The following is a 70,938-nucleotide window of genomic DNA, read 5'->3' on the forward strand; positions in this document are numbered from 1 at the left end:
AATATGTGGACTCTGGACTGTGCACCACAGCATATACTATACCAGTGGTTCTTAAATTTCAGTATGCACCAGAATCACCTGCACTTGGGGGTCCCACCCTGTCTGATTCCGCAGGTCTGGGGTGGGGATAAGAATGCATTTCTAACAAGTTCTAAGTGATGCTGATGCTGACGGTCTAAGGATCACACTTTGAGAACAGTTATACTGTATATAACTAAGTTAAATCCAGCAATGTTGAATAATTTTTTTTAAGAGATACGGTCAGGTTCTGTTGCCTGGTTGGTGAGCAATGACACAATCGTAGCACACTGCAGCCTTGAACTCATGGGCTCAAGTTCTCTGCCCACCTCAGCCTCTCAAGTAGCTAGTACCACAGGCATGCACCACACACTCAGCTAATTTTTTTCATTTAATTTTTGTAGAAGCGGAGTCTTGCCATGTTGCCCAGGCTGGTCTCAAACTCCTGCCCTAGTGGCTCATGGTTTGGCCTCTCAAAGCTTTAGGATTACAGGCATGAGCCACCATGTCCAGTCCAAAGTTGAATAATTTGTCAATGTTTATAGTTTATCATTTATAGATGGTAATACATAAAATTCTCTGGTTAGACTGGTGTTCATGAGCTCACCTTTGCCTTTTTTTATTTTTATTTTTTAAGACGAGGCTTCACCATGTTGGTCAGGCTGGTCTTGAACTCCTGACCTCAGGTGATCCTCGGCCTCCCAAAGTGCTAGGATTATAGGCATGATCCACCACACCTCGCAAAGGGACAAGTCTTTCTCACTTCAGAAGACTTTATGCATACTCTTTCTTTGTTGTGGAACACTACCCATGCCATCTAAACTACATTCCGTTTCTCTCTTAAAGCACCCTGTTCTTTTTCTTCGGCACACTTGCACTTATTATAATTCACATATGGTATTTGTATGTTTATTTCTTTAACACCTGACTCCTGCTGCAGAGGACCAGAAGGCCAAGGACAATGTCTATATTGCTAATCACTAAATCCTCAGTACCTAGCACAGTGCCTGCAAACAGTAGGCACTCAGTGATTTGTTAAAGGAATAACCACAGGCTTATGCCTTGATAGACTGGTAATGCCATCCACTGAGGCCAGAAACACAGAGGAGCAGGAATTAACAATGGCTATTGCTTACTGAAGTAACTCCAAACTCTTCTACCTAGTTTTGAAGCTTCTATTAATCTGGGCACATAGCTCACTCTCATACTCTTCTTCTCTTCTTGAATTTAAGTTACCTTTTTTTTTTTTTTTTTTTTTTTTTTTTTTTTTTTTGAGACGGAGTCTCGTTCTGTCCCCCAGGCTGGAGTGCAGCAGTGCTATCTTGGCTCACTGCAACCTCTGCCACCTGGGTTCAAGTGATTCTCCTGCCTCCGGAGTAGTTGGGACTACATGCGTGTGCCACCATGCCCAGCTTATTTTTGTATTTTTAGTAGAGACGGGTTTCACCATGTTAGCCAGGATGGTCTCAAACTCCTGATCTCAGGCAATCCACCCGCCTCGGCCTCCCAAAGTGCTGTGATTACAGGCGTGAGCCACCGTACCCAGCCTAAATTACCTTTTTTTAAGACTCACCTCCCGGCCGGGTGCGGTGGCTCACGCCTGTAATCTCAGCACTTTGGAAGGCCGAGGCAGGTGGATCACAAGGTTAAGACATCGAGACCATCCTGGCCAACATGGTGAAACCCCATCTCTACTAAAAATACAAAAATTAGCTGGGCATGGTGGTCCGCGCCTATAGTCCCAGCTACATGGGAGGCTGATGCAGGAGAATCGCTTGAACCAGGGAGGCAGAGGTTGCAGTTAGCAAAATCGCACCACTGCCCTCCATCCAGCCTAGGTAACAGAGTGAGACTTCATCTCAAAAAGTAAATAAATAAATACACAAATAAATAAATTGTGGAAACACTGTGGAAGAAAAATGATCGCTGGAGAGCCTGTGTGCTCACACACATCCTTTAATTTTTACAACAGCTGGGGGAAGGCGATTCCGTTAGAGCTTTCCCTCCTTTCTAGCTAGGAGTTACCCCCCAAATTTTAACCTAATGAGTAAGCAAAATAAGCACACTGAAGAGGCTGAGAAAAGAAAAACGGCTCACAACAGTCCGAGCTCTGAGAGGTCTGCAAAATGTATTAGGCCTAAAGGGACATGAATACGGGACTTCGGTTATGCCCACCCCCTGGCCCCCACATACACACATACCCAATCCCATGCATACCCAATTGTTAAAAGTCATTTCATCCCTGACTATCGGCTTCATCCATTACCTTCTTTTTTTATTTTTATTTTTTAGACAGGGTATACTCTGTTCCCCAAGCTGGAGTGCAGTGGTGCGATCATGGCTTACTGTAGCCTCGACCTCCTGAGCGCAAGAGATCCTCCTGTCTCAGTCTTGCTAGTAGCTGAGGCTACAGGTCCGCGCCACCCCGCCGGCCCCATTATCTTCGTGTTCTTAAAATTTGTAATACACGTTAGGCGCAGTGGCTCACGCCTGTAATCCCAGCACTTTGGGAGGCCAAGGCGGGCGGATCACCTGAGGTCAGGAGTTCGAGACGAGACTGGCCAACATGGGGAAACGCCGTCTCTATTAAAAATACAAAAATTAGCTGGGGGTGGGGGCACTTGCCTGCAGTCCCAGGACTCCGTCTCTAAAAAAGGAAAAAGAATTTGTAATACAAAGAACGATATGTAGCCAATTGATAGCTTATGGTTTTTTGTCTTTTTTTTTTTTTTTTTTGAGACGGAGTCTCCCTGTGTCGCCTAGCTGGAGTGCAGTGGCGCGATCCCAGCTCCTTGCAATCTCCGCCTTCGGGGTTCAAGCGATTCTCCCGCCTCAGCCTGCCGAGGAGCTGGCAGCTTCTTTTTAGAGCGACAAGGATGTGCGGAACCTTGCCAGGGTCCTCGCTGAGAGGACGTCAGGGGAGTCAGTTCGCCGGAATAATGGCTGAGCTCGAGGGCTGCCTAACCTTGAAACCCAGCGCCCTCCTGATTCACACTTCCTAAGACGAATAAATCCTCACAGTCTGTGAAAACCCACTAGAACAAACAAGTGCAACACTCTTCACCTCCCCAAAAAAGTCTCAGAAGCGGGAAAATCAACGCCGCCAATGGGCGGGAAAGCCACAGCCGCCTGCCATGGCTTCACCTCATTAGCTAATTTTGCTGTCCTTCCCAGTGACCCGCCTCTCTGCTCGCGGGCGATATTTTCATTGGCTTTTGTCTGCCAGGCCTCCGATCTCATTGGTTTGCTTTTCTGTTCGTCAGGCTTGGGGGCCTGGAGAAAAGCGGAGGGCGCGTCAGTTTTGGGGCTGGAGGCCCCGCCTCCGCGAGCCGTGTGCAAAAACAAACAGCCGTTAGGAAGGCGGCGCCGAGGGGGCGGAGTCTGGCTAGAAGGAGACGCGCGATTGAACAGCCGCCGGTGTTCGAAGTAGCAAAGCGAGCGGATATTGGCCGCGGCGGCGCGAGGCGGGCACGGGGTATTGTCCGGCTCCGGCGGCTGCGGTCGGTGCTGCGAGAGCGGCGGCGGCGGCGCGGGTCGGCAGCGGGAGGGCGCGCGGCCGAGCGGAGGCAGAGTCGGCGCCGAGACCATGGTAAGGGCGGCCGGGTGGGCCGGACGCGCAGAGCCTGAGGCAGGGCCGGGGGAGCAGAGCGCGGAGGCCCCGGCGGCGGCGCCGCTACCTGTGGAGTCGGGAGTTTGCGGGCGTTGGGGCTGCGTCCGGCCGAGCCCCTCGCCGCCCGCCGGGGGGCGCCATGCCCGGCTGCGGAGCCCCACACGGGTCCCCGGGTGAGAGCTGGGCCTGGCCGGATAGAGCGCGAAGTGTGTCCCGAGACCGACAGGTCTGTCCCGACGCTGGTGACGCTGCACCGCCAGTCCGAGAGGAGGATGCCGCCAGAATCCGGCTTGAAAAATGTAGAAACAAGTGCTGGATCTTAATGTGATGGCTCCTCTGTACGAATGAGGTCAAACAGGCTGTCGCTGTACAAGTTAGAAGTCTTTGGCGATGTTTGGTTACGTAATCTCCCTGGTAGTCAATTTGAGGGTTTCTGCGAAAGGATGCTTGTCTTTGTGGTCTTTTGAACTACAAAGAATGGTTTTATAGACCAGAACCACACGATTTGTTCTAGGTGATTGCATAGGTTTGAAAAGAACGCCCTTTATCTTCTGACTCCCTTGCAGTTTGTGTTTTTCATTATACAACAGTACTTTCCTTTGCCCTTGCTATGGGTTTTCAGTCTTAAAAGTATCCACCTTTTAATTCTGAAATTCACATCTAGATAAGAACAGTGTGGCTTTTAAAAAATGAAAGTAAATAGATCTTCAGCCCCATTTTAAAGTTGAGGGAAAGGAGAAAGTGCTAAAGGATAAGCTCCGAGTTGCATCAAAGATTGTGTAAAAATTAAGACTTATTATGGAATCTTATTTTTACCGGTATTCGTGCTTTAAGTCTTCTGTCGAAAGGTTACTTCGACAGGAACTGCCTGCTTAAAAGTTAACCCCAGGCTGTCATTTCTCATACTGCAGGTAGTATTAGATGATTTGTCTTGTGCTTGATATGACAGGTATGATATTTACTAGACATAACACCTAACTATAAACAGATTGGCCAGTCGAGAGGACAAAATGTTTGGCTATTGTAAAATTCCCAAATCTTAGAGCTTGAATAGACCTTAGGGATAATTTCATCCAACATGTAATATATATAGTTCATTGTTATTGTAAAGTACTTTACAACACTTTAACAAACTGAGGTACAGCCTACATCTAATCTGTAAAAGGATTTGCTCAGATGATTTTCATGATTCTAGTTTTTAAGATGTTTTCAGTCTCTAGTGATAAGCTATATATTTTATATCCACTTACCAGTAGCTAAAGATACGTAAGCATTAACAGAAGCTAAAAATGCAGGCGACATTGAGTTGTCGTTCTTGTTACATTTTAAACCTGAGAGGAAGTAAGCAGGTGTCTAGTAAAACTAATATGAAAGTTTCTTAGTATCCAGTTTGCAAGTTTATCCAAGTGAAATGAACTCCCTGTTCCTCCTCTCCTCTCCTCTCTCCTCCCTCCTCCCTCCCTACCCCCCCCCCCCCCGCGTGTCTGTGTGTGTGTGTAATTTTTTTTTTTTTTTAACAGCCTTAACTCAGGTTAATACGAAGTTAATTCTTGGAATAATAAATTTTATATCTTAATTGGTTTCTCAATCACCAGTTATATTAAAATGAATGTTCAAAGTAGGGAGGCTATATAAACAGTTTGAGGGGATATTGGAAAGAAAATAATTATTCATTTATTGTACAATTTTATATTCAGATAAGTTTGATACCATAAAAGTTTTTTTTTTTTGTTAAGTATGAGAAATGTATCAGGAGTCTCTAAATGTTGGAAATACTCATTTAATGTATTGAGGCTTTTAAAACCTGATTGTGTGTCTACTTCCTTGAAAAGCAAATAGAACAGCAAATACGACATATCTGAAACAGTGAGGATAAAATTGCTTAAGCAGAGTAGTTACTACGTGAGCTGGGGAGCCTGGGGAGTTTTGCAGTTGTTCGCTTTTCGTCAATAACTAGTTCATATTTTTTCCAATCCAGTCATAAGAAGATAGGGATTCTAATTTTAGATGCCAGTTGAAAGGTTTTTAAATGTTATAATTTAGGGCAAATAGAAATCAAAAGGGTTTTTTAATTTGAGAATTAAGTAATACTATCTTATTAATGGAGCTGACCCGAGAAATCCAAAAGTTACACAATATCTTTTTCTTATATAACAACATAGTCAAAAATTATTAAAATATATGAGGCATTCTAGTAGAAATAGAGAGTTCTTCTGGTACACTTAAATCAGTCTCTTGCTGAATTGCCTAATGTCAGAGATTGAATATGAATTAATTCTTAGATTTTAGTTTTTCCTGTTTCTAATACCTGCCAAGATTTTACTGTTTTTCTTCCATATTATCTTAGGTGACACGCACTTAATCCACTTAGACATGCAATTAGAGGAAATACACGGTTTTAATTTTTAGCTTTAAAAAATTTTTAAGGATTCTCTGCACATCTCTTTGGGAAAAAAAAAAAAGAAAGAAAAAATGTTTTAAGGAAAGGGTTAGTTACAAAGGGCATATGCCATTTCAAAGCTTACCATCTGTTTTGAAAGTATAGCCCTTCAAAAAAACTGATTTCTTTTTAACAGTAAAGAAATAATCTGTTTAAATGGTAAAAGCAAAATATATGAGAGAAAATTAGTTCTATTCTTAAGTCAGACCCTTAGTATTTCCTCCCTAGAGGCAAATAACATTTCTAATTTATTGTGTCACCTTTTAGAAATCTATGTGTACACACATACTCTATAATGCCCCATATTTACTTAAAAGCTCATTACATTTGCACATACTTAGCCTTTTTCATGCAGAAATAGGTTTTGTTTTTCAAGTGTACAGTTCAGTGGCATTAGGTACATTCATAGTGTGCAACCATCACTGCCATCTATCTCTAGAACTTTTTCATCTTCCCAAATGGAAACTCTTCCCATTCAACAATAACTCGGCCAGGTGCATTGGCTCACGCCTGTAATTCCAGCACTTTGGGAGATTGAGGCAGATGGATCACTTGAAGTCAGGAGTTCAAGACCAGCCTGGTCAACATGCTGAAACCCCGTTTCTACTAAAAATACAAAAATTAGCAGGGCTTGGTGGCACCCGTAGTACCGGCTACTTAGGAGGCTGAGGCAGCTACCCTGGCAACCATAAATCTACTTTCTGACTATGAGCTTTACTACTTTAGGGACCTCAGAAGTGGAATTATACAGTATTTGTCTTTTTTGTAACTGGCTTATTTTGCTAGCATAATGTCTTCAAGGCTCATTCATGTTGTAGCTTGTGTCAGAATTTCTTTTTTAAAACTGAATACTTATTATTCCATTATATGTATATCATTTTGTTCATCCATCAGTGGACACTCAGATTGTTTCCACCTTTTGGCCATTCTAAATAATGCTGCTGTGAATATGGGTGTACAGGTATTTGTTTGAATCCTTGCTTTCAATTTTTGAGTGTATACCTAGAAGTGGAGTTGCTAGACCATTTGACAATTCTGTGTTTACTTTTTTGAGTTTTTTTTTTTTTTTGAGACGGAGTTTCGCTCTTGTTACCCAGGCTGGAGTGCAATGGCGTGATCTCGGCTTACCGCAACCTCCGCCTCCTGGGTTCAGGCAATTCTCCTGCCTCAGCCTCCTGAGTAGCTGGGATTACAGGCACGCGCCACCATGCCCCGCTAATTTTTTGTATTTTTAGTAGAGACGGGGTTTCACCATGTTGACCAGGACGGTCTCGATCTCTTGACCTCGTGATCCACCCGCCTCGGCCTCCCAAAGTGCTGGGATTACAGGTGTTGAGGTTTTTTTTTCTTGGAACATACTTTATTTTTCTGAGAGCTAAGTTCTAAATATTTCTGTGAAAGTAATATATGTTACATTGACATTTATAAGAATTGTGATATATTTCATGTATGCATAAAAGTTGCGCTGACTTGCAAGATTCTTCAGTTTGGAAATTGATAAATATGTTCATTTTTAGAAATCTCATATTTTTTGGCTGGGCACAGTGGCTCATGCCTGTAATCCCAGCACTTTGGGAGGCAGAGGCGGACAGATCACAAGGTCAGGAGTTCAAGAACAGCTTGGCCAACATGGTGAAACCCCGTCTCTACTAAAAATACAAAAATTAACCAGGTATGGTGGCACACACCTGTAATCCCAGCTACTTGGGAAGCTGAGGCAGGAGAATCGCTTGAGCCTGGCAGGCAGAGGTTGCAGTGAGCCAAGATCATGCCACTGCATGCCAGCCTGGGCGACAGAGCTAGACTTCATCTAAAAAAAAAAAAGAAATCTCTTATTTTAAATAATTATTTAATAGAAATTATAAAAGGTGTTAGAATCCCATGTATATTTACAAATGAGGAAGGGGATCACCTAGATATTTTTAACTACCTAAAGTAAAACTAGAAGAAATTTGTTTTGAAGCAGTATTTTCAATTCTTTTCACTGAAATTTTGTTTTTTTTTTGGCATTTAGGCTGGAGGCAAAGCTGGAAAGGACAGTGGAAAGGCCAAGGCTAAGGCAGTATCTCGCTCACAGAGAGCTGGGCTACAGGTAATGAATCCATGCTGTTGTTACGTTATTATTTTCTTTACTGTTGTAATTTATGACCTATAAATGTTTTATCATTCACAAAAATCTACTTGTATTACTGCAGACTGTTTTTTTTTTTGAGACAGAGTCTCACTTTGTTGTCAGGCTAGAGTGCAGTGGCACAATCTTGGCTCACTGCAACCTCCACCTCCCGGGTTCAAGCAGTTCTCCTGCCTCAGCCTCCCAAGTAGCTGGGATTACAGGTGCCCACCACCACGCCCAGCCCATTTTTATATTTTTAGTAGAGATGGGATTTCACCATGTTGGCCAGGATTACCTCAATCTCTTGACCTCATGATACACCAGCCTTGGCCTCCCAAAGTGCTGGGATTACAGATGTGAGCCACCACACCTGACCAACTGCAGACTTTAATAATGAGATTGCTTGGTCAATACCTAAGTCATAAAGTTATAAATTGTATCATATTGAAGTAAGTAAGCTGTGGTTTTTCTTTTGAAGATATTTGTAATGGTTTATTAACTGTCAGGATGAGATACAATTTGAGGGTTCGGTGATGAACTATCTATTCATCCTCTGAATATTTTCCTTAATACCCTCAGTTTTAAACTGAGTAATATGCTCAAAGCCACTAAATATTTTCAAACTTCATATATTTGAATTATGGTATCTTTACCCCACAAGTCAAAATTTTCTAGGTGAATCAGAATTACCTATAAGTGGTGCTGGGCACGGTGGCTCACACCTGTAATCCCAGCAAGCACTTTGGGAGGCCAAGGAGGGCAGATCACAAGGTCAAGAGTTCAAGAATAGCCTAGCCAACATGAGGAAACCCCTGTCTCTACTAAAAATACAAAAATTAGCCATGCCTGGTGGCACACACTTGTAATCCCAGCTTCTCAGAAGGCTGAGGCAGGAGAATTGCTTGAACCCGGGAGGCGGAGGTTGCAGTGAGCCAAGATCACGCCACTGTACTCCAGCCTGGCAACAAGAGGGATACTCCATCTTGGAAAAAAAAAAAAGAATTACCTATAAGAAACACTTCTGTCTTTTTGTTGTTGTTGTTGTTGTTGTTGTTGTTGTTGTTGTTTTAAGAGAGTCTTGCTTTGTTGTCCAGGCTGGCGTGCAGTGGCTTGATCTCGGCTCACTGCAACGTCCACCTCCCAGGTTCAAGTGATTCTCCTGCCTCAGCCTCCTGAGTAGCTGGGATTACGGGTGTGTGCCACCACACCTGGTAATTTTTATATTTTTGCTAGAGATGAGGTTACAGACGTGAGCCACCGCGTCCGGTTGAGAAACACTTTTAATCAGGAAACTTGGAAGGCCAAACTGTAAACTGTTAACCTCTTGGCAGTGGTAAGCCATTGAGAATTTGAGCAAGAGTACAACATGATCCAAATGATACCTAAAGAAGGGGGATGGGAACTTATGTTGATGGGCACATTATGTTATTTTAGGTCACCATATATATTCCCAATTAGAATTTGTTTTGAGGCCTACTTAATTTGAAGTAGAAAATGGAAGACCAAGCGAGGTTATTGCAGTGGCTTAGGAATAAAGTAATGTACTTGAATGGGAAGGAGTAGAAAGCATGTGTGTGCAGGAAATAGGTGAAGAGAGGTATAAAGTTGAGAGGAAGTCAAAGGTTTCTCCAAGGCTTAGAACCTAAAGAACAGAGGAGTTTGTAGTAGGGGCAAGTTATGAGGTAAATTTAAATGGAGTCATTTTGAAGTTCACTAAAACATCCATATGAAAAAGTCCAGAGGTTGGAAACATGAGTTCAGCTTTCTTTTTTTTTAAGACAGAGTCTCACTCTGTCGCCAGAATGGAGTGCAGTGGCGCAATCTCAGCTCACTACAGCCTTCACGTCCCGGGTTCAAGCAGTTCCCTGCCTCAGCCTCCCAAGTAGCTGGGACTACAGACACACGCCACCACACCCAGCTAATTTTTTGTATTTTAGTAGAGACAGGATTTCACCATGTTGGCCAGGATGGTCTCAATCCCCTGACCTCATGATCCGCCTGCTTTGGCCTCCCAAAGTATTGGGATTACAGGTGTGAGCCACTGTACCCGGTGAGTTCAGCTTTCTAAGGGAGGTGATAGAATTAGGAATTTGAAATCATTTATGTAAAATTGATGGTTTATGTTACGGATGAGTTTCCTAACCTAAGAGAATGAGAAAGGAGCACAAGGACATTGGTGGACCCCTCAAAAACTTTGAGAAAGAAAAGGCTGAGGAGTAGTCAGAGTTGGTATGAGAACTCTGAATTCTAAGAAGAAATGTTTTTGCGGTCCTATTGTGTGCCAGACAACATACTCGTTACTAAGGATGCAAAGGAAGAGAAGACATAAATCTTGCTCCTAAGAAGCTTTTAGTCACTTAGAGACAAAATATAAATCAAAAAAAAAAAAAAAAATCGCTTGTTTTGCTTAAGGAAGTAAAATGTCACTGCTGGCCCTCAGGGTAGTGTTTAACAGAAGCCAGGTTTGGGTTGGAGAAATGGGTGACAAGAAAGTAAGGGTTTCAGGATTTGTTTTTTAAATTCTGTCTTTGGAAAGAAGATATCTAGACTGTAACTGTAAGCAGCTTTCATAGATTGTGAAGTTTTCAGTTGAGTCTGTGGACGGAAAGAAACCAGTGAAAAGGACGTAATTGTAGCTGTTGAAATAATGGAGCAGTGAAGGGATGAGGGAGGCCTGTAAGAAAGGTACTGTCTCGCATACAGCGGTGGCTCACACACTGTAATCCCAGCACCTTGGAAGGCCTAGGCAAGTGATTACTTGAGGTCAGGAGTTCAAGACCAGCCTGGGCGACAGAGTGAGACTCTGTCTCAATAAAATAATAATAATGATAATAATAAAGGGCACTTTGTTCTCTAGTGGAAAAAGAAAAATAAGTTATAAAAAAAAAAAGAAAGCGTACAAATGGGATTAGGATAATTTGAAATGAGAAAGTACCCTCTTTTTCAGAAAGTAGAAAGAATCACAATGAGAATAGTATTGATTTTTCTTAACTATCAGATCACCTCTTCAAACTGAAGCAAGAACAGTTAAGATCTGAGGAAGGTAGTGGAGGTTCAAAGTTGCACGTGGCTATTATGTGAAGAAATTAACTAGATAGGAATTTGATCAATGGCTCATGTTGAATGTACAGTTGATGACAGCACAGCAAGGTTTTTCTTTATTTTAGAGTGATAGTCTCCATATTATGCAGAGGTTAAAGATTTGGGACTGATTACCAGAACATAGACACAGGCCCTGGGAACTGTTAATTGCCTAATAGGTTTGGCTTCTGATATCTGTGATCAAGTTTTTTATTATTTCATGCTTACTCATACTGTTCAGCCCTTGATTACACTCAGTGCAATGTTAAGACTCTGCAGTGCTTCCAACTAAGACATCTCTCTCTTAGTTTCCTGTGGGCCGCATCCACAGACACTTGAAGACTCGCACCACAAGCCATGGAAGGGTGGGTGCCACTGCTGCCGTGTACAGTGCTGCGATTCTGGAGTACCTCACTGCTGAGGTTTGTATAGTAATGTCTTGTATGTGGCAGTCCAGAAGGTTCACTAGCCTAAGTGGCAGAAACCCATGGAATATATTTGAAAAAAGACATATATGCTCATTGGGGTTTGTTTTGTTTGTTTGTTTATTTTGAGATGGAGCTTCACTCTTGTTGCCCAGGCTAGAGTGCAGGCCAGTCTCAGCTCACTGCAACCTCTGCCTCGTGGGTTCAAGCAATTCTCCCACCTCAGTGATTCTCCTGCCTTAGCCTCCTGAGGCTAAGTAGCTGGAAATACAGGTGTGCACCACCATGCCCAGCTAATTTTTTATTTATAATAGAGATGGCGTTTCACCATGTTGGCCAGACTGGTCTCAAACTCCTCACCTCAGGTGATCCACCTGCCTTGGCCTCCCAGTGCTGAGAGGATTATAGGCTTGAGCTACCACACCCAGCCTCACTGTTTTTTTTTTTAATAGCAGTCTGAGATGAATCTTGTCAGCTATTACCCAATGCCAATGTAAAAGAACTTTGGTGTACTTGTTTTTAAAGCTAAGCAAGGGGCTGGGTGTGGTGATTCACACCTGTAATGCCGGCACTTTGGGAGGCCGAGGTGGGTAGATTGCACACTTGAGTTCTGGAGTTCCAGACCAGGCTGAGTGACAGAGCAAGACCCTGTCTCAAAATAAAAATTTTTTAAACGTTAAGCAAGGGCCAGCAATCTCTATCTTTTATTTTTATTTATTTATTTTGATACTTGATCTCACTCTGTCACCCAGGCTGGAGAACAGTGGCATGATCATAGCTCACTGTAACCTCAAACCTCCTGGATTCAAGGGATCCTCCTGCCTTAACCTCCCTAGTACCTGTGACTACTCACCACACCTGGCTAAAATTTTTTTTTTTTTTTTTTTGAGACAGAGTCTTGCTCTGTCATGCAGGCTGGAGTGCAGTGGAGCAATCTTGGCTCACTGCAGCCTCCACCTCTTGGGTTCAAGCAATTCTCCTGCCTCAGCCTCCCGAGTAGCTGGGATTACAGGCTACTGCCTGGCTAATTTTTGTATTTTTAGTGGAGACAGGGTTTCACCATGTTGGCCAGGTTGGTCTGGAACTCTTGACCTCAGGCGATCCACCCACCTCAGCCTCCCAAGGTGCTGGGATTACAGGCGTGAGCCATCGCACCCAGTGCTTATTTTTTAGTTTAGTTTTTTTTTTTTCCTTTATGGAGATGGGCTCCCTATGTTGCCCAGGCTGGTCTCTAACTCCTGGCCTCTCAAGTGGTCCTCCCAAGGTGCTAGGATTACAGGCATAAGCTACCATACCCCAGTGAACTCTGAAGTGTGTATATAATCAGTAGACAGTATTTATGAAGTTATAGCATAGTGTTTTAATTTATGAAGATTTGGGGTGAGGTAAAGTTTTGCCAGTGTGATGATGCATAAAAATTACAAATAAGACATTAGAAGTGAAAGACTTCATCTGTCCTCCTGGTTCTCCAGGGTTATACATACAAAATTGCTCTATCTTAGTTTGAAATTTCAGGAAGATAAGTTAATTTGGCAACAGTTCTTAATTCTTGAGTCATAGACCACCACTTTCCCCATCCTTACTCCTCCTAAAAAATAAAAAACACTGGGAAGTCATGAAACTTCAACTACATTCCAGGCTGGGGAAGTAATCTGAGTTAACAAGTAGGTCAAGTGGTAGACACATTCATGATTCTGGTAGAAATAGAGGGGTCTTAACTTCGGGAAGATGTGATTGGGAGCTAGGCTGGGGAATTTAGCTTTAATCTGTATGTCAGTTATCATTGCTGTCATTTATTTCATGAATCTGACCAAGTCATCTGTGTCCCATTGGAGATTTAACATTGAATTATGATAGTTTCAACTTTACTGTGTCGTGATTAAGGGGTGTTTTGGGTTTTTTGGGGGTTTTTTTGTTTTGTTTTTTTGGTTTTGAGACAAGGTCTCTGTCTCCCAGGCTGGAATGCAGTGGCATGATCTCAGCCCATTGCAGCCTCCACCTTCTGGGTTCCAGGATTCTCCCACCTCAGCCTCAGCCTCCAGAGTAGCTGGGGCTACCTGTGTGCACCACCACATCTGGCTAATTTTTGTTATTTTCTCTTTTTTTTCCAAGACAGAGTCTTGCTCTGTCTCCCAGGCTCGGGTGCAGTGGCACAATCTCAGCCTCTGCCTCCTGGTTTCAAGCAGTTCTCCTGTCTCAGCCTCCCGAGTAGCTGGGATTACAGGGGTGCACCACCATGCCCGGCTAATTTTTGTATTTTTCATAGAGACAGGGTTTCACCATGTTGGCCAGGCTGGTCTCGAACTCCTGACTTTATCCTGATCTGCCCACCTCTGTCTCCCAAAGTGCTGGGATTACAGGTATGAGCTACCGCGCCCAGCAATTTTTGTTGTTTTCTTATAGAGATGGGGTTTTGCAATGTTGGCCAGGCTGGTCTCAAACTCCTGACCTGAAGTGATCTGCCACCTCAGCCTCCCAAAATGCTGGGATTATAGGCATGAGCCACTGTGCCTGGCCTCTTTTTATTTTTGAAAAATTAAAAAAAATGTTTTAAATACATTTAAAAACTTTTGTAAAAGCATTAAGAAATAAATTTCAGCTATTAAGCGTTGTACAGAAATAAGACTACATGGATATATTAAAATGTATGACTTTGGCTGGGTGTGGTGGCTTACATTTAGCATTCAGGTTCACAATGTTCAAGCCCCATCTAAGCTCCCCCGCCTTTTTTTAAATCTTTGGGAACTTTGGTTAAAATTTTTAAAGTTGGCTGGGCGCGGTGGCTCAAGCCTGTAATCCCAGCACTTTGGGAGGCCGAGGTGGGTGGATCACGAGGTCAGGAGTTCAAGACCAACCTAGCCAAGATGGTGAAACCCTGTCTCAATTAAAAAAAAAAAATTTTTTTTTTAAGTTAATGCAGTGGCTCATGCCTGTAATCTGAGCACTGTGGAAGGTTAAGGCAGGCAGATTGTTTGAGTTCAGGAGTTCCAGACCAGCCTGGACAACATGGCAAAACCCCATTTCTACAAAAAATTAACCAGATGTGATAGTGTGCACCTGTAGTCCCAGCTACTTGGGAGGCTGAGGTGGCAGGATCACCTGAGCCCAGGAGCTTGAGGCTGCAGTGAGCCATGATTGCACCACTGTACTCTAGCCTGCGTGACGGTGAGACCGTTGTTTAAAAAAAATTTTTTAATTAGGTTAAGATTAGACAGTGAATGTGTGTGTGTGTGCAGTCAACTTTTTTTTATTTTGTTTGTTTTGAGATGAAGTCTTGCTCTGTCACCCAGGCTGGAGTGCAGTGGTGCAATCTCAGCCGAGTAGCTGGAATTACAGGTATGTGCCACCACACTCGGCTGATTTTTATGTTTTTAGTAGAGAGAGGGTTTCATCATATTGGCCAGGCTGGTCTCAAACTCTTGACCTCAGGTGATCCACCCTCCTCGGCCTCCCAAAGTGCTAGGATTGCAGGCATGAGCCACCTCCCCCAACCAACATATTTTTTCAGATACTTAAATTTGGACTTTTAACCTTTAGTAGAGGTAAAATACTGAAATCTAAGCCAGGACCCTTTAGGTCATGGGTAATCACTTTTCAACTTTTGCTTTGCACTAAAATCCCTTGGGGAGAGCTCTTTAAAAAACGCCACTGCAGAGCCTTATCCCAGACAGTCAGAGACCTAGGAGAGAAGGGGGTACTGTACTGGTGGTTTTAAAGTTCAGCAGTTGATTCTGATGTATACCCAGGTTTATCACTGCTCTATTTAAAATGAGGAGGCTACTTGGGAGGCTGAGGCAGGAGGATTGCTTAAGCCCAGGAGGTCAGAGGCTGCAGCAGTGAGGTATGATCTTACCACTCTGCACTCCAGCCTGGATGGCAGAGCAAGACCCTGTCTCAGTCAATCCAAAATACAAAAATTAAACAAACAAAACAAAAAAACTCGAGTTATATTTGTATTACTTTCATCAAAGTTTTAATAGCCAGCCAGGACTTTGAAATTTCTGTAGTTGAAAATCCCCACTATAGATTAAAAGGCTGCTTCTACCTTGTAAATAGTAAAAATTGTAGGTGTTTTTTTGTTTTGTTTTTGTTTTGAGACAGTCTTGGTCTGTTGCCCAGGCTGGAGTACAGTAGCACAAACATGGCTCACTGCAACCTCCACCTCCTGGGATCAAGTAATCCTCCCACCTCAGCCCCTCAAATAGCTAGAGACTATAGGCATGTACCCCTATGAATTTTTTTTTTTTTTTTTTTTTTTTTAGAGACTTGGTTTTCCTATGTTACCCAGGCTGGCGTCAAACTCCTGGACTCAAGCAGTCCTCCTGTTTCGGCCCCTCAGAGTGCTGGGATTACAAGTGTGAGCCACTGGGCTCAGCAGAAGTTATTTTAAATTACGTTTTAGGCTGGGCTCAGTGGCTCGTGCCTGTAATCCCAGCACTTCGGGAGCCCAAAGTGGGCAGATCATTTGAGCTGAAGAGTTCAAGACCAGCCTGGCCAATATCGTGAGACCCCGTCTCTACTAAAAATACAAAAAAATTAGTCTGGCTATTAGCGTGCACCTGTAGTTCCAGCTACTTGGGAGGCTGAAGCAGGAGAATCGCTTGAACCCAGGAGGTGGAAGTTACAGTGAGCTGAGATCGCAGTACTACACTCCAGCCTGGGCCACACAGTGAGACTCTGACTCAAAAAAAAAAAGAAAGAAAGAAAAAGAAATTATTTCAAATTACATTTTAGGCCGAGTGTGGTGGTCAACACCTGTAACCCCAGCACTTTGAGAGGCTGAAGTAGGAGTATCACTTTAGGCCAGGGGTTTGACACCAACCCTGGCAATGTAGTGAGATCCTATCTCTTATTTTTAAAAAATTTTAAAAATACATTTTATAACTTCTAAAAGTATTAAGAAATACATTTCGGCTATTAAGGGTTGTACAAAAATAGACTACAAGTATATATTAAAATATGTGACTTTGGCTGGGCGTGGTGGCTTACACTTGTAATCCCAGCACTTTGGGAGGCCCAGGTGGACAGATCGTTTTCAGCCCAGGAGTCTGAGACCAGCCTGGGCAACATGGGGAAACCTTGTCTCTAAAAAAAAATTTTTTTTAATTAACCAGGTGCACTTGTGGTCCCAGTAACTCAGGAGGCTGAGGCAGGAGAATAACCCTGAACCTGGGAGATCGAGGCTGCAGTAAGCCAAGATCACACCACTGCACTCCAGCCGAGGCAATGGAGTGAGACCTTGTCTCAAAAAAAAAAAATAAAAGACTTTTCTGAATGTTCACATCTAGCATCTTGGCTAAGGGATAGTATCTCTTATCCTTATCCTTATTTCTATATATATATTTCTTGTATACTTCCACATAAAAGTAGGTTTTTGGCCGGGCGCGGTGGCTCACGGCTATAATCCCAGCACTTTGGGAGGCCAAGGCGGGTGGATCACGAGGTCAAGAGATTGAGACCATCATGGTCAACATGGTGAAACCCCGTCTCTACTAAAAATACAAAAATTAGCTGGGCATGGTGGCGCACGCCTATAGTCCCAGCTACTCGGGAGTCTGAGGCAGGAGAATTGCCTGAACCCAGGAGACGGAGGTTGCGGTGAGCCGATATCGCGCCATTGCACTCCAGCCTGGGTAACGAGAGCGAAACTCCGTCTCAAAAAAAAAAAAAAAAGTAGGTTTTTGCTCAAGTTTCTGTCTGTGTTCCAGAGAATGAATAAAAAGAGGTTACATGAATTAAAGAGTTTTATAAAAGCATTGTAGAAATACAAGAAAGAAAAATGTATTAACAGCTTATGTATTGTGTGTGTGTTTTCTATGTACAAATGCTAAGTGATCCTTCATTTAGGATACTTGGTCCTTCATTTGATGTGCTAATCATGGATGCTTTGTAGGTACTGGAGCTGGCAGGTAATGCTTCTAAGGATCTCAAAGTAAAGCGTATCACTCCGCGTCACTTGCAGCTTGCAATCCGTGGTGATGAAGAGTTGGATTCTCTTATCAAGGCTACCATAGCTGGGGGTGGTATGTATTACTACTTAAGCCTTAATTCTTATTGGTCTTTCTGACTAATATATCGTTCAGATCAATGGCACAGCATATTCGATTAGTTAACTAGAAAGCATATAAACTTTAATTTCATAAGTGTTAAATTTATAACAATTCTAGGCTTCTTTTCGTAATGATCTGAATAAATATTTCTCCTTATAGCCATATGTAATGCTATTTTTATTTTAGCCAGTTCGTTGTCTGAATTTCATATGATACTTAAAACCTGATGTTTAACATATTTCCCATACCTTTTTAACTGTGTTTGAAAAATGACTTGGAGAAATTGTGTAACATACACTGGAAAGGGTTGAAATAAATACACTTGAAAAGTGGGTCAGGATCAGTGAAAGTGAGAGGTAAGTTGGTGGTTTTTAATCTTCTTTGGATAAACTTCAAAGAACCTCATGAAAGCTGTGGTTACAGCTGGGTATGGTGGCTCACACCTGTAATCTCAGCACTTTGGGAGACTGAGAGGTGGGTGGATCACTTGAGGTAAGGAGTTCAAGACCAGCCTGGCCAACATGGTGAAACCCCGTCTCTACTAAAAATACAAAAATTAGCCAGGCATGGTGGCACATGCCTGTAATCAGCTACTCAGGAGGCTGAGGCACAAGAATCATTTGAACCCAGGAGACAGAGGTTGTAGTGAGCCGAGATTGCACCACTGCACCCCAGCATGGGCAATAGAACAAGACTTTGTCTCAAAAAAAAAAAAAAAACATGCTGTAGTTACTCTTCTCGAAAAATGCACAGAAAGTCACATAATTTTACATACAGTTTTAAAGGGTTCACAGACCCCTGGGGGTAGCCATTTGTATAGTTTAACAGTATCAGAATATGAAAAGAGGCTTAAGTAAATTTCATTTTTTGTATAATTACACGTTTTTACTTGAGGCAAAAACTAAAAATTTTTAATATAACTTTTTTAAATTTCATTCTAGGTGTGATCCCTCACATCCACAAATCTCTGATTGGAAAGAAGGGACAGCAGAAAACTGCTTAGAGGGTTGCCTTAACCAACCCTCTTCCTCCCCGTCATTGTACTGTAACTGGGACAGAAGAAATAATATGTGGAATTTTTAACAACAGTTAAATGGAAAAGCATAGACAATTACTGTAGACATGATAAAAGAAACATTTGTATGTTCTTAGACTCGAAGTTTGATAAAAGTACCTTTTCATGTGGCGACAGTGTGTGTGTTGATTGGCTAGGTTTCTCCCATGTGTTTTATACAAAAATGGAATTGATAAACCATTTTTTACAAAATTAATTTGTCTCAAAACTGTTCTGTTCGTGATGTATTGGAAATATTTTGCTCAGACTTTAAAATATTTTAAATATCAGATTAGTTATTTGAGTAATCTTAGAACAGAAATCGGGAATATAGCTTTGCAATGATTTATACCATGGTATATTGACTCTTAGATGCTATTGATCTGTGGCACCATTTTTTACAAGCCACTAAGAAAAAAATCTTGCTGATTAAGTCATGATACGCCATCAATTCTGAGACATCCCAATTTGAGAGATGTTAGAGTATGGAAAAGTGTACATTTATGACTGAAATGGTAGTGGAATTATTTGAATTCTATACCAAGCACTCACCATGTGCCAGGCCCTTTGCTGAGTGCTCTACTGACAATAAATTTTATTCCCCCCAACATTATAGATGTGGAGCCTAAGGCTCACAGAAATTGTATGACATGCTAAAAAACATTCAACTAGTAGATAAAACATAACAGGGCTAGGATTCAAACCTAGATCTGGCTGACTCCAGAACCTACAGTTTTACCTGGAATTGATGTTCAGTTTATCAAAGGTTTCTCCTTTTGGTTTAAAATCCCAATTTTTGGCTGAGCGCGGTGGCTTCTGCCTGTATAATCCCAGCACTTTGGGAGACTGAGGTGGGTGGATCACTTGAGGTCAGGAGTTGGAGACCAACCTGACCAACATGGTAAAACCTTGTCTCTACTAAAAATACAAAAATTAGCCAGGCGTGGTGGTACACACATGTAGTCCCAGCTATTTGGGGTTCAGAGGCACAAGAATCACTTGAACCCAGGAGGTGGAGGTTGCAGTAAGCCAAGATAATGTCATTGCACTCCAGCCTGGGTGACAGAGTGAGACTGTCTCAAAAAAAATAAAATTCCAACTTTTAGTGGTCTTTTAATGGCAATAACATTCAGCAATTTGTACAATCTTTTAAAAATTATTTTTCTTTGTCAGTTTCTAAGAAACTGTTTTTGTTTTGAGACAGGGTCTTGCTTTGTTGCCCAGGCTTGAATATAGTGGCGTGATCCTGGCTGACTACCCTGCACCTCTCAGACCCAAGCAATCCTCTCACCTCAGCCCTGCAAGTACCTGGGACCACAGGCACACACCATGATACCTGGCTAATTTTTTTTATTTATGTAGAAATGGGTCTCCCTATGTTGCCCAGGTTGATACTGAACTGGCTCAAGCCATCCTGCCGCCTGGGCCTCCCAAAGTACTAGGATTTCAGGTGTGAGCCACTATGCCCTGCCCTAAGTACTGTTACTTGAGTTAATGTACTAGTTAATTGGCCCTTAGAAAATTATATTTTTCTGCTTGCAAATCTTCATTAAAGAAGGAAATTTTTAAATGTTTTATAATGCTGTCCAAACTCATTTTTAAAAACATTTTATTACGGAAATTTTCACAAATACACAAAAAGAATAGCAGAATGAAGCCCTGTGTACCCATCCTCCAACTTCAGCAGCTGTCATGTGGTCAGTTGTTTACCTGCATCCCCACCTCTCCCCTGCCCCAACCCACAGGGATCAGTTTAAGTCCTATTACAGGCATAGTATATTCATGTCTGTGTGATCAGAGACATGTACAAATATAACTCTAAAGATAGGGTACTTTTTAGAACGTAACCACAATAGCATTATGTAAGTCTGCTAGAACTTTTTTTGATGCCAAGTTACCAGTCAATATTCATACTTCTGATTGTCTCATAAGTTTTTTTTATAGTTGGTTTATTTGAATCAAGATCCAGACAAGATCTAGATCTTGTATTTTGTTATTGTAATCTATAGTTTTAACTTTCTTTTTCTTGCAATTTAATTTTTGAAGAAACAAGTTGTTTGTCCTATAGAATTGTCCCTCTGGATTTTACTGAATAAATCCTAATGGGATCATTTACACCTTTTCTGTCCCCTACATGTTCTATAAACTAGCTGGTCGAGAGGGCTTTTGTTGGTCTGTTTTGCTTTTTCACAAAAATAATTCATAGGTGATATCTGCTCCCTGTTGTATCACATCACAGCACATAACGTCTCTCATCTTGTAACATTAAGATTGATAGTGGGTTTGGATGCAGCCAGCCCACTCCATTTATTATAAAAATTCTCTATCAGCTTTTCCCCTGATGAATTTAGCCACCAATAATGATATTTGCCCAGATCTGGGATTCCATTAGGTGTTGCCAGCTTGTGATATCTTGTAATTCCTTCTGCATCTATTAGCGAGAATCCTATAAAGAACTTTTGCTCATTAATTCACAAGCCAGGATAAAATAGAAATTTCAAATTCCAATTGAATTATCTAGGCACCCATTTTGAAGTTTCTGTATTGGGAGTCAGGCCTACAGTAAAAGCAATAGAAAGCTGTTTTTTTTTTTTTTAAGTTGGGGGTGCACAAAATAGAACTTCCTTTGGCTGAATCACTTGTTTCAGGGCAATTTTTACTAGAGTTTTATACATTATTGCTTCAAACGTTTAATTCATCTTGGTAGTATAGTTACTTGACTACATAATTTCTTCCCAGGGTTATCTCTTTGTTTTGTTTTCTAACAACGCAGAAATAGAACAACTAGGCCATGTACTCTGGGCCCAGCTCTCGTAGTTATGATCACTCTTGCTTCATTTGTATGGAACCCCATGAGTTATTTTAAAGCATGTTCTGGCTATCATATCTCTTCATGTATAATACCTTAATACATGTCTAAAAGACAGCTTTTATTTTAAAGTTTTTTTTTTTTTCCCCACAATCTTGCTCTGTTGCCCAGGCTGGCGCGCAGGGCACGATTTCAGCTCACTGCAGCCTGCACCTCCCGGGTTCAAATGATTCTTCTTCTCAGCCTCCTGAGTAGCTGGGATTGTAGGCACCTGCCACCATGCCTGGCTAATATTTGTTTTTGTTTTTGGAACAGGATCTTACTCTGTTGCCCAGGCTGGAGTGCGATGGCTTACTGCAACCTCCTCCTCTCCTGCCTCAGCCTCCCAGGCAGCTGGGACTACAGACGTGTGCCACCATGCCCAACTAATTTTTTTTTTTTTTTTTTTTTGGAGCCAGAGTCTTACTCTGTCACCAGGCTGGAGTGCAGTGGTGCAATCTCACCTCACCGCAACCTCCACCTCCCGGGTTCAAGCGATTCCCCTGCCTCAGCCTCCCGAATAGCTGGGACTACAGGTGTGTGCCACCACGCCTGGCTGATTTTTTTGTATTTTTATTAGAGATGGGGTTTCACCATGTTAGCCAGGCTGGTCTCGAACTCCTGACGTCAGGTGATCCACCCACCTCAGCCTCCCAAAGTGCAGGGTTTACAGGTATGACTCACCACGCCCAGATTGCCCAGCTAATTTTTGTGGGGTTTTTTGTTTGTTTGTAGCAATGGGGTTTCACCATGTTGGCCAGGCTGCTCTCAAACTCCTGACCTCAAGTTATCCACCCACCTCAGCCTCCCAAAGTGCTGGGGTTACAAGCATGAGCCACCATGCCCAGCCTAAAAAGTATTTCTTATAATTAAAAACAACCAGTCTAACTAGTGTAGCACCTAAAAATTTTTTCTAAATAATTTCAGATCTTATTTTAGATAGTACAACACAGAGAAGTGCAATGGCACTTAAACAGACAAGTTTGTTTGTTTGTTTGTTTGTTTGTTTGTTTGCTAGAAGGTGTTAGAACTTGAACTAGACCTAGTTTTCATTTGGGAAGAGTCCAGCGGGGAAACAACACAAATAAGATCTTGAGAATGAAGAATGGTGTTTATATTTATATAGGGAGTTGTAACAAATGACCTGGAGAGTATCTGACTCTTCATGAAATATTGAATGAGAAATGTGACTCACTTTGGTGCCTATGGTTGAATTTATTGTGATGCTTCTGACATTTTATTATGAAAATTTTAAAACATGCAAAAAAGTTAAGGAGTTATCCAGTGAATAATTCTTACACTCACCACCTAGATCCACAATTAACATTTTACTTCTGTTTATCACATAGCTCATTTGTGAGATGGCCCTTAATTGCCTGCTGTTTTTATTCTCAATTTGTCCTGTTATTTCTTGTGAGAGAAGAGGTGTTCTTAGAGGATGTCGTTGTATTAGGTGACTGCAAGGTTTTGGTGATCTAGTGAAACAAGATTCTACTGGGATATGTGCTGAGCTGAACCAAGGAACTGCTCAAATGTGCTGAACAAGGACATTTGCTTCTCAGATATGTGAATTCAATTTTAAGCAAGATTCTTGATCTGCTTCAGAGCAGCTTTGATTTAAAGTAATTTCAGAGCACTCTTCCATGCATATGAGTAATTTCTGAATGTGTAAAATGTTCTATTTATTTTTGGCCCTTTGGATAAACCATGTTGCTACAGTATTGGTCCACACTACCATCCTGAGTGAGGACTTAGTAATGTCTGGGTATCTCCATGCAGTGGAAAGGATGAGAACCTGGGAGTGGAAGGGTTATAGTTAGTGTCAGCTTCTAGATTTTTGTTTCATAGTGAGTCCTGAGTGGGGTAACCTGAAATGTGTAACAGTTGAAGACCATCCTATTCCTATCCTGAATAAAAATAGGCTTTGCCACAATTTTCTACCAGTTAACTAGCTTTTTTTTTTTTTTTTTTTTTTTGAGACAGTCTCACTCTTATCACCCAGGCTGGAGTGCAATGGCACAATCTTGGCTCACTATAACCTCTGCCTCCCAGGTTCAAGCGATTCTCCTGCCTCAGCCTCCTGAGTAGCTGGGATTACAGGTGCATTCCACCACGCCTGGCTAAATTTTGTCTTTTTGATAGAGATGGGGTTTCACCATGTTGGCCAGGCTGGTCTAAAACTCCTGTAGGTGATCCAAAGTGCTAAGCCTCCCAAAGTGCTGGGATTACAGGAATGAGCCACCAGGCCCAACCAACTAGCATTTCTTAAGGTGCAAATACATGGTGTTAATTTATATTTTGAGTGGGGCCCAGTGCAACTGCTATAACTGCTTGGACACTTGGCAGAGGACAGAGTACTGCAAAACTTTTTTGAAGGGAGAGGGCATTTTGCTGTAGATGTACAAGAGAGGTTCTAGGAGGGGGTGATAGGCAGAATTTTGGTCCTCATCACCTTCCCTGCCCAGTGTTATACCTGTGCATGTGTTACATTATGTGGCAAAATGGACTTTGCAGATGTAATTAAAATTTCTAAAATAGAGATACTATCCTGGATTAACTGAGGGAGCCCAATGTAATTACATGAACCCTTAAAAATGGAAGAGGGGGCCGGGCGCAGTGGCTCACGCCTGTAATCCCAGCACTTTGGGAGGCCGAGGAGGGCGGATCACGAGGTCAAGAGATCGAGACCATCCTGGTCAACATGGTGAAACCCCGTCTCTACTAAAAATACAAAAAATTAGCTGGGCATGGTGGCGCATGCCTGTAATCCCAGCTACTCAGGAGGCTGAGGCAGGAGAATTGCCTGAACCCGGGAGGCGGAGGTTGCGGTGAGCCGAGATCGCGCCATTGCACTCCAGCCTGGGTAACAAGAGCGAAACTCCGTCTACAAAAAAAAAAAAAAAAAAATGGAAGAGGGATACAGGAGTCAGATTCAAAGGAAGGCCCAAAGTGCCACTGCTGACTTGAAGATGGGGGGGGCATGTGGAAATCAAGAGAAGGAAGTGAATCCTGCCAACAACCAGTGAACTTGGAAGAGCACCTTGAGGCACAGATGGGAATCTTAGCCTTACCTGGTGCCTTGATTTTAGCCTGATAAGACCCTGAGCATAGAAATTTGTCGTGCTCTGCCACACTTCTCACCTGCAGAAACTTGGTTTAAAGCCACTAAGTTTGTGATAATTTGTTACAGCAGCAATGGAAAACCAATAGAAGAGTACATGCAGGATTTGTGGGCTTTAGGCCCCTGAGGATAGAGATGTTTGACTTGTTACAAGTAGAGAGCAGTGGAGAGTTGGGCTTTGTAACTCTCAAGGGTGATTATAGTTCTGGAGTCTGATCCACCTGGTTTCAGATCTTTTTTGGCCAGTCCCTGGCTGTGTGACTTCACTGCTTTAAGCCTCTGTCTTCATCCCTAAAGTGGAGATGATAGTACCTACCTCACTCTTGATCTCTGAATGAGAACACATGTAAGACACTTAGCACAGTTCCTGGTGCCCAAAGAGCTCCAAGACCTCCTAAAAGTACCACGGCCCCTTTTGTTTTTCAGTCAAGATTTCTAAGAGTCGTTATTACCAGAGGTTCAGTGAGAACATGGAAAGGGTAAACTCAAAATGGAGAACATGAAAACTGCGAGGCCAGTCGCTTGAGAAGACTGCTGCAGGAAGTACCAAGGTCGTTAAGAATCAGTAGTGATAAGTAATGTGTGAATCTATTAGAGTGTTGAGAAGTAGACCTGTGACATTTCAGAAAAATGTATATCTCAGACACAGCTGTATGTATCCATATTCCCAAGTTGGAAGAGCATCACAGGGCATAGTTTCATGAAAGCTTCAAAACACATACTAATTGCTGGTAATATGTAAACAGAAAAAATAGCCATGTTAAAATAAGAGTGCCTGACAATTAGCTCTGTTCACCTTGTCTCCTAGCTATAAGCACCCTAGATTGAAATGATGCACCTAGAAAACTAAATTACTATGTATGTTATCGACTTTTGAAATGGATACATGAAAATTAGTGAAATCAGAATGTGAACTTTTCGCCTGCCAAAGATCTGTATTTTACAGGTGATACAGGGGCCCCATGAGCTTCATGGCTACATCTGTACAGAACAGGCCCTCCTTTCAGGAGCTGGTCTCAAGAGAGCAAAGGGGTCAGCTCCCGAAATGGTAGCTGAGACAGTCCTCCCCGGTGGCATGGCCCTGTTTCCTGTTGATGTGGTGAGAGTTGGAGAGTCCTTTTTTTTCTTGCCCACCTGCAACTGTCTTGATCAAGTTATAGGAGAGTCAAATTTTTACCAGAATTTGTGAATATCATCTCTGATTAACAATTACACAAAAGCTTTTACATTTTTAAAAAATATTTCTAATTCTATAAATAAACTCTGCAGTTGCATATTCTTCAGGGAAGCCCAGTTAAGACAAACAACTCTCTACCCAATCCTTACTTCACTGAGAAGATACAGGCCTGCCCACTTGCTTCCACGTACTCTTTATGAGGAGTCCTTTATTCCTGGGTGTTTCCTGTTCTTTGGGACCTTTAGGAGGTGGCCTCCACAGATGCTGATAGTCTGTAGAGTCATGAATACTGTGTAACATGTTAAAGTAGACTCCAAAGATTAGTTATTTGGCAATAGCTCAGTCTGGACTTAGTATGTACTTTTGAAAGTAAAACTCCTTTTTAAACTCTTTCTGTAATGAGGACCTTTAGCTATTTGAGTTATATTCCTAACTTCAAATGTCTGCATTCATGTATAATAGCCAATTTATGCACGGATGAGGTTAGGGTTGATCGCTGATGGTGGTTCCCATACTTTTTTTCACAGCTGTTTCATTACCTGTATGAGTGTATTACATAATAAATTTGAATAATGGTAGTCTTCTTCCAAATGGGAAAAAGCAAGCTAGTTGATTTGTCAATTTTGAGTTTAAATGTTTTGACTGCTTTTCAACAAAAAATTCAAAGAGTAGCATTCTAATATTAATGGAAATATGGAGTATATTTAATTGGCATGATTATTTCATGGATATGTGTGCTTCATTTGATCTTCTATTATATGTAGCTTGTGATCACATTTTCTGTTGGTTAAAGTTGTTCCTAGCTTATGTGATAGAATTAAATATATTCTGTGTAAAAAGAGGTACGGACTAAATATTTCTGGACGATGGCTTTCAGCTTTAGAAACTCTGAGAAAGGGCTGGGCGTGGTGGCACACACCTGTAGTCCTAGCTACTGAGTAGGATTGCTTGAACCTGGGAGGTCAAGGCTGCAGTGAGCTATGACCATGCAACTGCACTCCAGCCTAGGCAACAGAGTGAAATCCTGTCTTTAAAAAAGAAAGAAACTGAGAAAGTGAGTCTTCCCATCTCTGAAGGCGTTAGAGAGGGTGAACCTAACCAAACCTGGTCACTCGCAGGCCACAGTCTGCTGGAGAGCCTCAGGCTCCTCTCAGTTTTCCATCTCCACAGCAAGAAGACAATTCTACTTCATTTTACAGATGAGGAAATTCAGGCAGAGGAATATGATTTAGCATCCCAGGGTCACATAATCTGAAATGAGAAAGTGCTGAGAATCTGGTCTGTTTAGCTCCAAAGCTTAAGTTTTTCCCTACGGAAGCAGAAGGTCACTAAACATTTCTTTGCAAATCTACCAGTCTGCCTTATGTGGATTTAACTCATTTAATCCCCTGAATAAATCTGGGAAATAAATACCAGCCCTTTTCTTTTTTGAGATGGAGTCTCGCCCTGTTGCCTAGGCTGGAGTGCAGTGATGCGATCTCGGCTCACCACAACCTCCGTTCAAGTGATTCTCCTGCCTCAGCCTCCCAAGTAGCTGGGACTACAGGCTCCAACCACCATGCCTGGCTAGTTTTTGTATTTTTAGTAGAGATAGGATTTCACTATGTTGGCCAGTCTGGTCTCGAACTCCTGACCTCGTAAGCCACCACACCTGGCAATACCAACCTCATTTTACAAGCAAAGAAATTCAGATTCAGAGATGTTTGATGGAGCCGGCGAAGTAGCTCACGCCTGTAATCCCAACACTTTGGGAGGCAGGTGGATCCCTTGAGGTCAGAAGTTCGAGACCAGCCTGGCCAACAAGGTGAAACCCTGTCTCTACCAAAAAATACAAAAATTAGCCAGGCATGGTGGCATGCACCTGTAGTCTCAGCTACTTAGGAGGATGAGGTGGGAGAATTGCTTGAATCTGGGAGGTGGAGGTTGCAGTAAGCCAAGACTGTGCCACTGTACTACAGCCTGGGTGACAGAGTGAGACTGTCTTAAAAAAAAAAAAAAGTTGTTAGGTAGCCCAAGCCCAGGGTCATATTGCTCCAGTTGGTGACACAGGAATCCGAACCCAGGTCAATCTGACCACAAATCCAGGTCAATGCAAAGAGCCTCACAAGTCTGCTCAAGGGGGTCTGCGGCTGGCCCGTGGACATGCAATAACACATTTTTCTGGCTTGCTTGAGGTCACATACAGAAAAGTATCTACAAAGCCCTCATGTTAATGTCTCACACATAGAGCCAGGTGGCCTTTTGAGCTTAGGTACCTTTGTGCCTATTTATCACCTGGGCTTTCAAAAAGAGTGTGCAATAGGTATGTATGAGGTGTACATGTATTTCCCGGATGGACAGAAGCCATGACTCCCTATTTAGTATGGAGCTAGGCAAGCCTGGCATTCAGTATTCAGTTTAGCACTTCCTGCACACAGGCAGACTCATCTAGTCTCCAGCCCAGCCTTACAAGCCCCTCACATGCCCAGAATGCCAGTAGGGAACTAACACTCCATAGCCTCTCGCCACAGCTGAATGTGAGTGTGGACCTCGGTAGCTGAGGAAATCGCCTTCAAGGCTTTGCTTGGTGGAGTTCAGCGGCAAAACTCTATGTGACAGTCTGCCCTGGCAAAAATTTGCTCCTACTCCCACACATGCTGCAACACAAGCGGCCTTTTTTTTCTCACTTCTCATCAGGGGCATCAATTCCTCAATCCCCATTCCACTTTTGCTGCCTCTGCCCACTTCCTGCTATCTTCTTCAACTCTGAGTACAGCCACGTACTTCTGGAAATTCTCATGAGAGTCTGTTTCAGATACTCTTTCTGGAGCACCTTCGTACTGTATTCACACATTGCAGAGTGCACATTCTGACCTTCAGTTCTGACCATTCCTTCAGATTTATACACATGCTTTCATTTTCCACTCACTCCCTATGCTCTTGTAGTCACCTCCTAATCACCCAGTTTTTATTTGTTGTTTTTTAGAGACAAAGTCTCATTGTGTTGTCCAGGCTGGTCTCGAACTCCTGGGCTCAAGCAATCCTCCTGCCTCAGCCCCCCAAAGTACTGGGATTACAGGTATCCACCACCATCCCTGGCCCAGTTGTCCAGTTTTAACCCATTCTACATACCACTGCCAGACTGTCGACGTACCACATTTTAGACTGCCCATAAAATGTGTCCCTTTGAGTCTGGCAAACCCTGCTCCAGTCGGTGCCTGTCTCATCCAGGAAGGCAAGGCCTTGTGTCTGCATCTGGGGACACATACTGAAGCTGCTTCCTCTATTGGTCCTCTGTCACCAAGTTTGGTTTTCTCCCACCAGTGGGTGTGATTTCCTTTCCCACTCATCCTCTGGTCCTGATGTATTGAAAGTCTGCCATATGCCACTGCAGGGGCTTGTTAGTGATACGCAAGCTGCAACTGTCTGGCTGCCACCCTCAAGAAGCTTATAACCTAAGTGAAGGGAGGAGACATGGGCGTATAGACAGATTCCAGGCACAAGGCTGCATATTGTTGTATGACAGGGCGCCAGATGTGTGGTACTGGCCCCTTCCCATCATCCACAGATTTTTTCTTCTTTTTTTTTCAGACAGAGGTTTCGCTCTTGTTGCCCAGGCTGGAGTGCAGTGGCACAATCCAGCTCACTACAACCTCCGCCTCCCATGTTCAAGTGATTCTCCTGCCTCAGCTTCCTGAGTAGCTGGGATTACAGGCACGTGCCACCATGCCCGGCTAATTTTTTTCGTATTTTTAGTAGAGACAGCGTTTCACCATGTTGGCCAGGCTGGTCTCGTGCTCCTGACCTCAGGTGATCTGCCCACCTTGGCATCCCAAAGTACTAGGATTACAGGCGTGAGCCACCCTGCTCGGCCACAGATTGTTTTTTCAGGTAACAACTATTAAGATTTTTTTAAAAGCTTGATGTGGGGGCTCATGCCTATAGTCCTAGCTACTTAGGAGGCTGAAGTGGGAGGAACCCCTGAGCCCAGAAGATTGACAGCAGCCTAGGCAACATAGCAAGATCCTCCTCCACAAAAACTTTTTTTTTTTTAATTTTAAGGTTCTTTTACAAGGTGTTCTTTTTTTTTTTTTTTTTTTTTGAGATGGAGTCTTGCTGTCTCACCAGGCTGGAGTGCAGTGGTGTGATCTTGGCTCACTGCAACCTCTGCCTCCTGGGTTCAAGCAATTCTCCTGCCTCAGCTTCCCAAGTAGCTGGGACTACAGGTGCACTCCACCACACCCAGCTAATTTTTGTATTTTTAGTATCAGGGTTTCACCATGTTGGCCAGGATGGTCTTGATCTCTTGATCTCATGATCCTCCTGCCTTGGCCTCCCAAAGTGCTGGGATTACAGGCGTGAGCCACCGCGCCTGGCCTACAAGGTGTTCTAAGGAAAAAAAAAAAAGTTTTTAAGTGTTCCTAAGTACCCAAATATAAATGCCTCAAAGTTCAAAGGAGGAGGTTTCCACTCAGGCGCTGGGAGTGTCCTGGGCGTGTGAAAGAGAGGGCCTTGGAGATGGGGAACACCCAGCTAAGGGAAGGGAGGGAAGGAGAGAAGAGAGGGAGATGGAGGAGGGAGGGAGGAAAGAAAACAGAGAGGAGGGAGGAGATGCAGGGGAAGAAAACTGGAGGGAAGGAGAGATTGAGAGAGGGAGGGAGGGCAGACAGGCAGGCATTCCAGAAGAGAATGAGAGCTGAGGCATGTCAAATTGCAGAGGCAAATTCCCTCCTGGGATCAGTAGGGAGTAGAGACTGAAAGGGAATGCGCTATACAGGGTTAGGGTTTGTAGGGTGATGCTTACTCTCTGCTTCACACTGTTCACATGTCCACACCACCGGCTGATGGATCCCCTCACGCTGCTTTGAGAGTACAAAGACAAGTCCAGTAGTAGAGTGGAGGATGAGTTTGGGGAGGAAGAGAACTTGGGGTAGACAATCTGAAAATGAAGATCACTGGATCTTGATGATATGGGGCTGAGTCTGGATTGGCACATCTTATTCTACTCCAAAAACATGTGACAGTCCTGCACCAACACAGCTGAGGAGAAAGAAAAAGAACCTCTTGAAAGCAACAGCATTAGAACCATTTTTCCAAACTAGGGAGAGTTACAGCCAGGACGGGTCAAGGCTTTGAGAGGACCCTGGCCCAAGAGTAGGTCCCCAGAATTGTGGCATAATCTAAATTGATGCTTGCCAGAGGGGAATGGGAGTTTCTTTAAAATTCACAAGTAAGTTGTTCTTGGGATAAATCCCAGTTTGTTCCTGTCTTCTGATAACTTCATCCTTCCTTCATGAGGAAGAAAAGAAAACTTCCTGTTTCTCCAGTGCAGTCCAGAGATGAGCAATCATATTTACCCCCACCTCCCCACCCACTCTGTGGCCCAGGCTGGAGTGCAGTGGCACTATCTTGGCTCATTGCAACCTCCACCTCCCAGGTTCAAGTGATTCTTGTTTCTCAGCCTCCCAAATAGCCGGGTCTACAAGCACATGCCACTGCCAGACTGTCCACATATCACATTTTAGACTGTCCATAAAATGTGGCCTGGATAGTTTGTGTATTTTTCGTAGAGATGGGGTTTCACCATGTTGGCCAGGCTGGTCTTGAACTCCTGGGCTCAAGTGATCTGCCCGCCTTGGCCTCCCAAAGTACTGGGATTACAGTTGTGAGCCACCAACCCACCCTATCCACTTTTCTACAAAGTCATTGCTGCGTCATTATGAGGTCATTAGTCCACCCTTTCTACATTGCAGCTGGCTACTCCAACCCGGTGGTCAGTCTTCTTACCCATCTGTGCTGGATATGGTGCTACTGTATGATGGTTCCTTTCCTACTCCATGCATAAAGACACAATGGGAAAAAAAATCACAAAATTATTGCCGGATTAAGAAAGGAAAAAGCCTCAGGGGTGAATGGTACTAAGGAATCACAGCCAGAGGGGTACAGTAGGAACTGAGGCGGACTCAAGGCCCATGAGGAAAGGGAGCTGGCTAGACCCAACTCCCTGACTATTGGACTAGAAAAGACTTTGTTATTCCAACACTTTGGGAGGCCAAAGCGTGAGGATCACTTGTGTCCGGGAGTTCAAGACCAGCCTGGGCAACATAGTGAGGCCCTGTCTCTTACAAAAACTCAAATATTAGTCAAGTGTGGTGGCATGTGCCTGTAGTCTCAGCTACTCAGGAGGCTGAGGTGGGAGGTTCACTTGAGCCTGGGAGGTCAAGGCTTCAGTAAGCCATAATGACACCACTGCACTCCAACCTGGACAACAGAGTGAGACCCTGTCTCAAAAAAAAAAAAAAAAAAAGACTTGTGTCTTTGAAATTGACCTAGATAAATGACATAAACACTATCACAGGAAATCGAGGAAGTTTCCATCTGCCCAGTGTCACAGATGCAAAAATAGAGCCACCATTCTGAGAACCATGTCCCTACCCGGCAGATCAATGAACACAAAATCTGGGCTGCAAGCAGCAGACCTGCAGGAAGTGAACTACGCAGACTCAGAACCACGCTGTAAGGATGTTTATATGTCCCAGGACACATGGGACTTTAATGGAAAACCTTTTTTAAAAAATTACAGGCTGGGCGCAGTGGCTCACACATGTAATCCCGGCACTTTGGGAGGCCGAGGCGGGTGGATCACCTGAGGTCAGGAGTTCGAGACCAGCCTGGCCAACAGGGCGAAACCCCATCTCTACTAAAAATACAAAAATTAACCGGGCGTGGTGGCGTATGCCTGTAGTCCCAGCTACTCAGGAGGCTGAGGCAGGAGAATCACTTGAACCCAGGAGGCAGAGGTTACAGTGAACCAAGATCATGCCACTGCACTCCAGCCTGGGTGACAGAACAAGACTCTGTCTCAAAAATAAATAAATAAAAATAAAATTACAGGTTGAGTATCCCTTCTCTGAAATTCTTGGGACCATCTAATTAAATTTGTGATTTTTTTCAGATTTTTAAATATTTGTATATACATTATCAGCTATCTTAAGGATGCAACCCCAGTCTAAACACAAAATTCATTTATGTTTCATTTACAACTTATACATGTATCCTGAAAATAATTTTATACAATATTTTTTTAAATGTGCATAAAACAAAGTTTTTATTACATTTTGACTACAACCCATCACGTGAGGTCAGGTCTGGAATTCTCCACTTGTGGCATCTTGTCAGCAGTCTAAAAGTTTTGGATTTTGGAGCATTTTGAATTTTGGATTTTGGATTAGGAACATTCAATTTGTACCAAAATTAGGCACTACCAGAGGAAGTAGGTACTGTAATTACACCTCTTTTCTAGGTAAGGAAACAGACTTAGCATAAATCACTGCCCCGAGGCTCCCCGGGGGGTGATGATGAAAGTGGACTCAAATCCAGTCTGACCAGAGCTCATTGCAGAGTGGGGAACGGCCTGGAGGCAGCACGACAACCCAGAGGGTGTCAGAATCTCCAGGGAGGCCACTGACTGTGCACCTAAAACCAGGCCCCTGGAGCACAAGTTGGGCCCAAAGTGCTCACCGTCTCCCACCCTGATGCCTCCTGCCACTTGTGGCCTTAGCTAGTGCTGGGGTTGACTGGTTGTAGTAGGGTTAGAAATTTTGAAATAGGTTTTTTTTTTTTTTTGAGACAGAGTCTCACTCTGTCATCCAGGCTGGAGTGCAATAACATGATCTCGGCTCACTGCAACCTCCACCTCCTGGGTTGAAGTGATTCTCATGTCTCAGCCTCCTCAGTAGTTGGGATTAGAGTCATGTGCCACCACACCAAGCTAATTTTTGAATTTTTAGTAGAGACAGGGTTTTACCATATTGGTCAGGCTGGTCTTGAACTCCTGGCCTCATGTGATCTGCCTGTCTCGGTCTCTCAAAGTGCTGGGATTATGGGCATGAGCCACCACACACAGCCTGATAGTCATGTTTTTGATGGAAGGCTACAGATTGTAAAATTTCAGACAGATGGAAAAAATATAGTCACAGCTTCCTGTTCATGCTGTAAAACACATCCGCTGAGTTCCCTTGTTCTTACCTCAAAGCTGGTTGGTCATGCTGCAGGCCATGACCTGAACTAAAATCAATTAGTGAGTCACCACCAGGTGCAATTAGGAGTCACTGCCAGTCTCCCTCTGTCACCTAGGTTGGAGTGCAGTGTCTCCTGGGCTCAAGCCATCCTTCTGCCTCAGCCTCCGGTGTAGATGGACCGACCACAGGTGTGTGCCACCACACTCACTCATTTTTTGACTTTTTGTAGAGACAGGGTCTCACTATGTTGCTCAGGTTGGTCTTGGGCACAAGCCATGCACCTGCTGTGGCCTGTGAAAGTGCTGGGATTACAGGCGTGAGTTACCACACCTGGCCCACCAACAGCATTTAGGTGTTTTGTTCTTGGGGTTTGTTGGAAAGAATTGGAATACAGAATATCACAGTGCAGGGTACAGTGTATTTGGTTAAGAGTCATGATGTCTGTCTCCGTTCTTATATATGTGTGTGTAGTAGATTACAGTGTATAGAATATATTCCTCTCTAGAGGTCACAGTCAAAAAAATAGTGCCGGCCAGGTGCGGTGGCTCACGCCTGTAATCCCAGCATTTTGGGAGGCCGAGGCAGGCAGATCACCTGAGGTCAGGAGTTCAAGACCAGCCTGGCCAACATGGTGAAACCCCATCACTACTAAAATACAAAAATTAGCTGGATGTGGTGGTGGGTGCCTGTAATCCCAGGTACTCAGGAGCCTGAGGCAGGAGAATCGCTTGAACCCAGGAGGTGGAGGTTGCAGTGAGCTGACATCATACCATTGCACTCCAGCCTGGGTGACAGAGTGAGACTCCATCTCAAAACAAACAAACAAAACTAGTGCCTACTTCCACAGCCTTATGTGTTCACCAAGAATCCATTTTATTTCTTCCCAGATCTGCATATGTGAATCATATCTATTTTAAATACATAATTCAGTTAGGAATTATGTAAATCTATTATGAAATAAATATGAAAAAAGAGTTTTTTCTATGAAAAGAAGATTTTAAAAGAGTGGATTAACACAAATTGCTTTTTTTGTTTTTAGACAGTCTCACTCTGGTTGTCGCCTAGGTTGAAGTGCAGTGGAGCAATCTTGGCTCACTGCAACCTCCACCTCCTGGGCTAGCTTCCTGAATAGCTGGGACTACAGGCACATGCCACCACATCTGGCTAATTTTTGTATTTTAGTAGAGATGGGTTTTCCCTTTTTGGCCAGGCTAGTCTTGAACTCCTGGCCTCAAGTGACCCACTTACCTTGGCCTCCCAAAGTGCTGAGATTACAGCGTGAGCCACCACACCTGGCCACAAATTGCTTGACCAGGTGTGGTGGCTCATGCCTGTAATCCCAGCACTTTGGGAGGCTGAGGCAGGTGGATCACCTGAGGTCAGGAGTTTAAGACCAGCCTGACCAACATGGTGAAACCCCATCTCTACTAAAATACAAAATTAGCCAGGTGTGGCGGCATGTGCTGGTAGTCAGAGCTACTTGGAGAATGGCTTGAATCCAGGAGGCGGAGGTTGCGGTGAGCCAAGATCATGCCACTGCACTCCAGCCTGGGCCACAAGAGCAAAACTCCGTCTCAAAAAACAATAATAATAAACAAAAACTGAGTTATGGAGGCTAGACATGGTGGGTCACATCACGGTAGTCCTAGCACTTTGGGAGGCTGAGGTAGGCGGATTACTTGAGTCTACGACAAAAACCAGATACATCTTACTGTAAACATATTATTAGAAATGATTTTTTTTTTTTTTTTTTTTTTGAGATAGAGTCTTGCTCTGTCGCCAGGCTGGAGTGCAATGGCGCAATCTCGGCCTACTGCAATTTCTGCCTCCCAGGTTCAAGTGATTCTCCCACCTCAGCCTCCCAAGTAGCTGGGATTACAGGCACACACCACCATGCCTGGCTAATTTTTATATTTTTGTAGAGATGGGGTTTTGCCATATTGGCCAGGCTGGTCATGAACTCCTGACCTCGTGATCCACCCACCTCGGCCTCCCAAAGTGCTGGGATTACAGGTATGAGCCATCTCGCCTGGACTTACATTGGTCTTTTAACAATTACTCCTACCTCATCATGTTGGGGGTTTCAGCAGAACAGCAATGCCTTCAGGAGGCACTTTGAAGATTTGTGCCTCCAACAGTGGATGGAGAGACTTTGCACATCTTGTAGTGCATGGGACTGTTCACATGACTGTGAAATGTCCAGCCAGACGTTCATGTACGTGAAAAATTGATCTATCATTGCCCAAGTCTAGAACTCTATTTTACATGTAAACACAAAGGGGTTTGGTTGTAGTTTTGCTTGTTAAAAGTTTTAACATCCCTGACATTCCCCAAGCCTGCAACTGCAGTGTATCAGAGAGAAGCATGAACTTTATTTTACTTACTTACTTACTTATTTATTTATTTTTATAAATTTTTTCTTTAAAGATGGGGGTCTCACGATGTTGACCAGGCTGGTCTTGAACTCCTGGCCTCAAGAGATCCTTCCATCTTGCCCTCCCAGAGTGTTGGGACTACAGGCATGAGCCACCATGCCTGGCCAAAGCATGAACTTCTTTGTTTGGAATTTTGTCGCGTTGTTCATCATTTCTGAAAGTCAGGTGGTGGTACCTGAGACAGTGAAAGGCACGTAAACTGCACTCCTTGCTACAAACAGTTACCGCACTGTACCCTCTCCAGCGATCTTAGAGACCCAAGCATTTACAGAGTGCAACACATATTATTTCAACATCAGGAATTTCCCTTTCCTTTCTCCTTATTATCTAGTTAGACATTACTAAACTTTTAAAATGATGTAAGAAAGTCACACCCATAATTTTAGTTCAGGGCAGTAAAAGGGAGCATTGGATCCGTTAAGGCTATTATAAATGAACAGGCCAGGAGCGTTGGCTCACACCTGTAATCCTAGCACTGTGGGAGGCTGAGGTGGGCAGAACACCCAAGGTCAGGAGTTCGACACCAGTCTGGCCAACATGGTGAAACACCGTCCCTACTAAAATGACAAAAATTATCTAGGCATGGTGGCTCATGCCTGTAATCCCAGCTACTCAGGAGGCTGAGGTAGAAGAATCACTTGAACCCAGGAGGTGGAGGTTGCAGTGAACCGAGATCGCACCACTGTACTCCAGCCTGGGAAACAGAGCAAGACTCCATCTCAAAAAATAAAGTAAAATAAAACAAAACAAAACAAAATAATAATTAATAGAGAACTGTAATTTGTTTAACCAGTCCCCTGTGATGAATATTTATAATATTTCCTAAAATTGCATTCATACACACCATTGATTCAAACAAACCAAGAAAATTTTAAACATGAAGTAGAAAAAATTTTAAACACGAAGTAGAAAAAAGAACTTTCAGAGTTCAAGATTCTAAAGATAACTAATCTCATTTCCTTTTATTTATATTATGTATATATGTTATTATTATTATGTTTTTTTTTTGAGACAGAATCTTGTTCTCTTGTCCAGTTTGAAGTGCAGTGGTACAATCATGGCTCACTCGACCTCCTGGGCTCAACTGATCCTCCTGCCTCAGCTTCCTGAGTAGCTAGGACTACAAGCATGAGCCATCATATCCAGCCTCTTCTTTCATTTAAAGTAATCCTGTCATTAAAGCAAATTTACTTTTCACCACTGGCATTTCTACCCAGACCCAGCCCCTTTCCTCACTCCTGGATGATGCAGTAGTTTACAGATTTCACTCTGCCACTTAGTCGTAGACTTTGCTCGGTAGACTTCAGTCAAAGTGACCCTTCTAAGAAAGATGGCTTAGGCTGGGCATGGTGGCTCATGCCTATATTCCCAGCACTTTGGGAGGCCGAGGTAGGCAGATCACCTGAGGTCAGGAGTTCAAGACCAGCCTGGCCAGCATAGTGAAACCCCATGTCTAAAACACACACACACACACACACACACAGACACACACACACACTCAGGTGTGTTTAAACCCCATGTCTAAAAAAAACACACACACACACTCAGGTGTGGTTGGTGGTGGGCGCCTGTAATCTCAGCTACTTGGGAGCCCGCGTCAGGGAGAATTGCTTGAACCTGGGAGGCGGAAGTTATAGTGAGCCAAGATGGAGCTACTGCACTCCAGCCTGGGTTATACAGCGAGAGTCCGTCTCGGAAAAAAAAAAAAAGAATGGTGACTCTGTTGGGCACTGTGGCTCATACCTGTAATCCCAGCACTTTGGGAGGCCAAGGCAGGCGGATCACCTAAGGTCAGGAGTTCAAGACCAGCATGGCCAACATGGGAAAACCCTATCTCTGCTAAAGATACAAAAATTAGCTGGGTGTGGTGGTGCTTGCCTATAATCCCAGCTACTCGGGAGGCTAAGATAGGAGAATCACTTGGACCCGGGATCACACCATTGCACTCCAGCCTGGGAGACAGAGTGAGACTCTGTCTCAAAAAAAAAATGGTGGCTCATGCCTGTAATCCCAGCACTTTGGGAGGTCGGGGCAGGCGGATCGCTTAAGCCCAGGAGTTTGAGACCACCCTGGGTTACATGGTGAAAGCTTATCTCTACAAAAAGTTTGAAAATAATTTTTAGGCCAGGAGCAGTGGCACACGCCTGTAATCCCAGCACTTTGGGAGGCCAAGGCAAGCAGATCACTTGCTGTCAGGAGTTTGAGACCAGTCTGGCGCACGTGGTGAAGCCTCATCTCTACTAAAAATACAAAAATTAGTTAGGTATGGTGGTGCACACCTGTAGTCCCAGCTACCTGGGAGGCTCAAGCATGACAATCTCTTGAACCTGGGAAGCAGAGGTTGCAGTGAGCCGAAATAATTCCAGTGCACTCCAGCCTGGGCAACTGAGCAAGATTGTCTCAAAGAAAATAAGATTTTTTTTTTTTTCTGAGATGGAGTTTTGCTCTTGCTGCCTCAGCCAGAGTGCAATGGTGCAGTCTTGGCTCACTGCAACCTCCACCTCTTGGGTTCAAGTGATTCTCCTGCCTCAGCCTTCTGAGTAGCTGGGATTACAAGCACGTGCCACAATGCCAGGCTAATTTTTTGTATTTTTAATAGAGATGGGGTTTCACTATGTTGGCCAGGCTGGTCTCAAACCCTTGACCTCAGGCAATCCACCCGCCTCGGCCTCCCAAAGTACTGGGATTATAGGTGTGAGCCACCGCGCCTGGCCTCAAATGATAATTTTTTAAAAATTAGCCATGTGTGGTGGGTGGCACATTGCCTGTCATTCCAGCTACCAGGAGGCTGAGGTAGGAGAATCGCCTGAGGCCAGGAAGTCGAGTCTGCAGTGAGCTGAGATCACTTCACTCCAGCCTTGGCAACAGAGCAAGACCCTATCTTAAAAAAAAAAAAAAGCAAGGCAAATGCTGTCACTCCTCTGCTCAAACTTCTATAGATATATGGATCCTATTTAGATCTAAATTCAAATAAGACATATTGAATAAAAATACGTAAGTCCATAGTGACAGGAGGAGGGAGGGATCAGAAGGGTACTTTACAACTACAAAACAGAATAATTGATTCAGACAAGTATAATTAATGCCAAAACACAACAATCAGGTGCAAAGGCTCTTTTCTTTTTTTTATAGGGACGGGGTTTCACCATATTGGTCAGATTGGTCTCGAACTTCTGACCTCAGGTGATCCACCCGCCTCAGCCTCCCAAAGTGCTGGGATTGCAGGCGTGAGCCACCACGCCCAGCCGAAAAGTCTCTTTTCTTAGAAGAAGGTCTTTATGCAGTGGCGAAATACACCCCTCAGATTACCTAATTTTCAGAAAAGGTAAAAGATTCCTTTCCAGTGGAGCAGTCTGGCAGGCATTACCTTAACTGCAAGTTCAAATATAGTCTCCCTGATGAGTCAGCCTGAGATTTTGTGCCATCTGATGTGAGGCAAGTTTAAGTACGCAAAGCATCACCTATGAAATCTTCCTGCTACATATGTTGAATTTGAATCCAATTAAGCTTTTAGGCCTAGTATAATTTCCAGTTTACAGAAAATACAGGAGCTAAGAGAGAAAAACAGGAAACAATTAGCTCCAGAATAAGGGACATTCCACAAAGTCAATGTCCTGAATTCTTTGTTTTATTTCTTTTCTTTTCTTGTTCTTGTCTTTTTCTTTTTTCTTGTTTTTTTTTTTTTTTTAAGATGGAGTTTTGCTCTTATTGCCCAGGCTGGAGTCTCGGCTCACTGCAACCTCCACCTCTCGGGTTGAAGCAATTCTCCTGTCTCAGCCTCCTGAGTAGCTGGGATTACAGGCATCTGCCACCACGCCTGGCTAATCTTTGTATTTTTCAGTAGAGACAGGGTTTCACCACGCTGGCCAGGCTGGTCCTGAACTCCTGACCTCAGGTAATCCATCCGCCTCGGCCTCCCAAAGTGCTGGGATTACAGGCGGGAGCCACCACGCCCAGCTGTTTTCTTTTGGAGACAAGGTCTGGCTCTGTCATCCAGGCTAGAGTACAGTGGCACCATCACAGCTTACTGCAAACTCTGCCTCCCAGGCTCAAGCAATTCTCCCACCTCAGCCTCCTGAGTAGCTAAGACCACATGCTTGCACCAGCACGCTCAGCTAATTTTTGTATTTTTTGTAAAGACAGGGTTTTGCCATGTTGTCCAGGCTTGTCTCCAACTCATGAACTCAAGCGATCCGCCCGCCTTGGCCTCACAAAGTGCTGAGATTACAGGCGTGAGCCACTGTGCCTGGCTGTCTTGAACTTTTAAAAAATCAACATCAAAGCCAGGCGCGGTGGCTCACGCCTGTAATCCCAACACTTTGGGAGGCTGAGGTGGGTGGATCATGAGGTCAGGAGTTCGAGACCAGCCTGACCAATACAGGTGCCTCTAATCCCAGCTACTTGGGAGGCTTCGAAAGGAGAATCGCTACCTGGGAGGCAGGGGTTGCAGCGAGTGGAGATCCTGCCACTGAACTCCAGCCTGGGTGACAGAGTGAGATTCCGTCTTAAAAAAAAAAAAAGGGTCGGGCACGGTGGCTCACGCCTGTAGTCCCAACACTTTGGGAGGCCGAGGCAGGTGGATGACAAGGTCAGGAGATCGAGACCATCCTGGCCAACATGGTGAAACCCATCTCTACTAAAAATACAAAAATTAGCTGGGCGTGGTGGCGTGCGCCTGTAGTCCCAGCTACTCGAAAGGCTGAGGCAGGAGAATCACTTGAACTGGGGAGACAGAGGTTGCAGTGAGCTGAGATCACACCACTGGCACTCCAGCCTGGCTATAGAGCGACACTCCATCTCAACAACAACAATAACAACAACATCAATATCACTTAAGGAAAACAATAAAGGGGTTGCCATGCACCTGTAATCCCACCTACTTAAGAGGCTGCGATTTAGCCAGTCTCCTATGATGAATATTTATATTTCCTAAAGTTGTATTCATACAGAACCATTGATTCAAACAAAGCAAGAACAACATGGAGTAGAAAAAAATAGAGTCCAGGAGCCCAGTCTTGCACTTGAGTCCAGGAGTTTGAGGCTGCAGTGAGTTAGGATTGCACCACTGCACTCCAGGTTGAGTGACACAGCAAGACGCCATCTCTAAACAAACAAAAAAAAGGGGGAAGTCGCAAAGACCACACTGTATGATTCCAGCCAGGCCCAGTGGCTCACACCTGTAATCCCAGCACTTTGAAAGGCAGCTGTAGGAGGATTGGTTGAGCCCAGAGATCAAGAACAGCCTGGGCAATGTGGCAAGACCTCTTCTCTACAAAAAACTTAAGAAGTACCTGGACATGGTGACACATACCTGTGGTCCCAGCTATTTGAGAGGCTGAGGCAAGAGGATTGCTTGAGCCCAGGAGGTTGAGGTGGTAGTGAGCCATGTTTGTGCCATTGCACATTAGCGTGGGTAACAGAGCAAGACCCTGTCTCAAAACAAAAAAAAAAAAAAAAGGAGAAAAGTCTAGAAATAATAAATCCATAGAGACAGAAGGCATTTTTGCAGTTGCCAGGTGGTGGGGAGACTGCAGTTGAAGAAGCAAGATTGACCACATGTGGGAACAAGGCCTTGTACTGGGGTGATGGTATGTTCCAAAACTAACTGAAAGTTATTGAATTATACTCTTAAAAAGGGTAATTTTGGCCAGGTGCAGTGGCTCATGCCTGTTATCCCAACACTTTGGGAGGCCAAGATGGGTGGATCACCTGAGATTATGAGTTCGAGGCCAGCCTGGCCAACATAGTGAAACCCTGTCTCTACTAAAAATGCAAAAATTAGCCGGGCATGGTGGCAAATGCCCATAATCCCAGCTACTTGGGAGGCTGAGACAGGAGAATCACTTGAACCCAGGAGGTGGAGGTTGCAGTGAGCTAAGATCATGGCCACTGTACTCCAGAGTGGGCAACAGAGCCAGACTTTGTCTCACAAAAAAAAGGGTAATTTTATGTTATATGAGTTATAATCTCAATAAATTTTTGAAAGCTAATAAGCAGAAATTACAGTATTTTTTTTTTAAGGTAGAAGGACTGCTCTGGAGTAAAAGAAACTAAAGACACCTAACAGTCAAATGTAATATGTGAAACTAAATTAGATCCTGAGAGTGGTGGGGAGAGGAGGAACAGTTATAAAAGACATTCTAATTGTATGTAAATTATACCTTAATAAGAATGATTTTAAAAACACATTGTTCCAGAAGGACCAGGATTGAAATAGAATTTTTTTCTTTATTTCTTCTAAAGGGATACATGTGTAGAACATGTAGATTTGTTACATAGGTATACGTGTGCCATGGTGGTTTGCTGCACCTACTGACCCTGAAATAGAATTTTATTTTTTGAGGCGGAGTCTCACTTTGTCACCCAGGCTGGGGTGTAGTGGCGTGTCTCGGCTCACTGCAGCTTCCACCTCCCAGGTTCATCCACCTCCCAGGTTCAAGCGATTCTCCTGCCTCAGCCTCCCAAGTAGCTGGGACTATAGGCATGCGCCACCAAGCCTGGCTAATTTTTGTATTTTTAGTAGAGATGGGGTTTCACCACATTGGCCAGGCTGGTCTCGAACTCTTAACCTCAAGTGATCTGCCCACCTCAGCCTACCAAAGTGCTGAGATTACAGGCGTGAGCCACCGTGCCTGGCCTGAAAAAGAATTTTAAAAAGCAATAAACATAAAAATTCATTCTTAGAACAAGGGAGGAAATCTGAATATGAACCAGATATTATAGATTTTACAGATTTTCTGAAATGGAGAAAGGCATTGGCTGACTTTCCCAGAAATGGTTCTTGTGCTCTCAAGACCCTGACCCCACACTGTCACCCAGCCTGCTCAACTTACCTTCTCCTGGGGGCCTGCCTCGTAATAGTGGCAATTTTACCCTTTCTTTGCACGATTAGCTTTGTGCTTGCTTCTTACTTCTTCTCAATTATGTTTTTAGGGACACAGATGCTAGAGATTGATGAACACAAAAACTGGAATCATGGTTCCCTCTGAAGAGGAATGAGAGCATGCAACTGAAGAGGACTCGCAAAGGGCATACTAGTAGATATGCTGGGCTTCTTTTTATTTCTGGTCTTTACATGGATTTTATAGACTTGTGGTAGGCAACTTTTAAAGATGGTCCCTTGTCCCCACTTCTAGTTATACTATACGTGCCCTTGTGTAACCCCTCCCAACCCCCCACCCCAGCTTAAGTGAGGGCTAAACCTAGTGACTTGCTTCTAACAGAATACAGCAAAAGTGATGGTTTGTAGCCAAGCATGGTGGTGCGCCCTGTAGTCACAGCTACTTAGGAGGTTGAGGTGAAAGGATCGATTGCGCCCAGGAAGTTGAGGCTGCAATGAGCTACGGTCATGCCACTGCACTCCAGCCTGGGTGATATTGAGACTCTGTCTCAAAAAAAAGTGCTGGGTTGTTATTTCTTTGACTAGGTTATAAGACTGTGACTGCCATCTTGCTGATTCTACTGCCTTCCTGTGTGCATACTTCCACAAAGCAAGCTGCCATGTTGGCAGGGCCTTTGTGACAAGGATCTGAGGGTGGCCTCCAATCAGTAGGTCACAAGGAGCAGAACTGTGCCAACAGCCATGAGACTGACCTAGGAAGCATATCCTTTCCCACCTGGGTCTTGAGACAACTATGGAAACCTTGACTGAAGCCCGTGGGAGACCTTGAAGCAGAGGACTCAGTTGAGCCATGCCTGAATTCACAATCCACAGACATTAAGTTGGTTAGTCACTACATTTGGGGGCAATTTGTCACACAGAAATAGCCAATATAACATACTCTGTACATAAAATTCACAATAAAAAATTTTAAGTTTGTAACTCTAGAAATACATATATATATAATTTTTTTTTTTTTAGCAGAGTCTTGCTCCATGTCCCAGGCTGGAGAGCAGTGTGGTGCAATCTTGGCTCACAGCAACCTCCGCACCAGAGCTCAGGTGATCCCCCGACCTCAGCCTCCCAGGTAGCAGGGACTACAGGCACACACCACCAAGACTGGCTAATCTTTCTTTTTTTTTGAGACGGAGTCTCTCTTACCCTGGCTGGAGTGCAGTGGTGCCATCTCGGCTCACTGCAACCTCCGCCTCCCAGCTTCAAGCGATTCTCCTGCCTCAGCCTCCCAAGTAGCTGGGATTACAGGCATGAGCCACTGTGCCTGGTCCCCTGGCTAATTTTTCTATTTTTAATATAGACAGAGTTTCACCATGTTGCCCAGGCTGGTCTTGTACACCTGGGCTCAAGCGATCTGCCTGCATTGGCTTCTCGGGTGTTGGGATTATAGGTGTGAACCGGGATTATAGGCGTGAACCACCATGCCCAGCCTAGAATATATGTAAAGGACTCAGAAGGGGGTCTATCACCAGTTACTGTGGTATTTCTTCTGAGCCTTCTCTGGACTCTGGCCTAGGTACTGGGATATATTGGTGAAAAGCTAGACAAATCCCTGCTGGGTGTTTACACATTAACAGAACTGTTCATGCATGTGCAGAGTATCTTTTTTTTTTTTTGAGACAGAGTCTTGCTGTCGCCCAGTCTGGAGTGCAGTGGTGCAATCTCAGCTCACTGCAACCTCCGCCTGTGGGGTTCAAGCAATTCTCATGCTTCAGCCTCCCAAGTAGCTGGGATTACAGGAGCAAGCCACTACGCTGGGCTAATTTTTGTATTTTTAATAGAGGCGGGGTTTCCCCATGTTGGCCAGGGTGGTCTCAACCTCCTGACCTCAGGTGATCCACCCACGGCAAGCCTTTCAAAGTGTTGGGATTACAGGCATGAGCCACTGTGCCCAGCTGAGTATCTTAATTCATTGTGTAAGGCATGGATATATACAGCAAACTCAGTTCTCAGGGTGGGCTAGGCAAACCCCGCCTCAGCTTATAAATTGTTTCCCAAGGGGTTCCATGAGCACCTCCAACCAGCAGAAAAATGATGGGTTTTCCTGGTTACCTTTCATTCCAAGCACTTCTTTCTCAGGGTAGCCATTTGAGACCTTTCTGACCAGGTCCAATCTACACATGCTGATGATGTTACCAACTTGGCATCTGACCTGCCTTCCCTTCAAAAGGTCTGTGGAGGGAGGAAATTGTCTACTTTGGCACATAATTATCTTCCCAATTGTTGGGCATGGTGGCTTACACCTGTAATCCCAGCACATTGGGAAAGAGGGGAGGATTGCTTGAGGCCAGTTTTTAAGACTAACCTGGACAGGGTCTTGCTGTCACTCAGCTGGAATGTGATCATGGCTCACTGCAGCCTTGACCTCTGGGCTCAAGGGATCCTCCCACCTCAGACACCTGAGTAGCTGGGACCACAGGCACATGCCTCCACACCCAGCTTATTTTCTTATTTGCAGAGTCAGGGTACCCTCATATTGCCCAGGCTGGTCTCAAAGTCCTCAGGACATGGCATCCCAAAGTGCTGGGATTACAGTATGAGCCACCACATCCAGACTTACCTTTTTTTTTGAGACAGTCTCTCACTCTAGTCTCCTAGGCTAGAGTGCAGTGGCATGATCTTGGCTCACTGCAACCTGGCTCCTGGGTTCAAGCGATTCTCCTGCCTCAGCCTCCCAAGTGGCTGGGATTACAGGCACGCACCACCATGCCCATCTAATTTTTGTTTTTAGCAGAGATGGGGTTTCCCTGTTGGCCAGGCTGGTCTTCTGATCTCAGGTAATCAACCCACCTTGGCATCCCAATGCTGGGATTACAGGCCACCACAGCCCAACCCAAGTATTGAACTCTTAATACCAGATGTCAGGGACTATGCTGGGCACTGAAGATGTTTTAAAAATTAAGAGATGGGACTGGGTGTGGGGCTCACGTTTGAAATCCTAGTGCAGACAGATTGCCTGAAGTCAGGAGTTTGAGATCTGCCTGGCCAATTCTGATCAGACCAGCCTAACATGGTAAACCCCCACTCTACTAAAAATACAAAAAATTAGCTGGTGTGGTGGCACATGCCTATAATCCCAGCTACTCCAGGTGCTGAGGCAGGCAAATTGGTATAAACCTGAGGCAGAGGTTGCAGTGAGCTGAGGTTGCATCATTGCAGTCCAGCCTTGGGCAACAAAAGCAAAATTCTATCTCAAAAAAAAGTTCAATGACTTGGATGAATAAAAGCAGTTAATGGCTAGATACGGTGAGATGACTATTCCGTCACCTAGTGAAATGAGGAAATACTAGGGATAACGAAAGGATGTTTGATGTTTATTTCCACCTTGTGCTCCGGACTGAGCTAAAGTACTAAGACACTGAATGATGTCACTCAGGGAATACATAACCAGACTACAGGACTGAGACACACAAGTGCTGGTGGCAGTAATCCACACATAAGGAACCAGCCAGACAATAAAACAAAAATTACAGAACACACCAAGACATCAAATCTGACACCCTTAGGATAGGCAAATTTGATTGCTGTTAAAAACCCTAGAGGTCAGTTAAGGTGGGCATTCGAGAGGTTTTCTCAGCTTAGATTGTCCTGACATACTGTTCAGCCTATACATCTAATTGCCAGCACTGAGTAATTTCACAAAGTCAAGTCCTCAATCAAGGAAAGGCTATTATCCCTTTGACTAGATCACCAGCACAGTTGAAGCTTAAGCTTTGTTACAGAAAAAGGCTGGGCGAAGTGGTTCAACAAGTTTGGGAGGCTGAGGCAGGAGGATCACAGCTGAGGTTAGGAATTTGAGACCAGCCTCGCCAACAAGATGAAACCCCATCTCTGCTAAAAACACAAAAATCAGCTGGGCATAGTGGTGCGTGCCTGTATTCCCAGCTACTCAGGAGGCCGAGAAAAGAGAATCACTTGAACCCGGAGGCAGAGGTTGCAGTGAGCCAAGATTGTGCCACTGTATTCCAGCCTGAGTGACAAGAGCTTGTCTCAAAACAAAACAAAAAGCTATTAACATTTCTCAATTTGTCACACTAGTCACTCTTAAGAACACCTCTAAATGCATAAACTCATTGAACACCAGTCCAACCTCTTATTTCTGGCTCCTTGCTTTTCCTGCCTCTGCCCACTTTCGAGATGGGGTCTCACTCTCACACCCAGGCTGGAGTGCAGTGGCATAATAGCAGCTCACTACAGCCTTAACTTTGAGCTCAAGCAATCCTCTCACGTCAGCCCTCTCAATCAGCTAGGGCTACAGGCATGTACCACCAGGACAGGCTAATTATTTTTTGTAGAGACAGGGTGTCACCATATTGCCCAGGCTGATCTTGACTCCTGCCCTCAAGTGATTTTCTGTCTCAGGTAATACATTACAGGCCGTGAGCCACCATGCCCAGCTGCTGCCTACATTTTCAATATTCCACTCAACAAACATTGAGACTTCCTGGGTCTGGAAAAGTAAAAAACAGAAAAACAAAACCTAAGTACTATGTAGAATCAAGCAAACAAATGATGTTTCAGAAGTAGACTATTACTGCTTAAAATAAAGCCTACATCAACACCCTAACTCAAACAAGGACAGACAATTGTTATTTAGTCTTTATTTCATAATCATAAACTTAACTCAACTCTGCAATCCAGCTAGGCATGGAAGGGAACAAGGAAAACATGGGACCCAAAGGGAACTGCAGCGAGAGCACAGATTTTAGGATACTGCGAGCAAATGGGGTGGAGGGGTGCTCTCCTGAGCTACAGAAGGAATGGTCTGGTGGTGAAGACAAAACACAAGTCAAACTTATTAAAGTTGTCCACAGTCAGCAATGGTGATCTTCTTGCTGGTCTTGCCATTCCTGGACCCAAAGCGCTCCATGGCCTCCACAATATTCATGCCTTCTTTCACCTTGCCAAAGACCACATGCTTGCCATCCAACCTGGAAGGAGAACAATCACTGTGACTGGCAACCACAAACAAGCAGTCTCCATGTGTCATGAATCAAGACAAGGTAGCTTAAAAAGAAAAAAAAAAGACACCCACTCACATGCTATTAATAGTAACATAAAAGTAGCACTTAATTGGCCAGGAACAGTGGCTCGCACCTGTAATCCCACCACTTTGGGAGGTCAAGGTGGGCGCATAATGAGGTCAGGAGATCGAGACCATCCTAGCCAACATGGTAAAACCCCATCTCTACAAAATTACAAAAAATTCATTGTGGCACTAATCTGTATTCTCAGCTTCTCAGGAGGCCAAGGCAGGAGAATCACATGAACCCAGCAAGTGGAGGTTGCAGTGTGCTCAGACTGTCCCCTGGGCAACAGAGTGAAACTCTCTCTCAAAAAATTAGCACTTAACCACCCAGCTAAGCACCCAGTTTCTATTACAGTATCTGACATTCTATATCACATTGGCTACATTTGTAGCTATGTATGCTCTTCTGGTACCTTAGAGATGAAAACATCTATGTAAAGAAAGGTTGAAGAAAACTAGTGTTTGCTCCCCCAGGGGTAACTCTTCATTTAGTCAGGTGGTTTGTCTGTGCCATGTTCTACCCTTACCACTCAGTCTTGACAGTGCAGATGAAAAACTGGGAACCGTTTGTGTTGGGTCCAGCATTTGCCATGGACAAGATACCGGGACCTGTATGCTTTAGGATGAAGTTCTCGTCATCAAATTTCTCCCCGTAGATGGACTTGCCACCAGTGCCATTATGGCGTGTGAAGTCACCACCCTGTGAACATATAGAAAGCTGTCACTTCTGACAACATAAAGTATGCCAAGTCTGCAAGGTTCAAACTTTAAACCCAAGTTCAAACTAAATAGAAGGATTAAATAGAACCAAAATGGCAGAATAACAGCTCAGATATGTGTATCCTGAAATATTCTAGCTCAATCCCAAATTAAAGGAGAAATGCAAATAAAATTCAGTAAATTTCATACCTGACACATAAACCCTGGAATAATTCTGTGAAAGCAGGAACCCTTATAACCAAATCCTTTCTCTCCAGTGCTCAGAGCACGAAAGTTTTCTGTTAAAAAAAAAAAAAAAAAATTACACACACACACACACACACACACACAAAAGCACACTTGTTAAACTTAGAAAACAGACCAACCTGCTGTCTTTGGAACCTTGTCTGCAAACAGCTGTAAGAGAAAATTACAGTTAATTAACATCTGCTTAGATATTCTGTTGCTTATTACCCATGTCTTTAGGGGCTTCTGAGTCATAAATTCATCTTCTCACTACCAGAATACTTCTTCAGTAATTACTTTAAATCCCAAGTAAGAACTGCTCTTGACAGCCATAAGGCCCTGCTGGCGGTTGGGTTAAGAAACATGAAACCCAAACACATGCCAAAAATCCAGAACGAATCATGACTTCAATAGTGAGACCTCTATAAAGTGTCACACACTTTTAGTACATCACACCTACTAATGAACAGATAAATGGATTCCTAAATGTGCATCACCAACCCCCCAACTTCACCTAGAATCTAAAGGTAAAATTCTAAAGAACAGCAAGTACTGCTGAACGACCAGGGGTAAATAGCTGCTGTTTTAGTCACTGGTAATGAAAATGCTACTACCTCCAATCTGTTAACATAGCTTTATGGATTAGATGAGCAGTCACTTCTTGGTTTCCAGGCCCCTTACCTAGTAGTGAGGTAAAAAATAGAAGATTGGTTTCTAGTACATCTGGCTTTGAACCTTTCTTGACTGTATAATACATTATGGCTAGACAGGTAGTTTAAATACCATAAACACTGACAAGCACTTTAATAAAAACAGCTCGTTTAAAAGTAGCATTTTTTTTTTTTTTTAAAGATGTAGTCTCCCTGTCTCCCAGGCTGGAGTGCAGTGGCGGGATCTCAGCTCACTGCAACCTCTGACTCCCTGGCTCAAGCGATTCTGTCTCAGCCTCCCGAGTAGCTGGGACTACAGGCGTGTGCCACTACGCTGAGCTCCTTTTTTGTACTTTTAGTAGAGATGGGGTTTCACCGTGTTGGCCAGGATGGTCTCGACCTCCTAACCTCGTGATCCGCGCACCTCGGGCTCCCAAAGTGCTGGGATTATAGGTGTGAGCCACCGCATCCAGCCAATGTACTTATTTTTTAGTTTTTAGGTATTTGTACCTAGAATGTATGGTCTTTTTTAAACATCAGCTTTTCTCAGAGCTTTGTAGTCAGTATATTTAAGTTACTATGGTGACTTTCGCTAAAACCCTCATTGGCACTTCCCCCTCGATTCTCACCAAGACCTGCAGAAGTCCTTTCTCATTTTCCTTAAGCTCTCTGGCTAACCTGATGCCCAGCATTATGTCAGGCCAAGTTTCCAAGACAGCCTTTGTCACTTACCAGCTCTGACTACAGCGGTAAGTGGGGTGTGAATTAAGATGTAGTGTTTCAGCGCCTATTATGTGCCAGCCACTGTGGACAGGGCAGGCAACAAGAAAACCGCCCTGTCCTCACTGAATGAGGATCAATCTACTTTCGCAATCAGATCCCAAACTAACCACTGGTGGCCTTTTGAGAAATGGTTTAAAAGAATAAAACCACTAACAACCTATTTCACTACTCCTTAAGGCCTAATCATGGTAACTGGAATGGAATCGAACTCAATATCTAACTTAAAAAGAAACGCTCCAAGTTTAGATATTATGCTGTAATTACAACTGATCTTTAAGAACTCATTTAACACTCTCAAAACTAATTAGGTAATCACTAGTAATCCACCTTGGTCGGAAGAGGCCTGCCTAGTGGCCAGTCGCAACTTGCCTGCTAGGCAGAGGGACAATCGGGAGGGGCTCAAGAGCGCCTCCCCCGCCGGCGCCGTCACTGCAGAGGAAGGCGGTCCTTGGGCACCAGCAAAGGCAAGGCCCATTTTCACATTTCCGCTTAGGGGTGGGGGACAAGAAGGGATGTTTGCAGCTTATTTATAAATATTCCTATTTTTTCCAAATGGAAGTTATTTCAAGTGGCAATCCATCACATCCTTTTTTATAACATGGTCTCCCAGGATCTAACGGAGGACTGAGTATGGATGGTCTCACACCCCGCCTCGGTCCCTGAGAAAAACCCTCAAGCAAGCCGCTTCCCAGCTCAGGATGTAGAGCACCCTAGTGACGGCCGGGGAGCAGCTTCCCAGGAAGGCGGTGGGAAGCGCTCGCGAGCGCGCTTCTGACTCCGGTCAGCGGCGCCCAGGCCGAGCCAGGGCGGAGCCCAACGGATCTCTAGGCGCGAGCCAGAGCGCGGCCGCCGAGCACGTGCGTCGGGCAGGACAGGGCGCGGCCACACGGGGCGGCGGGCGGACGCGGACAAGGGCCCCCTCCCCCAACAGCCGTGCAGCCGCCCCGCCTGCCTTTGTCCGCCGCCGCCCCGGCCTCCACCCCGCGCCTCGCGGACCTCCCAAAATGGCCCCTTGTCAGGAAATGGCGCCGCTGCCCGCCCGCGCTCGCCCCTCTTGAAGAGTCGGCCAGCGCCCGGGCCCTAAGGGCGCCACCACCCTCCCCGACCCCCGCCCGCTTTCTGGACCCCACTCCCGCACGCCGCCGCCCGCCCGACCTCGAAGGAGACGCGGCCCAAGGGCTCGCCATCGACGGCAATGTCGAAGAACACGGTAGGATTGACCATGGCTGATGCTACAAGGTCCCAGGCGGCGGCGTCTGCAAAGCGGCACGAGCCTGGACTCCCGCCCCTTTTATACCACGTTCGGCCCCGCCCGCAACCCTGTCTCGTGCCTTGGCTCTGACCAATCGCGTCTGCTACTTGGCCAGAGTGACAGTCCAGATGGCCCATGGACGGAAGCCGGCGCTGGTGGGGACGGCACTGGAGGCGCGCGTGCGCGCTAATGTGCGGAGGCATGTTCCCGCCCGCGGGCTCCGTCGCGGTGGCTGCGGCATGGGACTCGGGGCGGGGCGGCAGCGCCCGGCGCGGGGCACGGGGGATGGGTCAGTGCAGAACGGGGCTGGGCAGCATGGCGCGCGCGCGTGAGCACGCGGGAGACCGGAGCGCAACGGGTCATCGGCAGTTGTCAAGCGACGAGGCGCGTCTCCCCATTGCACAGAGGGGGCAACTGAGGCGAACGAAGGCCTCAAGGTCGCGCCGCCAGTCAAGGTCGACTGGGGTCCTGTGCCCAGTCCCTGCGGCTCCGCGAGCGGAAATGGGAATGGCGCGTACCCGAGACCGAGGAGCAGCCTTGCGTCCGCATTCCGCGCGAGCGACCACCGCGTCGCGTCCGGCTTGGCCATGTCAGGAAGGAGGTTGCCTTTGAGCATCGCTGTTTTCTCTAACGAGGTGGGACAGGAGCAGTCCCCGGTTTTGAGAGATTATGAAATACTTTCAAAATGCCCTACTTTCCGAAAATATCTTACACTCTGCTTGAATCTTCAAGAGGAAGCCATTAAAACAGGAGCCTGGCCAGGATCTTACCTGTGAAGATGCACTGTGCACATTTTGCCCTTTCTTATTCTTTTAAAACCTCTGCTCCTGGTCCTTCCTTACCCCTGCCGCCCAGCTCCCACCGCCCCCGCCTCCGGCTGAATTGTGCTTTGATTTCTAGGTGAAAGATAAGCTACAATTTAAAAGCGAATTTCTTCAGGCAAAGACATTAATAATACTTGTATTAAAATGCACTTATAGGCCAGGCGTGGTGGCTCATACTCGGCGCTTTAGGAGGCGGGGAGGCCAAGGCTGAGGAGGATCGTTTGAGCCCAGGAGTTTGACACCAGCCACCAGCCTGGGCATCTTAGAGAGACCCCCGCCTCTACAAAAAAAAAAAAAAAAAAGTAAAATTAACTGGGCGTGGTGGCTCTTGCTATTTAGGAGAATAGGCGGAGAGGATTGCTTGAGCCAGGAGATCCAGGCTGCAGTGGACCGTGATTGCACCACTGCATTCCAGCCGGGACAACAGAGTGTGAACCTGTTTCAAAAAACAAAATAGGCCAGGCTCGGTGGCTCACACCTGTAATCCCAGCACTTTGGGAGGCCGAGGCGGGCGAATCACCTGAGGTCAGGAGTTCGAGACCAGCCTGTCCAACATGGTGAAACCACATCTCTACTAAAAATAGAAAATTAGCAGGGAAGGGTGGCTCCTGTCTGTAGTCCCAGCTACCCAGGAGTCTGAGGCAGGAGAATCGCTGGAACCCAGGAGGCAGAGGTTGCAGTGAGCCGAAATCTTGCCACTGTACTCCAGTCTGGGCGACAAAGTGAGATTCCGTCTCTAAATAAATAAATAAATAAAATAAAACACACTTAATGTGACTGGTGTTTTGTTCAGAAAGCCTTACAAGGGAATTGATGCATCCTGGGCTGTCACTTAAGTTGTAATATTAAGGATATTATTTAATGTTTCTTTTTGTTTTTTTGAGACAAGCTCTCACTCTCACGTAGGCTGGAGTATAGTGGTATGTTATCAGCTCATGGCAACCTCCACCTCCCGGGCTCAAGTGAGCCTCCCACCTTAGCCTCCCGAGTAGCTGGGACTACTGGGACTACAGGTGTGCACCACCACACCCAGCTGATTTTTTTTTCCTTGTATTTTTTGTAAAGATGGGGTTTCGCCACATTGCCCAGGCTGGTCTCTTACTCTCAGATTCAAGCTATCTGCCCGCCTCAGCCTCCCAAAAGTGCTGAGATTACAGGCGTGAGCTGCTGTGCTCAGAGGTTATTTAGTGTTTCTAAAACTCAGTTTCTTCATCTGCACAATTAGGATAGGGTTGTGGTGAGACAAAAATGATAATTCATCTAATAGATGACGTCCAGTTTCTGGCCTCTTGCCATTATTACTAATAACCATGAGCCAACATGTGTTAGGAATTTGTTTATTTGAGATAGGGTCTCCCTCTGTTGGTTAGTCTGGAGTGCAGTGGTGCAACCCTAGCTCACTGTAGCCTCGAACTCTTGGACTCAAGCAATCCTCCCTCCTTAGCCTCCCAAATGGCTAGGACTACAGGCACAAGACACTGTGCCAGATAATTTTAAAATTTTTTACAGAAACTAGATCTGGCTGTGTTGTTAGGGCTGGTCTCAAACTCCAGGGCTTAAAGGATCCTCCCACCTTGGCCTCCCAAAGTGCTGGCATTACAGGCATGAATTGCCATGCCCAGCCTGTGTTAGAAATTTAGAGTATGTTGTTTTGATCCCACAACCACCCTGTCATCCCCATTTTACAGATATGTAAAGTATCTGGCTCCTTGTTCAGAGTAATCGCTTATGAGTGTTAGCAAAGCCAAACTGGAAACTGCTTTTTTTTCCCCACTCCACATCACCTGATGCTTTATGATCTTTTTTATTTATTTATTCATTTTTGAAATGAAATTTCACTCTTGTTACCCAGGCAGGAGTGCAATGGCGCAATCTCGGCTCACCACAACCTCTGCCTCCCAGGTTCAAGCGATTCTTCTGCCTCAGCCTCCTGAGTAGCTGGGATTATAGGCATGTACCACCAAGCCTGGCTAATTGCCCAGCTAGTTTTGTATTTTTAGTAGAGACGGGGTTTCTTCATGTTGGTCAGGCTGATGAACTCCCAAACTCAGGTGATCCACCTGCCTCGGCTTCCCAAAGTGCAGGGATTACAGGCATGAGCCACCATGCCCAGCCAATGCTTCCTGACCTTAAGGAAGCCACTTGTCCTCATGTGACACTGAAAACAATTGCCCAAGGCCTTCAGGCATAAATTCTTTCAATTTCTCTCTCCTCCATCCTAAAACCTAGAGCAGTTAGGAGCTCCTCCTAAGAAGTAAATGAATGAGGCCAGGCGAGGTAGCTCACACCTGTAATCCCAGCACTTTGGGAGGCTGAGGCGGGTGGATCGTTTGAGGTCAGGAGTTCAAAACCCGCTTGGTCAACACGACGAAACCTTGTCTCTACTAAAAATACAAAAATTAGCCGGGTGGTAGTGGCAGGCACCTGTAATCCCAGCTACTCAGGAGGCTGAGGCAGGAGAATGGCCTAAGCCTGGGAGGAGGAGGTTGCGTGAGCTGAGATCGTACCACTGCACTCCAGCCTAGGGGACAGAGTGAGACTCCATCTGAAAAAAAAATAAGTAAATGAATGTATCAATGAATAATAAAATAAATAGTCTGGGCACTGTGGCTTACACCTATAATGCTAGCGATTTGGGAGGCTAAGGCAGAAGGATCACTTGAGCCCAGGAGTTCAGCACCAGCCTGGGCAACAGAGGGAAATCCTGCTTCTACCAAACAAACAAAACAAAAACAAAAACAAAAAAAAAAAATATATATATATATATATATAACATTTTATTTTATTTTATTTTATTATTTATTTACTTATTTATTTGAGACGAAGTTTCATTCTTGTTGCCCAGGCTGGAGTGCAATGGCGAGATCTCGGCTTACCGCAACCTGTACCTACCAGGTTCAAGCGATTTTCCTGCCTCAGCCTCCCAAGTAGCTGGGATTACAGGCATGTGCCACCATGCCTGGCTGATTTTGTATTTTTAGTAGAGATGGGGCTTCTCCATGTTAGTCAGACTGGTCTCAAACTCCCGACCTCAGGTGATCCACCTGCCTCAGCCTCCCAAAGTGCTGGGATTACAGGCGTGAGCCACTACGTCCAGCCTATTTTATTGTTCTTTATTTATTATTATTGTTTTTTGAGACAGAGTTAGTTTCACTCTTGTAGCCCAGCTGGAGTGCAATTAACAGCACAATCTTGGCTCACTGCAACCTCCACCTCCTGCGTTCAAGCAGTTCTCCTGCCTCAGCCTCCCAAGTAGCTGGGATTACAGGCATGAGCCACCACACCCGGCTAATTTTGTATTTTTAGTAGAGATGGGGATTCAACATGTTGATCAGGCTGGTCTTGAACGCCTGACTTCAGGTGATCTACCCACCTCAGCCTCCCAAGTTTATGGGATTACATGTGTGAGCCACCGTGCCCAACCAAAAAAGTTTTATAAATAAAAATTAGCCAAGTACGGTGGTGCACACCTGTAGTACAAGCTGCTCGGGAGGCTGAGGTGGGAAGATCACTTGAGCCCAGGAGGTTGAGGCTGCAGTGAGCCATGATGGTGCCACTACACTCCAGCCCCAGGTAACAGAGCAAGACCCTGTCTCAAAAAAAAAATAAATACATCCAGCCAGGTGTGGTGGCTCACACTTAAATCCTACAACTTTGGGAGGTTGAGGTGGGTAGATCACTTGAGGTCAGGAGTTCAAGACCAGCCTGGTCAACATGGCGAAACCCCATATCTACTAAAAATACAAGTGTGGTGGCACACGCCTGTAGTCTCAGCTACTCTACTCAGGAGGCTGAGCCAGGAGAGTCAGAAGAGGCAGAGGTTGCAGTGAGCTGAGATCACACCACTACACTCTAGCCTGGGTAACAGACTCAGACTTCATCTCAAAATAAATAAACAAATACATCCTTGTGACTTGTCCTCCCTCTCACTACTGTTTGAAGTCCTGCCTTTTGATCACCATCAACATTGTCACAGCAAGATCCTAGTTCTTGTCATTTCATCTACACAGGCATAGGGTATGTACACTCAAGAATACAAATGTTCATGTTTTGTTGTTAAGTGGGGAGCTGATGTGGGAGTTCTTTTTCTGATATTATCTGTTGACCTGGTCTTTCTAACTCTGCAAAATATCAGCAGACATGGAACCTCAGGAATGTGGGGCTGTCCATGCCTTATATGGATGAATAGGACCAAAAGCAAATCCAGCTGAAGTCAACAGTGCCCTGATCTGGCTAGCCGGAGGTATTCTATGCCAGCAAGTGGAACTCTCAAACTCAGCTGTAGCTTCTGGTCATATAGTATCTTATAAACAAATGCTTATCTCAAAAATGTGCCTGAGCAAGGGAGAATGTAACCAAGGGAAAATATTAGAGTATTCAAAATTATGAAAACAGATGACTTTAGGTAGTAACTTGTCTTCTCTGTGCCTCTTGCCCAAGGCCTGGCTTGGTGCCTCTGCTCTCCAGGCTGAATGGAAACTGCTTCTGCTGAGACCATCAGTGACCTCTCAGCCCACAAACCGAGGTGCTTTTTGCAGGTCTGACACTGCCTGCATTAGACAGGTTTCATTGCTTCCTTGATTGGAAAACTTCCTTTCCTTGATGGCTTTGACTTTTCTCTCTTGTTTCCTTTACCATTTCCCCTTTAACTCTTGCACAAATCTCTCCTCTGTCAGAGTTAAGCATCTGATCTTGTTTTGTTTCCTTACACACCCTCCAAGATCAACCTCATCCTTTCCCATGGCTCAAATTCTCAGATGATTCTATATCAAGTTCTCAGCCAGGCAAGGTGGCCCATGCCTGTAATTCCCGTACTTTGGAAGGCCGAGGCAGGTGGATCACCTGAGGTCAGGAGTTCAAGATCAGCCTGGCCAACATGGTGAAACTCCATCTCTACTAGGAATACAAATATTAACTGGGCATGGTGGTACGCATCTGTAATCCCAGCTATTCGGGATGCTGAGGCACAAGAATCTCTCATTTATTTATTTATTTATTTATTTTAAAGACGTAGTCTTGCTCTTGTCACCCAGGCTGGAGTGCAATGGCACAATCTCAGTTCACTGCAACCTCCGCATCTGGGGTTCAAGTGATGGCCTGAGAATCTTGATCCTGGAAGGCGGAGGTTGCAGTGAGCCAAGATCCAGCCACTGCACTCCAGCCTGGGAAACATGGCAAAACTGTCTCACAAAAACAAACAAACAAAAAAACCCAAGTTTTCTAGCTAGCGGTAGATAACTTCATCAATATTGGCTTAGACAGGAGTTTGTCTCATACAATAAAAAATCCAGGGGCAGAGAGCAACTCAAAGGTGCTCTTAGTAGAATGGACCTACTAAGTGGTGGTCAGAAGTCAGAAAAGCCATGTGGAAAACATAAATTCAAATAGGTATCACATTACTACCCTTAAGAGGTGTGTGGGCCTTGAAGTATATGAAAGAATCCAAAATGCTTATCAAGCACAGAAATGTGCTTCATGTCAGAGACATTGATCTTTTTTATTTTCTTTTTGAGAAGGGTCTTACCCTGTTGCTTAGGCTGGAGTGCAGTTTTTCGATCAGAGCTCACTGTAGCCTCCACTGCCCAGGCTCAAATGATCCTCCCACTTCAACCTCCTGAATAGCCAGGACCACAGGCATGTACCACCACACTGACTAATTAAAAATGATTTGTAGAGATGGGGTCCTGCTATGTTGCCCAGGCTGGTCTCAAACTCCCAGGCTTAAGTAATCTTCTTGCCTCGACCTCCCAAAGTGTTGGGATTACAGGTGTGAGCCACAGCACCTGGCCCAGAAAAGACATTCATATTAATATAAATGACGATTTCATCAATTACAAAAGCATTAAGAAAAAATAAAAAATAAAAAAAAAGCATTTAGAAGAAGAAGCAAAAGAGACCCACACATTTCAGCCAGGGAAGGCATGGAGAAAGAACAACGAGTGGAAGGAAAACAGATCTGTGGCCACCTCAAGCATAGGGGCCTTTCTATGGCAGGCACCCAGGGGTGGCCAAAAGGTCACACAGCCAGGCCAAAGTCTCGCTGTTACACACATCAGACAGGTGTGTCGCAGACCTCAGGCATGTGTTCAGGAGTTATAATACTTAAATGAATTTGGTTTTTTACAGCAACAACCAATAATTCTATTTAAAAAGGGATATATAGTTATTATTTGATTTTAATTAAAACATATAGTAGTTTTTCTCACTTTGGTTTATGTATGCATTTTCAACAGATTTTTCGAGGTGTTGTTTACATACCCCCGAATTAACTTGTTTTAAACATACAGTTCAATAATTTTTAGCAAATTCAGAATTGTGCAAATATCACCACAATCTAGTAACAGAAATTTTCTTTCACTCCAAAAGAAACCTGTGCTCATAGTTAGCAACTCCCTGTTCCCACCCAGTAAGTTCATATGTGGATAAAAGTTGATTGACACTTGTGATGTTCAATTGAAATATCACAAAACTTACTGCATTTTAATTTTTTTTTTTTTTTTGAGACAGAGTTTCACTCTTGTTGCCCAGGCTGGAGTGCAATGGTTCGATCTTGGCTCACTGCAACCTCTGCCTTCTGGGTTCAAGTGATTCTCCTGCCTCAGCCTCCTAAGTAGCTGGGATTACAGGCATGCACCACCACACCTGGGTAATTTTGTATTTTTTGGTAGGTACAGGGTTTCTCCATGTTGGTCAGGCTGGTCTTGAACTCTCGACCTCAGGTGATCCGCCCTCCCTGGCCTCCCAAAGTGCTGGGATTACAAGTGTGAGCCACCACGCCCGGCCTGCATTTTAATATTTAAGAGAACTTTAAGTTAAACATTTTTAAAAGTTTATTAGAGTTATTTAATACTCAGGGAGGTTTTCTTTGTTAATTTGGACAATTAAGAATTTTAAAAGGAAATCAAATTTACGACATTGACAAATGTAGTTTAAAATGTTTGAAGATACCTGGACGCAGTGGCTCACGCCTCTAATTCTAGCACTTCGGGAGGCTGAGGTGGGTGGATCACCTGAGATCAGGAGTTTAAGACCAGCCCGGCCAACATGGAGAAACCCCGGCTCTACTAAAAATACAAAAAGTAGCCAGCTGTGGTGACAGGTGCCTGTAATCCCAGCTACTGAGGAGGCTGAGGCAGGAGAATCTCTTGAACCTGGGAGATGGAGGTTGGAGTGAGCCAAGATCTTGTCACTGCGCTCCAGCCTGGGCAAGAAGACAGAGACTCCATCTCAAAAAAAAAAAAAGTTTTCAAATATATTCAGAGTTCAAATTTGCTATACTTATAAAGAGACTAATATTATTTCTAAGGAAAACTTAAAGCCCAGGAAAGAAGTAGGTTTCAAAATCATAGTTTATTTTTTATCAACCTGATGTTTTTTGTTGTTTTTTAAAAATTTTTTTTTTGAGACAGAGTTTCACTCTGTGGCCAGGCGCCAGGCTGGATGCAGTGGCGTGATCTCGGCTCACTGCAAACTCCACCTCCTGGGTTCAAGCAATTCTGCTGCTTCAGCTTCCCAAGTAGCTGGGACTACAGGTACTCACCACCACGCCCAGTTAATTTTTTTTTTTTTTTGTATTTTTAGTAGAGATGGGGTTTCACCATGTTGGCCAGGATGGTCTCGAACTCTTGACCTCGTGATCCACCCGCCTCAGCCTCCCAAAGTGCTGGGACTACAGGCGCGAGCCACCACACCTGGCCAAACCTGATGTTTTTAAAATAAAATAAAAAATAAAGTTGTAGTTTAGGCTGGGCACAGTGGCTCACACCCATAACCTCAGCACTTTGTGAAGCTGAGGTGGGAGGATGGCTTGAGCCCATGAGTTTGAGACCAGTCTGGGAAACATAGTAAGACCCCTCCCATCTCTACAAAAATAGTTGTTTTAATTAAAATTGTGGCTTTAAAGAATTAAATATCGGTTGTTAACATATAATAACCCCTGAATAGTCTTTCTACATCGGAAAGCCACAGGGCACAGAACTGCCACAACAGGTACCCTGGAATTAGACAGGAAGACCTGGAAAGAAGGAAGAAGGGCAAAAGTCGAGGGAGGAGCCACCACCGTCTGTCCTGTTTCAAAAATTTCCCAGGAGTCCCACTCGGCAGCTTCCGCTCTTGGCTGTGTGCATCCAGGAAGATGACGACAGTTGACCCTGAATGACATGGTGTTTTGCCATGTTGGCTAGGCTGATCTCAAACTCTTGACCTTAGGTGATCCGCCCACCTCAGACTCCCAAAGTGTTGGGATTACAGGTGTGAACCAACGTGCCCGGCCTCAATAGGCTTTTTGAGGAGTCAAAGGTTATATGTGGATTTTTGACTGAAAAGAGTATCAGCATCCCTAAACCCATGTTGTTCAAAGGTCAACTGTATTTTTTAAGGGACAGGGTCTTGCCATGTTGCCTAAACTGGAGTATAGTAGCTATTCACAGGCGCAATCATAGTACATTATAGCCTTGAACTCCTGGGCTCAGGCAATCCTCCTGCCTCAGCCTCCTGAGTAGCTGAGATTTCAGGTGTGGCCACTATGCCCCGCTAAGGGTCAACTGCATTTTGATTGGGCCTGTGACTGCCCACACCACTCAAGGTCCTGTTAGTAAGGAAGACAGCAAGAGAGAAGCCTGTTGTGTAGACAATGGGTAGATGTCTGGTGCACCTATGACCTGACTCAGGAGAGAAGGGAGTGACTGGGGAGTCCTTGGGCACCTGGGAAGCTGGCACAAACAGAGCCCAGCAGAGCCCAGCATGGGCCTGGGGAGGACTCCACCAACTCTCCAGTGGACCCAGCCCTGAAGCATCCCCCTGGGGCAGTGCTAAAGTTGAGGCTGAGGGAGGGGACGATGCACCTGCTGGGTTGAATACTTCATCACTGCCTGTGCCTTTGGGCCTCAGTGTCTAAGGTCTTCAGATTTTGCCTCCCGCTTGAGCTCAGAAGGTGGGGAATTTCCCTATCTGAAAGGGGCACAGTAACAAAAAAATAAATGGAGAAACAAGGCTTCAGTTAGTAAACACAGCCGTCTAGAAAGTCTTAGTTGCTTTATTAATGGTCATTGTTAAATTCTCACAGCAGTCCTTTGAATATTTATTTATTTATGTATTTTTGAGACAGAGTCTCACTCTGTTGCCCAGGCTGGAGTGCAGTGGCATAATCTCGGTTCACTGCAACCTCTGCCTCTCGGGTTCAAGCGATCCTCTTGCCTCAGCCTCCCAAGTAACTGGGATTACAGGCACATGCCACCACATCCAGCTAATTTTTGTATTTTTAGTAGATATGGGGATTCACCATGTTAAAACTTCATTGACCAGGCTGGTCTTGAACTCCTGACCTCAGGTGATCCACCCACCTTGGCCTCCCCAAAGTGCTGGGATTACAAGCATAAGTCACCGTGCCCAGCCTGGATATTTAATTTCACTATTGTTATTATTATTATTTTGAAACAGTCTCGCTCTGTCACCTAGACTGGAGTGCAGTGGCACAATCTCAGCTCACCACACCTTCCACCTCCCAGGCTCAAGCGATCTTCCCGCCTCAGCCTCCCAAGTAGCAGGGACTACAGGTGCATGCACCATGCCTAGCTGATTTTTGTATTTTTTGTAGAGACAGGGTTTCACCACGTTGCACAAGCTTGTCTCGAACTCCTGGGCTCAAGCAATCCACCTGCCTCGGCCTCCCAAAGTGCTGGGATTACAGGCATGAGCCACCACGCCTATCCCGTCCTGATTTTTTTTGAGTGCACGGGTTGTGTTCATTTGGCCATGTCCTGTATTCAACTGCATAGTAACTCAAATTTAGCTCGGGTACTGGTTTGGGTCCTACCACCAAATGTAAGGTCAACATTTCCCACAAGGCCCAGTTCTTCAGGCTCCTGGGGTGATTTTGGTCCCTGAGGTGAACATCTTGGCTTCTGATGCCAAAGGCAGAACCGCAGCAGATGAGGATGAAGCAGGAGGGGAAACAGCAGCAGCAGAAGATGCAACCCTCTGCCCAGGCCCCGAGCAAAATGAAATGTGGGGCTCCTCCCTCAAAAATTATCAAGAATTGAATTTCAAGACCATAACAGCAAAGCATTAAACCAAACACCAAGCCCTTCTGAGCACAGGGCCTGTGCAGCTGCACACTCACACCCAGGGCACTGGGTCTGCCACTGCAGTCAACCTCTCAGAGCCCCAGATACAAGAGAGTTTGCGCCTGCTCACCCACTCTTTCCCAAGAGCCATCGCCCAGTGTGCTCAGCAGGAAGAGTGGAGGCCAGTCCAGAGACCCGAGAAGACTCCGTGAGGTACAGACGCTCAGAGCATGCTGGAGTCTGAAGGTGGAGAAGGAGTGCTAAGGCTGAGAGGTGCCCTCCTAACACAAGGGGCCTTGCAGTGAGAGCCTGGGAGTGCCCCTGGGGAGGGGCATGAGTGAGACCTGGGAGTGGAGCAGGAGTTCTGGTGCGAACTTGCTGGGCGTGTCCTACACTGACTGGCCACCATGGGGGCTGTGACAAGAGAGCTGAGGCCGTCTCTACTAAAAATACAAAAAATTAGCTGGGCATAGTGGTGCGTGCCTGTAATCCCAGCTACTCAGGAGGCTGAGGCAGGAGAATTGCCTGAACCCAGGAGGCGGAGGTTGCGGTGAGCCGAGATCACGCCATTGCACTCCAGCCTGGGTAACAAGAGCAAAACTCCGTCTCAAAAAAAAAAAAATACCACATGTGTTCCCAGGGGTTGCACTGATTGCCAGGCAGCAGCCATCTCTCACTGGAGAGGGGAGGGAGAGCAGCAGAGGCTACCCTGCCAGGGTGCAGGAGCACAGGGCTGACTGCAACAAACCCTGCAAACACGGAGATGCCAACCCACTACAGGAAGGTGTCTGCCCTTAAATAATGTGAAGCCTGTGGTGAACTGAATTCCACAGCAAAGTCCAGACCCAGCTCCCTGAAGACTAGATGGGCTTGACCCCAACACTAACAGCCTGTTAGAGGAAGATGTATGCAATTCTCTAAGCAGAATTGCTGTTTACTTCAGTCTCTGCTATTTTTTTTTTTTTTTTTGAGGTGGACTCTCACTGTGTTGCCTAAGCTGGAGTGCAGGTATGATCTTGGCTCACTGCAACCTCAGCCTCCCTGGATCAAGCAATTCTCCTGCCTCAGTCTCCCGAGTAGCTGGGACTACAGGTGTGTGCCTCTACACCCGGTTAATTTTTGTATTTTTTAGTAGAGACAGGGTTTCACCATGTTTGCCAGGCTGGTCACAAACTCCTGACCTCAAGTGATCTGCCTGCCTCGGCTTCCCAAAGTGCTGGGATTACAGGTGTGAGCCACCACACTTGGCCTCTGATATTCTTTTACACACAATGCCTAGCATTTAATGACAAATTCCTCCAGCCTGGCTGCCTTCGAACTGGGTCATTGACTTTTTCCTGCCTTCGGATTGAAACTGAAACATCCGCCCTTCCCATGTCTTGAGCTTGCTGGCCTTTAGACTGGAACTCATGACTTCTGCTCTCTTGGGTCTCCAGCTTGCCAGCTCACCCTACAGATCCCTATATATTCTCTTTCTCTGGAGAACACTAATCCAGACATCCCAAAAAGCAAGATAATGTGATCCATCATCCAGAGAGGCAACAGTGAATAGAAGCAGACTCAGAGATGGCTTACATTCTCATACAGACACTAGCCATGAGAAATGTTTAACGGGATGCAGTGTAAAGAGTGCACAACATGCATGAAAAGGGGGAGAGTCTGTTTGCCCATCTGCCATGTGTGGACACAGTGAGAAGGCACTGCCTCTATGAGGGTACTCACTGATCTACAATGGGCATGATCCTAAGAAAAGCAGAGCTGATAGCCCCCTAGAGCCAAAAATGTTCACCACGGGTTAGGAGTGTGTTTCTGGGTGGTTGGGACAAGTTAGGCTGGCGTGTCATCTGATGAGACCTGATTCAGAACCAAGAACCCTCTGTCTAAGCCTTATTTGGAATTCCAGAGAGGTGCCCTGACTCTAAGGGGTGTCCTTCAGGCCTGGCTCTCCCTGAAAGGCCAGGGCTGCAGAGTGGTAGCAGTTGCCTCTTGGCCTGTAGCAGTTGCTCTCCCTGCTTGGACCCCTCTGCCACTCACCCTGGCTGCTTTATTTGATTCATTCATTAGTGTTTGACAGGTGAAGTTTTGCGTTACCTGCTATTTCACTGGAGCTCAAGAAAAGCTCCTGAGACAAGACTCAAACTCAACAAATGTCTTCCGTTCCTTCCCTCTCTTTGGGCTGGGTGCATGGTGTTGGCCTCCCAGCTACCGCCAGCCCTGTCCAGCAAGGCCCTCAGCTGAATCATCACCAATTCTTGGCTGGGAGAACATGCTGGGCCATGGCTCACACCTCTCGCAGGGGTACTGAATGTAACTCTTCTCTGCCTTGGGGTAAAGCAAAACCTGAGCTTCCCTGTCCCTAAAAGATCTCTCTCTTCAGGTTTCAGTGGAAATCTCCATGGGTCCCTTACCTTCTTAGTTCTATCCAACTTCCAGTGGAGAGTCACAGCAGGGATGCCATAGATGAATCCCCCAACCCCATCCTACAACAAAACAGTGGTTAGGGGAAATAACGCCAGTTCAGCCAGTTAATCAGAAAGCACCCCTCTGAGACAGTCAGGGTGAGTGACCTGGTCAGGCTGGGAGGGAAAGGGTGTCCTGCTGCACAATTTGTTCCCACATTTCCAAGCCTCTGTTCATTTAGTGGATATCTATGAGCCTGGACACGCTTCCTGCTTCCTCCAAAGCCCAGTGCTGGCAGGCTGAGAGAGAGGGGCGCTCCTCTCCCAAGTGCCAAGGCTGCTCTGAGATTCAGGGTAGGGGTGTGTAAAGAAACACAGGGCATCTAAGAGTTGTGAAATCATAATGAAGAGTCAGCGATCACGTGAATGGGATGCCCGTACCTTCTGTTGGATTGGTAGCACTGCTCTCTCCTTTTGCTAACAACACCCTAATTCCCTTTAGGGAATCCCTTGCCCGGTATATGTGCTCTGGGTGGAGCCAACCTCATTTCTAGCTCCAGAATTGAGCAGTCACTTGGCTTTGGCCTGTAAAAACTTTGGTGTTCGGTTCAGGATGGGCACAAAACCCTAAATTCTGACAAGGTGAACCTTCCCAGGACTTACGCTGAAAATATTGGGAAAAACACCCCCTTTCTCCTGAGATTGCTGGACACGGTTCTTACTCCAAAGTGTTCACGAGGCCTTCTCCCTGGCTGGGTTGGTGTGCCAACCTCCCTTGGCACTGTGCCACTCTCCCTGGGCTGTGCCACCTCACCCCGGTGCTATGGCATCTATCCCCAGGGCTGTGGCACCTCTCCCAAGACCTCATTTGTTCAAGGGCTATGAAGACTTTCACAACAGCAGTGGCAGAGCTTAACCTGAGCCCAGCCCTTCTGAAAGAGAGTCCTATGTGACTGCAAGAGTCACCCGTCTCGCGTCCCACACACGTGCAACCTGAGGTGCAGCCGAGGACCCAAGAGGAACTCAGCCTGCCTGCCATAGCTGTCGTCACGGGAAGGCCAAGCCCAGTCCTCACACACTGAGGGTACCCATGTGGACAGGGGTCAGGCAGAAGAAGCCTTACATATGGCAAATGTCTTTCTAGACTTACATGTGCACAGAGCATTGCTGAAAGCCTAGGCAGGAGTCCTTTCACTTGCCACCCATCTAGGCTTTTGTTGTTGTTGTTGTTGAGATAGAGTCTTGTTCTGTCACTCTGGGTGGAGTGCAGTGGCACAATCTCAGTTCACTGTAACCTCTGCCTCCCAGGTTCAAGCAATTATACTGCCTCAGCCCCCCAAGTAGCTGGGATCTCAGGTGTGAGCCACCACACCCAGCTAATTTTTTAGTAGAGATGGGGTTTCTCCCTGTTGCCCAGGCTGGTCTTGAACTCCTGACCTCAGGTGATTCACTGTCTCAGCCTCCCAAAATGCTGGGATTACAGATGTGAGCCACCGTGTCTGGTCTTGTTTTGTTTTTTTTTTAATCAATAAAAATAATTATGGATGTTATTTAGTATTTACATATAGTATATAAGATGTTGTGACAGTTAATATTGAGTATCAACTTGATTAGATTGCAGGATGCAAAGTATTATTCCTGGGTGTGTCTGTGAGGTTGTTGCAAAGTAGATTAATATTTGAGTCAGTGGACTGGGAGAGGCAGACCCACCCTCAATCTGGGTGGGCACCATTTAATCAGCTGCCAGTGCGGCTAGAATAAAGCAGGCAGAAGGAGGTGGAAAGAGCAGACTTGCTGAGTCTTCCCTCCTTCATCTTTCTCCCGTGCTGGATGCTTCCTGCCCTTGAACATCTTCAGCTTTTGGACTCTTGGACTTACACCAGTGGTTAGCCAGGGGCTCTCAGGCGTTTGGCCACAGACTGAGGGCTGCACTGTCAGCTTCCCTACCTTTGAGGCTTTGGGACTCAGACTGGCTTCCTTGCTCTTCAGCTTTCAGACGGCCTGTTGTGGGACTTCACCTTGTGATCACTAAGTCAATACTTAATAAACTCCCCTTCACATATACCTCTATCCTATTAGTTCTGTTCCTCTAGAGAACCCTGACGAATACAGATGCTAATTTTAAAAATTGTTTTTATTTTATAGAGAGCAGTTTTGAACCTCGTATGTATAATTCCACCATTATAATATCGTACGGAGTAGCTTCACTGCCCTAAACATCCTCTGTGCTCCACCTCTCCCTCCCTCCCTCCCCACTAACCCCTGGCAACCACTGATCTTTTTACTGCCTCCAAAGTTTTGCCTTTTCCAGTCTGCATAGAGTTGGAATCACACAGTATGTATCCTGTTCAGATGGGCTTCTTCCACTTAGTAAAATGCATTTAACATTCCTCCTCCATGTCTGTCCACAGCTTGATAGCTCATTTCTTTTTGGTGCTGCATAATACTCCATTGTCTAGAGCTACCACAGTTCATTTATCCATTCACTTACTGAAGGGCATCTTGGTTATTCCAAGTTTTGGCAATTATGAATAAATCTGCTATAAACATCTGTGTACAGGTTTTTGTGTGAACATAAGTTTTAAACTTATTCGGGTAAATATAAGAAGCGTGATTGCTGGATCATATGCTTAGTTTTATGAAAAACTGCCAAACTGTCTTCCAAAGTGGCTGTACCATTTTGCATTCCCACCAGCAATGAAGGAGATTTCTTGTTGCTCTGCTGTATTTATTTATGTAATGTGTGTGTGTGTGTGTGTGTGTGAGAGAGAGAGAGAGAGAGAGAGAGAGAGAGAGAGAGAGAGACAGTGTCTTGCTTTGTTGCCCAGGCCAGAGTGTAGAGGTGCAAACGCGCACACTACAGCCTCGACCTCCTAGGCTCAAGGGATTCTCGTGCCTTGGCCTCCTGAGCTGGGACTACAGGCATGCCCACCATGCCTGGCTAATTTTTAATTTTAGTTTTAATTAATTTATTTATTTTTGAGACAGGCTCTTACTCTGTTGGCCAGGCTGGAGTGCAATTGCACAATCTCGGCTCACTGCAACCTCTGTCTCCTGGGGTCAAGCAATTCTTCTGCCTCAGCCTCCTGACTAGCTGGGATTACAGGCATGTTCTACCTTGGGGTTTCACCATGTTGGCCAGGCTGGTCTCAAACTCCTGACCTTAGGTAATCCTTCTGTCTCGACCTCCCAACGTGTTGGGATTACAGGCGTGAGCCACCGAGCTCGGCCCAATTTTTTTTTTTTGTTGTTGTTGTTGTAGAGATGAGGTCTCACTGTTTTCACTTCCTGGGTTCAAGCAATCCTCCCGCCTCAGCCTCTCAAATGCTGGGATTAAAGGCATGAGCAACCATGCCTGGCCTATTTTAAATGTTTTGCTTTTTGTTTGTTTATTTTTACCATGAGCGTGTATTTACTATATAGAAGCAGCATTTTCCCCCAGGTCGCAAGCAAATGAAGGCTGAATGTGACACTTCATCGTGAGGTGATGGCCTGGGCATCCTGGCTAACTCCACTGCTAATGAGGTGGTCTTTCTGTTCTTACTTTGGGCTTTTGTGGGGACAGTTGGGAAAAACTCCAAGGGAGAACACAAAAGAGCAGGCCGCCATCCAGATCCCTCTGCAAAGAGAAACTGGAAGAGCAGGTTGACTTAGGGGCCAGGAGCCAGGAGCCCAAAGGACCCTTCTGTTTCACCTCCAAGGCTCTGTGGTCCTGTGCAGCTTCTGTCAGGATGACGTTTGGCTTTGAGACAGAAAACACCAAACACCACGGGCTGGAACAGCGTGGACACCTATTTCTCTTCCTCCAATCTCAGCCCAGGTCAGTGTTACGGCTTCACAAGCACTGGAACCCAGGCCTTTGCCATCTTTTCCCTCCACCACTCAGCGTTTGTTGTCTGGAGGTCAGTGCTGAGTGGCACATCCACATTCCAGCAGCAGGAAGGAAAAGCAGTGCAGAGGGGGCACATCCCACCATCTAAGGAGACATCCTTCCATGTCCCACTGCCAGGCCACAGGCAGTGGCCACGCAGAGCTGCAAAGCATGTGGGGAGGGAGTCTGTTGTCCTGGTCAGCCAAGTGTCCAGCTAAAAATGAGGGTTCCTGCCACCAAGGCAAAGGGAGCAGGCAGGTGTCTGGGTGGTGCCTGGCGCTCCTTGCTATGCTGTGATTGAGGGTTCTTTCAACAGTGGCCCCCTGACCCCGAGCTGTGCTTCCTGGGCCACCCATCAGTCCCACTCAGTTACCAATCCTATCACAGTAGACTGGCAAACACTTCCTTAATCAAACCAGCACATGTCCACCGGATACCTTCAAGTCCAATTCCACGCTGCAGGGTGCACTTCCTTAGCCAGGACATTCACAGGCTGAGTGGACGTGATAACACCCAGACAAGACAAGCAGGAGGTGTGTTTGCTCCCTTCATTCCAGGGTTAATTTCTTTGACAAATACTGCTAGCTCCGGAGCATGTCAGGATGACACTGCCGTCATGGAGCTTACAGTCTAGCTGGGAAAACAGGTGAAAAATGAGAGTCTCCTCAGGCCAAAAATGTTTAATCAGGCTCCAGACTTATCTTTCAAGTGACAGGAAATATGGTAATAAAGGAAAGAGTAAATGACATTAGGAAGGCACGCTTGGGAGACATTCTATAAGGAGAATCTCCTGAACTGTTCGAAAATATCAATGTAATGAAAAAAAAAGACTGTTCTAGATTAAAAGAGACTAAAGATATACAACAACCAGATGCAAAATGCGAATGTTGATTGGGTTCTGTTGAAAAAAGAAGTTATAACTAGAACATACAAATATAATAAGCGATGCTATGGAATTACTTTCAGTATCCACAGATTCTGCATCCAAAGATTCAACCAACTTCAGATCTAAAATATTTTAGGGGAAAAATAAAAATAATCCAACAATAAAGAGAATACAAATACAAACAATATAGTATAGCAACTATTTACATTGTCTTAGGTATTATAAGTAATCTAGAAATTATATTAATGTTAATGTTTTTAAAAACTTTAGTTTTTTTTTTGAGCCAACGTCGCACCACTGTAATCCAGCCTGTCGATAGAGACTCCATCTCAAAAGATTAGATAAATAAATAAATTAATTAATTTAATTTAATAAAGCAAAGAGGAAGATATGGAAATACTATGCCACTTTACATACAAGACTTGAGCATTCATGTATTTTGGTATCCACCAGATCCTCCCTTCTCAGCCTCCCAAATAGCTGGAACTAATCCCCAGTGGACACCAAGGGATGACAGTATTATTAATTTTCTTAGCTGCGACAATGGTAATGTGGTTTTATATGAAAACTTGCTGGCTGGATGTGGTGGTTCACATCTGTGATCTCAGCACTTCGGAAGGCTGAGGCGGGCAGATCGCTTGAGCCCAGAAGTTTGAGACCAGTCTGAGCAACAGGGTGAAACCCTGTCTTTCCAAAAAAAAAAAGGCCAGGTGCAGGGGCCCATGCCTGTAGTCCCAACAGCTACTTGGGAGGCTGAGGTAGGAGGATTGCTTGAACCAAGGAGGTGGAGCCTTCAGTGAGTTGTGACTGCACCACTGCACTCCATCCTGGGTGACAGAGCAAGACCCTGTCTCAAGAAAAAGGAAAAATAAAACTTTAAAATTTTTTCCAAAATGCATACTGAAGTATTTAGAGATGAAGTATTTATTTTGTATGCAACTTACTTTCCAAAGTTGGCAACAAAAAAA

General features: G+C 45.0%; 2 protein-coding genes across 5 annotated transcripts; one reads left to right on the forward strand and one right to left on the reverse strand.

Annotated features, from left to right (window-relative positions):
* The first annotated feature begins 3,549 nt into the window (after window positions 1-3,549).
* LOC105721875 (histone H2A.V) lies at window positions 3,550-48,978 on the forward strand. Of its 3 annotated transcripts, none has more exons than XM_021669336.2 (5): window positions 3,550-3,607; window positions 8,083-8,160; window positions 11,571-11,684; window positions 17,581-17,710; window positions 43,306-48,978. In XM_021669336.2, exons 1-5 carry the CDS (start codon window positions 3,605-3,607, stop codon window positions 43,359-43,361), a joined length of 381 nt encoding a protein of 126 aa, XP_021525011.1. In that variant the 5' UTR covers window positions 3,550-3,604; the 3' UTR covers window positions 43,362-48,978. The 3 variants fall into 3 exon arrangements, with proteins under 3 accessions (XP_021525011.1, XP_021525010.1, XP_021525012.1); XM_021669335.2 differs by lacking the exon at window positions 43,306-48,978 and adding an exon at window positions 18,679-19,008; XM_021669337.2 differs by lacking the exons at window positions 11,571-11,684; window positions 43,306-48,978 and adding an exon at window positions 18,679-19,008.
* Window positions 47,853-51,939, reverse strand: PPIA (peptidylprolyl isomerase A). 2 transcript variants are annotated; one of them, XM_012458381.2, is made up of 5 exons: window positions 51,830-51,939; window positions 49,382-49,412; window positions 49,206-49,294; window positions 48,824-48,996; window positions 47,853-48,198 (listed from the first exon to the last, which is right to left on the reverse strand). In XM_012458381.2, exons 1-5 carry the CDS (start codon window positions 51,896-51,898, stop codon window positions 48,066-48,068), a joined length of 495 nt encoding a protein of 164 aa, XP_012313804.1. In that variant the 5' UTR covers window positions 51,899-51,939; the 3' UTR covers window positions 47,853-48,065. The 2 variants fall into 2 exon arrangements, with proteins under 2 accessions (XP_012313804.1, XP_064222780.1); XM_064366710.1 differs by lacking the exon at window positions 51,830-51,939 and having other exon boundaries at window positions 49,382-49,720.
* Window positions 51,940-70,938: the final 18,999 nt, after the last annotated feature.

The sequence above is a fragment of the Aotus nancymaae genome, unplaced genomic scaffold, assembly GCF_030222135.1.
Source record: "Aotus nancymaae isolate 86718 unplaced genomic scaffold, 86718_ANA_hifiasm-v0.15.2.pri h1tg000065l, whole genome shotgun sequence".
Taxonomy (NCBI): domain Eukaryota; kingdom Metazoa; phylum Chordata; class Mammalia; order Primates; family Aotidae; genus Aotus; species Aotus nancymaae.

What these genes read in the sequence shown, in the direction of transcription:
- PPIA (XM_064366710.1), bottom strand. Translation starts at nt 49,496, where the DNA reads ATGACTCAGAAGCCCCTAAAGACATGGGTAATAAGCAACAGAATATCT. An exon ending in TTCCAGGGTTTATGTGTCAG is followed by an intron (nt 48,997 to 49,205) that starts GTATGAAATTTA and finishes ATATGTTCACAG; the next exon opens with GGTGGTGACTTCACACGCCA. An exon ending in TGCACTGTCAAGACTGAGTG is followed by an intron (nt 48,199 to 48,823) that starts GTAAGGGTAGAA and finishes TTCTCCTTCCAG; the next exon opens with GTTGGATGGCAAGCATGTGG.
- LOC105721875 (XM_021669335.2), top strand. An exon ending in CACAGAGAGCTGGGCTACAG is followed by an intron (nt 8,161 to 11,570) that starts GTAATGAATCCA and finishes TCTCTCTCTTAG; the next exon opens with TTTCCTGTGGGCCGCATCCA. An exon ending in TGGAGTACCTCACTGCTGAG is followed by an intron (nt 11,685 to 17,580) that starts GTTTGTATAGTA and finishes GATGCTTTGTAG; the next exon opens with GTACTGGAGCTGGCAGGTAA.